Source organism: Cavia porcellus, unplaced genomic scaffold, assembly GCF_034190915.1.
Source record: "Cavia porcellus strain 051 isolate PalLab524CR breed Dunkin Hartley unplaced genomic scaffold, mCavPor4.1 scaffold_21, whole genome shotgun sequence".
Taxonomy (NCBI): Eukaryota; Metazoa; Chordata; class Mammalia; order Rodentia; family Caviidae; genus Cavia; species Cavia porcellus.
In genome coordinates this window covers 41,102,591-41,174,679 of record NW_026947504.1, presented here as the reverse complement: position 1 = coordinate 41,174,679, position 72,089 = coordinate 41,102,591, and the positions used below count along the sequence as shown (strand labels likewise).

The following is a 72,089-nucleotide window of genomic DNA, read 5'->3' as shown; positions in this document are numbered from 1 at the left end:
TCTGGTTGATCTGTCCCTTGGTGTCAGTGGTGTATTAAGGTCTCCTGTTACAGTTGTGTTACTGATAATTTGAGTTTTCATTTCTGTTAATAATTGTTTTATATAACTGGGTGCTCTGGAGTTTGGTGCGTATATATTTAAGATAGTTATCTCTTCCTCTTGGAGTTTTCCCCTTACGAGTATGTAGTGACCTTCTTTGTCCTTTATGGTCATTGTTGGTTGAAAGTTCACGTTGTCTGCAAACAGAATGGCTACTCCTGCCTTTTTTTGGATTCCTGCTGCATGAAGAATTGTTTTCCATCCTTTGACTTTCAGTCTGTGAGTATCTTTCTGGGTTAGATGGGTTTCCTGTAAACAGCATATGGTTGGATTTTGTTTCTTGATCCATTCTGCTAGTCTGTTTCTTTTGATTGGTGCATTGAGACCATTTACATTAATGGTTATTACTGTTAAATGCTGGTTAATTGTAGGAATGTTATCTCTCTGCTGTTGCATCTTTATCTTTCTGTTCTGTTTAATTATTTGCTTTGCTTAGTGCTTTTTTCCTTTGCATATCTAAACTGTCTTTCAATATTTTTTGCAGGTTTGGTTTGGTGTTCATGAAGTTCTTCAGCTGTTCTTTGTCATGGAAGTATCGTATTGCACCATCTATTTTGAATGATAGTTTTGCAGGATATATCAGTCTTGGTTGGAAATCATTTTGCTTTAGGATCTGGAATACTTCACTCCATGCTCTTCTTGACTTTATCGTTTGTGCTGAGAAGTCTGCTGTGATTCTGATAGGTTTTCCTTTACAAGTGATTTGTCTTTTCTCTCTGACAGCTTTTAATAATCTATTCTTGTGTTGGATTTCTGGGATGGTGATTATTATATGTCTGGGTGTAGTTTTATTTTGGTTATGACTGTTTGGAGTTCTATATGCTTCACTGATCCTGATGTCAGTTTCTGATCTCATGCTTGGGAAATTTTCAGCTATTACTTCTCTAAATATCCTCCTGACATCCTTCATGTTGTCTCCCTCTCTTTCATTAATCCCTATCATTCTTATGTTATTCTTCTTTGCATCGTCTTGCAGTTGTTGAATTGTTGTTTCCTGGTTCCTTGTTATTTTCAAAAGATCTTTCCTTTCCTGTTCACTAGGTGCAATCCTGTCTTCAAGGTCTGAAATTCTATCTTCACTTTCATTAAGGTGGTTTTTACAACTTTCAGTGGAGTTTTTTATTTCCTGTATATCTCTGTGCATCTGCATTATGTATTCTGTTTGTTTCTTATATTGCTCATCTAGGGATTCTATCTTTTTGTTTAGTTCCTCCAATTTTTTATCTGTGTTTTCTTTAGATATATTTAGAATCTCTTTCATTTCTTTTATCATTTCTTCTTTTATCTGGGAGATTATTTCGAGTTTGAATTTCTTTAAAGCTTCTTGGAGTTGCTTGTCAATTTCAGTGGCTATTGTGTCCGATATATGAGGTGGATGGGATATATTTTCTTCTATATACATCGCTCCTAGGGTTTCTTGAGATGGGCTGGAGGTTTGAGGTTGTAATTTGGTCTTTCGTTTTGTCATTTTCCTATATTTCTGTGTTTCAAGTGTTATTTGAAAGCTTCCTCAGGATCTGTTGAAAATCCCCTTCTATGTTTGGAGCTACTGAGACTCTGGCGCCGCGCTACCCCAAGCCATTAGGCCTACAGAACCAGTGGCCCTCCTCTGCCTGCTCAGAACTCCGCAGTTCCAGACAAGCTGGGCCTCAGGGACACTGTGCGCCCACCTGCCCCTTGGAAGCTCCACAGTTCTTCAATCGCAGCCGGGTTAGGGTACTCACCACAGGCCGCAGTGCTTCAGGAACCTGTGGACCCTCCCTGGTTGCAGAGATATCCACAGTCCTCCAGACACATGGAGAGGCCGATGCAGGCACCCCAAATCTGCCCAGCTCCTCTTCTGCAGACCAATGGTCAGGCGCGGCAGCTAAACAGGCTGGGCTAGGCTGGTAGTGTGGGCCAGCCCACCTATTGGGAGCTCAGCAGGTCTCCAAATGAAGCCGGGAATGGGGAGGCTGATGTGGAAGCCTCAAACCCACCTCTCCCCTTCACTGCCCCTGGAAGCCTGAGGGAACTCCAGCAGTCTGGGTGCAGATATCCAGAGTCCTCCAGACACGCAAAGAGGCCGGTGAGGGCACCTCAGATCTGCCCAGCTCCTCCTCTGCAGGCCTATGGCCAGGCGCGGCAGCTAAACAGGCTGGGCTAGGCTGGTAGTGTGGGCCAGCCCACCTATGGGGAGCTCAGCAGGTCTCCAAGTGAAGCCGGGAATGGGGAGGCTGATGTGGAAGCCTCAAACCCACCTCTCTCCTTCACTGCACCTGGAAGCCTGAGGGAACTCCAGCAGTCTGGGCGCAGATATCCAGAGTCCTCCAGACACGCAGAGAGGCCAGTGAGGGCACCCCAGATCTGCCCAGCTCCTCCTCTGCAGACCTATCGCAAGGAAACCATTTCAGCATTTTGACTTCTAACTTGAACATTATTTCCAAGATCAGTTTATATAAACTTCGGTTTTCTCATCTTTGATTTGCACCTTTTAATTAGATCCAAAGATGCTGGAATATGTGACCAGAGGAATGATAAGACCTGACTTAGCTAGAAAAGATTTCTCTAGTGATAGCTCAGCAATGTTTATATCCTCCCCTGGATGGAGCAAACTATTTTAGATAGAGTTAGATTACAGAATACACTAAGTTAAGAGGAAAGTATAATTTTCCACAAGTATTTTTATTCTTCTTTATTCTAGATTTACCAAGAGCAAGCTGCAAGAGACCCCAAATACTACTGACAAAAAACAAGTAGTTAAATATCTAAACCAAAATAATGGAATCTGATTCCACCAGTTTTTAGTTTTCTGTTTCTTATTTATAGTGCAATCAAACTGTCCTGGAGGAGAGGGAAATACATTTGAGCTGAGTAATAGGTAAGGTATCAAATTATGAAGGCTCTATTCAGTTATTTTTAAAAGAGGCTGTTAAAACTTAGGATGAATCATAACTAAGTCAAAGGGTGGAAGTGGAACTTCAATAAATTTCTGGAAATAAATAAAATCTTAACTATCAGTGCTCATCAGTTTGGGAAATAACTGATTATTCATGTTGACTTCAGTTTGACCTCTGAATATCAAATAAGTTCTCCTTTTGCTTGATTCAAAACACTATTTCACAATACCAAAAGCATCCCTTTGTTTTCTTTTGGAAATTTTAATATTTTCTTCCCATATACTTAGAGTGTTTACTGAAATAGAACTAAAATAATGCATGTCCCAAAAATGTTGTTAATAGATTGCGACTGTGCTTTCATTGAACTATACCCTAAAGAAATAATCGTTTGGTGGCTGAACATTTATGCCACATGCTATTTTTTCTCACAATATGTTCTTTTAATTAATTTTATTCCGTACATGTTGATTTTCATGTTTAGAATTTTGACTATTTTATATCATGAATGCAAAGTGGATTGATGGAAAAGATAGTGGTAGAGAGATCCAGCTGCCTAACGTTCCTCAGAGAAAGAAATTGTAAAACAAGAAACACTCAATTAGGTTGCAAGATGGTTTGTCAAAAAATATGCTGCCAATAAACTGTGGAAGTGCAAACACCAGACGGTTGGAACCCAAGGAGAGAGATAAGGTTGGCAAAACTGCTGACTCTGTCAAAAAGAGCCCAGGAGATTAAAGGGAATAAAAGCTTTTTCAAACATATTGGAAAAAGAGATACAACCAAAAGTAGTCCTACAAATAAATTGGGAGGGAGAAATCCATGTGAGCTAAAGTGGTTCAAGGCTGAACTGCTTTTAAAAATCTGTGTCTGACAAAGTGAGCACACTTTGGGCAATTGGGATGTAATGAAGACCTGATTTGTTAGAAAATGGTGTGGGCAGCTGACAGCATTTCTGCATACTAATCGGCTGAACTCAGAATCCTCAGACACGCCTGCTGCTACCTGCACTAAAATGTCCATAAAGTAATTTGCCACTACTTTTATCCATGAGCAAAACCTGATTCTGTCTTCAGCTCCTGCACACCTCCATGAAATTAAAAAATCAAATAGGATGTGTGAAGTCTCAAAGGACTGATAAAAATACTAGCCTGCCAAACCTGTGAATTTTAACCCTGCCTTTTACCGTGGCTCCTGCAGTAGCATTGTTACCTCTGAATACATTTGTTTTCTGATTTTTCATAAAGGTAATTTTATCCATTGGCCAAAAATATGTGGTTCAAATCAGTTTGGCATTATCATATAATAAGCATAAGGCATTTTTGAAATATACAATGATGGGGCTGGAGATTTAGCTCAGCGGCATAAGTGCCTGCCTTGCAAGCAGGCAGTCGTGAGTTTGATCCCTGGCACCGATAAAAAACAAAAAAGACAAAAAAAGAAAAGAAAAGAAATATACAATGATAAGGCATTTTGTACATAAGAATTAAGTTGTTGGGATCAATATTCCACAGAGATAATGTGGACTAAGTACATAGTCTATCTAGACAAATTGCATTCATTTGATCTTTTTTCTTACAATTTTCTGCTGTGAGACTCATGTGAAATTAGACTTAACTGTTGTGGGTCTTCTTTTCCTCATTTCCAAAGTTGAATTATCTACCATAAGAATTACATAAGACATATAGCACTCGATAATGCCAGTTGTTATTGTCAGAACAAAATCTGCTTACAGAATGCCAGAATCCTAGCATTACATTTATGCAAATGAAAAGAAAATGAGCTTACAGGGATTGGGCTTAAAATATATTTAAGAATATTCCACTTCAGAACAGAAGTTGAATTGATGTTCTTGAAACAGCGAGTGTGGTGTATTCTAACATAGGTCTGTAACTTTTAAAGGTAAGGTTAAGCACTGCAGTTTACCTCATGATTCAGAAGTATAACTGGGAAGACCAATAAGAGTGAAGAATTGAGGTCATACGTGGCCTCCTTAAGATGGGCCACGAATTCAAATAGTAAATGAAGATTTTGAGGAATCATCTAGTTGGGTATAACGCAATCCATATAGAAACCATTACATATATGAATACATCTTCCCCACACTTGTGTCCTTTAGAAAACAGTGCAAGATACTTTCCACAATGACCAATTTACTTGCTCTTTGTGACCTAGGGTTCAAGGTGGTACACCAGCAGCCTCAACACAAGTTCCCGAACCCTGTTAGTCATGGCCTTGCATTCCACAGTTGAAAGACCCCTCAGAAGATGTTAAGAAGGGCTCCGTACGATTCACATGGTTCAGTGGTAGACCTGAAATTTGAGGGATTTCCTGAAACCTCTGTAGACAAGTAAAAAAGCAAAATGCAGTAATACAATTTATATGAATCAGATCATTTTTTCAGGTTTTTAACCAAGAGGCATATATATATATATATATATATATATATATATATATATCAGAATTAGAAAATTTCTTTTCCAGGCCATTTCAAAGTCTGGAAAAATGATGTTTCAGAATTGAAACAAGGAACAGTTACTCATTCACTAACCATATTTATTGACAATCTGCTATATGCAAGTCATTGTTTTCAGTATCTAGAAACCTGAAGCAAAGCAGGCATAGATCCTCATTTTAATGGAGTTTGCTTTCCATCAATAGTGGTATAGTAACCACTAAGTGGTAAACGTGAGTATTTCAATTGTACTGCAGAATTTGACCATATATTAGTTGATGACAGTGACTGAGTGATCACATAATGAGGTTCTGTCAACTAAAGGTAATCGTTACATCTCAAAAGAGGAAGGTATGGGCCATGCTATGCAAGTCTGCATCAGGAAATTTTAGCTAAGTGTCCATCGGACGGCAGATAGGAGTGCAGGAAAATATTAGGTGTTTTAGTTACTTCTCTTCTTGCTGAGACAAGATACCCAGAACCCAAGTATAAGGAGGGAAGGTTTATTTAGGTTCATAGTTTGTAGAGGTTTCAGTACATAGCAGACTGCAAGGCAGAGAGCCATGACAGAGGGTCATGGCTGCAGAGAAACAGTCCATGGCAGAACAAGCAGGAGGCAGGAAACAAGTGCCCTTTCTCTTTTAACTCATCCAGGCTACAAACCTTTTCAGTGGCTCCACCCACACCCAGGGTGGGCCTTCCCATCATCTACACCAGAACTATGCTAAACCAATCAGTGGGCTAATTAATTATCACAATGTTAATCCATATTTATATCGCCTTAACTACAATCACATATCTTAGATCCAGATCCCTCCAAAAGCCCCACCTATGAGTTCATGAAGTTTTAGGGGACATCCAGATATAAGCTACAACACTAGGCTCCAACCTTTAGTGCTTTCTGTGAAAAAGGCAAGTTAAGATAAGATTCTGTACTGATTTGATATTGGCCAATTTGAATAATTTTGGCAGACTTTGAGGCAAGGTATTTGTTTCTCATTTTTAGGTGCCGAAACTTGTGTGGTGGGTTGGTTGCAAGGTTTTATAAAGGAGGTTGTTGAGAATATGATGAACAAATTGAAACTTTTCATGCATTCTCATTTTGTGCCATGCTTATCCAATCTGAAAATTGTCATCATTGTAGAATTAACAGGTAGATATGAAGCAGTCAATATTCTCTCAAGCTATATTTTATAAATAAAAAGAGGAACACCTTAAAAGACTTTTCATTGTAGCAGGCTTATTTGTATCCAAATTTATAAGTATACATGGAGGCATCCTCCTGCAGCAGAAGCTTACAGAAGAGTGGTCCATTTGAAGGGGCCAGTTCTGACAGAGGCCTCTACAGAGCACCTTGATCTTCACTGGGATTTTGATGGGAGGATCTTGCAGTTTCCAAGCCCCACCTCTTTTTTCTTTTGTGGTACCTAGTGTTGAACTTGGGGCCTTCACACTGAACTACAACCCTATCCCGTTTTACTTTTTTTTTTTTTAACAGATTGAATAAGTCACTGAATTTTCTGGGTTGGCCTTGACCTTGTGATTCTCCTGCCTTAGATTACCAGTGTGCTGGGATTACAGGTATGTTTCCCCATTGCATAGATTCCTGTGGTATCTTTTCTATGAGATCCGAGAAGCTTTCTCAGATTTTCTATTTAACTACTTTAATTTTTTAGATGATAATTTTACCAATTGACTTCCAGTAGTATCAGAACCTGTTCAGTCTTATATGACTTTTAGCCAGTGCTCTGCCATTTCTGGGATACAACTGACCCCCGAATCAGTCATTCTGAGCCTTGAATAATGTGGGTCTAAGGTTCATTGCCCATTCTTTCCCAGCCAGCTTTCAATTTCAGGAATCCATGTGCTAAGTCATGTTTTCAGGAATTCGCTGAGAAACCATTCATCAGTTCTACTTATAATCTTTCATGATTGATTATTAGTAATAGAAATACAATTATTAAATCATTATTCTTCACTCATAATTAATAACCAGCAATGTTATATAAAGATAATTGTTAGTCTTATTATCATCTACAATCACTACTATCATTGCTCTTATGACATTAATATTAGAATGGTCAGTATAATAATTTTGTCCTGACAGTGTTCACAATGACATACACTATTGCTTATTAAACAAATTTTCTTTGTAGAAGTGCTAACTACTCGTATGTAGTCTTTGGTTGTAGAAAACATATATGTTAGTGTTTCATTGATTCAAATCTCAGTTTAAGCCTCAACAAGCACTTCTTTCCTGTATCTACTGACTGATTATAAAATATCTGTTTTATTTCATTTTCTCACATCTGTACATTTTTCATCAAGCACATCAGATAATAATTACACTGTCTTGAGATGGGACTAAAAAATCATAGTCATTCTCTAAAGTCTTGTGGGGTCTGAGCTCCCTAGAGTAGAACTTGTATTGAATAGAACTACAATTAACCATTCTAGGCCTCATCACTGAATAGGAACAAGAACAATGTTCTTTCAACCTTTGAGCCTGACATAGAGTATTACTGTGAAATGTGAACTTTACAGACAGTGAGGAATTTAAATTGCAAACATACAAATTATTGGAATCTTTATGTAACTTTTGAACTAATTACTTGTGATGCCTCTGCTCTAACCAATGCCTTCAGTTGCTTCTGGTTTAGACACAAATACATTTGTAGAACCCAAGAATTTCCTTTGTGTATACACATATGAATCCTCCTTAGCACAGCTTTCCATTAAAGCTTAAGTACAAAGAAATTCAGAGGCAAAATTAAACCATAATGTCCCATATGTGTAATTTAGATTTCTGATTAGGTTATTGCTTTGTGCTGTTTTTTCTTTTGTCTTTAGTTCTGGAGATCTTTTTTCTAAATGCAATCACCTTTCTGCTATGACATGAATCAAGAACACTTAGATGCTCAACATTGCTAACATTGTTTTATTCCTTCTTTGATGTGTCATCCTTCATGGACTTTATTTACACCTCTCTTCTTAACATTGTCTCATATTTGAGTAATCTTAACATGCTATCTGTAGCGTTACCACAGGTTAAACTTGGCAAGTATAATCCAGATTCCTGTGTATGACAAGAAAAAAATTGCAAAGCATACACCTGGTGACAAGTGGCAAGCAGCTACATTTATTGATGTTCATGGGAGTAGTGCTCAGGGCAAATCCATGCTGACAAAGAAATGACATAAGCAGAGAAATGGTGCTGGAGTGACAGGAAAACAAAAGCAGTGAACACGGATTAAGGCATGCTGCACAGAGACGCAACCTCCACACAAATCAGCCTTTTAGACTTTAAATGATGAGGACCTCAGCCCAGGCGCCTCCCCTGGACTTCTACGTCTGATTGACAAGGTGTTGAATCATCTAAGGGGCTCTCAACATGTAAGTGTGTCCTAGAATCTACTACGATCTTAACTACATGCGTGACATACAGTGTTTATTCATGCAGTCTTAATAAGATTGCTGTAGGGCGAAGGTGACAGAAGGTCAGGCTAGGAGATCCAACAGCTTGTGCTCTCATCTAGAACACCAGAGATGTGCTTGGCTTTCATGTTCTGATTCTCTGCCTCCCTTATTAGGGTGGGAAGAGGAATGGCCCTGGGTTGCTGTTTGAAATTAGAAGTGTGGAAGGGCGTGACTTCCTCAGCTCTATTGTTTCTAACTATAGCCGTGGGACACAGTACAATCGCTTTGGAACTTCAAAGCAACCAACCATGGCATGAAAACTAAAGGAATGGTTTTTATTTACTTTGGTGAATAAAGATTTCAGTTTTGCTTTTTTGTCAGTTTCTGGCATACTAAGCACTATCACCCTCTTGGTTGACTTCAGTAAAATGTTTTTAAGTGAGTATAACATTGGATAACATACTTCATTTCTCCTTTTTCACTTTTCTCATTTAAAACAGTAAAAGGGTAAAGTTGACCACCTTCAAGATTATTTTAATGGTATTATCTTTAAAACTGGATTTTATTTACGGTGCTCCTATGTGCCGACTTCTAGAGATATAAAGGATTATAAAGGATTCTGCCTGTCATCTAATAGCTTATAACCCAGCTGGAAGACAGTAGATACTAATGAGAAGATAAATGAAGATTCAAGTTCTAATTTGCTAAATCAAATTCACTAGCATACAAGAATAGCCACTACTGGAGAGAAGGGAAGGTTATTATTTTTTTACATCTAGACTTCGAAGTTTTAAAGTAAGGGAAAAGCCCCTAGCTTACTCCTGGCTATGAAGAGAAAAAAGAAAAAAAACTGTATCCGTTAATAAAAAGAGAAAGTTCAGATGTAAAGAGTCAATAACAAGGCAAAGTATATTTGTGGTCTGGTGGAACCACTGCTCATTCAGCTTCGGAGCTAATATAAAAATGTATTATGGTAAATGTCTAATGAAGGATTTCAACGTTCACTTGTTTCAGAGTTGTGTACTCTTCCAACACAAGAATGAAAGTAAGAGTGAAAAATACATAAAGAAAAGAGAGAGATGTAGGCTGATGGATAGTTTGTCTGGAGGAAGAGTTTTAACAGACAAAATTTCTCTGTGTGTATTTTTGCTGAGTTTAATGTGTTTAAAGATGGCGCTCTGAGTTGTCATGACAACCAGTAAAAACCATTTTTAGAAGCTTAACATTATAAATCTCAGGTCCAAGAATTTTGTGTGCATAATTTTAGAAAACCCTGTTGATTAACTATAGATGAAATGAAAAAAAAAAAAATGGAACACTTGATGCCATTGCAATCTATTTCTCTGAAATAGTGTTAGTATGGACAAAGCTCTTCTATAGTGCTGAAAGGCTGACCCCCTCCTATTTCAATTGTTACCTTTAAAATCTGAAGCATGCTTTATTTTTAGCTTATTATCAAACTGTTCGCAAAACAATGCAAAAACGACTGAAACTCACTTCCTATTTCCACGACAATTTTGAAAGAGAAAAGTATTTTAAGAATTTTTAATTAAGCTATAAATTTTGAATTTTTCTTTGCCTTTGGGCTGTGTTTTCTTGGGAGTGTATCCTTAAAGCTGGACAAAGGACAGAAAACTCATTTGCAATTTTAAAGAAAGACTGAAAGGCATAGAGGAGGTAAACGGTCCCGAGTCCAGCTGTTTTCAGTCCTAGGTGTAATGAAAGCAAGCCCTGGGGCGGTGACACAGCAGCTGCTTAACGGTCACCAATGCAGCCATTTAAATCAGCACACTCCCTGGATGCAGTGATCATCCTGCTGACGCCTTGTTAAGTGTGTTTGCACTGATTAAACAATGATGTGAGAAACTGAGATTCTTTGTTAAGTAACTGAAAACAAGTGTCTTCAACTAGTTTAGGATTAGATGAAATACAAAGAAGACAGTATTTGTAAAGGTATTCTTAATGCTAATTGCTTAGTATATTGCTATGTAAGCAAGCCAAAATTAAGACTGAAGAACTGACAGAGTGGAGGGACAGGAACTGGAGTTCTTTACAAGTCTCGTTATATACCTGACTCAGGCTTACAGCACATTTTCACATTTATGAGGGGAGGTGGAGTTTGAATTTCACACAAGCATCTGAGCCTTGGCAGAACAGTAACACTATGGGGCCATGTTCACCATCACTGATGGATGGTGATGCATTGTGCTGCCTGAGAGGCAGAGAGGGTTTTGTGGTTTATAGCAGAGTTAATTTCATGCCCAAAGGATCTAAAGTTATTTGTTGAATGAGAAATAATTTGCACTTGTTTTTAGTAAAATTTTTATCATTATTACTGTTGTTGCGTAAAGATTGAATTACATCAGTCTTGAGTACCCAATAGATTTTGTTTGTAAGAATGATATTAAGTATATATTGTATAATAGCTCTGAAGAGTTTAATGAGAATAGGTGATTGGTCATATTGTGATATAATTAATGAAGAGAAAAGGTCTTGCTAGGTTGTTAAACGAATGTGACCGTTGAAGTCATTGAGACAACTTTAATAGGCTTGGTGTTTTTTAACATAAATCAGTATTTGTAAAATTTAACAGTAGTTTTGTCTTTTACTTATGAAAAGTCACTTAAGAAGTGGGTTTCAACAATAAATTCCTTTCATGAAGTAGAATAAGACTGTACTTAGGAAAATCACACAGGTAAGTGAAGGACAATTTAAAAGATGTGTTACCTTTCAAAAGTTATTTTTACTAAAAAAAAAAAAAACCACAAACACTGCAAAATGTAGAAGACTACATGTGAAATAATTTTCAAAGTTCAACCTAGTAAAAGTTATGATCCAAAGTTATCATAAGGTGGAGTGGTGCCAGGCAAGATGAAGCTAACTACATGGAGTCCTGTCGTTCTCTCTGTTAATGTATTCCTATCTCTCTACTGAGATTTCAAAACATCCAGGCTGTGTAAGAGTCATTTTATGTAAGTGGCCTGACCTAATAGCCGGAGAGAAAGGCAAGGAGGGAAATATTGATGATGAGAGCTTTTAATTCATTCAGCCAATACTTCACTTTGAATACTAAGAGGATACATGATGTTTTCCTTTTTCTCAGTCTCTGTTCATGAGAGGTATCACTTCCATTCTTGAAGCACAGCAGCAGCACTTTATTATTGGCAAACTAAATACAGTAAGTCCCCAATTTATGAACACTTGAGTGTGAACTTCTGCAGTTACAAATGAGCCTTGCATTGGTAACATCCATAGATGTGAGCAAATTGTGGCAGGATCTCACATGTCAGCTGGACATTGTCGCAGTTGCATTGCTGTGCACTCGTACAGTGCACTAGAGCACAGTGGTACAGATGATCAGAATTACTGTTTGTGTGTGTTGGGTTTTCTTATGCTTTACATTGTATATTTGTGTCAAAGGTGTATTAGACTCACTGAACGGCTTATGAGCAAATCTGACTTATGAACGTTCTCCTTGAATGGAACCTTGTAATTTGGAAATTTACTGTAGTTCTATTCTTGCAAGTATGCTAGTGGATTCATAAATGTCACTGACAGGAAAGAGGATTGGATTTGGAGTTCATGGGGAAGAGTAGAACACAGTTTTAAAAATGATCATCAGTTTTTTTCTCACAGAATACATTTTTACTGAACAGTTATTATTTACTTTTCTCTTGACAACAGCTCGAAATTTTGTTTGGTGTTTTGTCTCTCTCAACTTTTAGTCAATTTGTTCTACATACAGCTTCATGAATAAGAGGACAGAACCATTTACCAAAGTGGACTAATGCGTTGCATTTTCCTGCTTTGTGATTGGTTCGCTTTGAACACATGACTTAAGGCAGCTCAATCACAATGGATCTCAGCTTTTTGCGCTTGTATACTTCCAACTGGAAACATACGCTAATGCCTAGAACTGTAACTCCAATGACTGACTTTTGTGGCAACACAGGAAGTATAATTTAGACAAATAATAATAATGGGATATTGCTTGATATTTGTATTTAGCCACTGTTGAGGCAATGTGTAACCCAGAAATTGGGAAACAAAAGCCAACACAATTCTTTCCTTTCTTGTATTAGTTGAGCTGCACCAACTAACATATTACTAGATACGCTGCTCACTAGGGGAAACCTGTAAACCAAAGAAAAGTACAAAAGTTATAATCACATATGATTTAATTTTGCGGTATTTCTTTCTTTTTTCTTGTTTTTATGTAAAAGACAAGAGCTGACATTGCAAATATATTTTCCATTATTTTTGTCTATGTAAATACATAAAGATGCTAATTTTATCAATGTAAAATTATTTTTATGTATATAAGTATGTATACTTAAAAAGGCTAGAATCAGATACATTATTAGTTTTAAATATTTCTTTTCAACTAATATGATGTAAGCATTTTTATTTTATTAACACACTTTCTAATAGTGGAATGGTATTCTGTTGGATGGGTAAACCATAATTAGTTTAACTTTTTCACTCTTATTATACATTTAAGACTATTTACACATTTTTGACACAGTTATTTAGGTTATTGGTAAATAAATTTTTGCCCAAACTTGATTTCTCTAAATTTTCTTCATAGCAAAAGCTTTACGAGTCTAAATTGGATGTATTTTAAGCGCTCTGAATACATATATCAAGCAACTTTATAAACAGTTCATACTAATTTTGTATTTCCAACAAACTTTTCAAACTCAAACATTATCATTTCCTACCATAGGTACTAATTTAATACATATTACTGTATTAGAAAGTGTTTATTTTTTACTGGAAAATTGAATATTTTTCTCATGTACTTATCATTTGCATTTCTTCTACCAAGTGTTATTCACATCATTTTTCCCTTTTCCTATTAGCATTCTACTGATTTTTTAAAAATTGATTTTAGGCTTTTCTTTGTGACTACAGTGATAGCTGCTTCCTGCTGCATCGCAAATCAGGTCCTGAGACTGTCAACCCTCTCATTCTGTGTTTACCACACAATGGATTTTTCTTTTCTAAAACTAGCAAATGAACTGACTTCTGCCAAAAAACATGGGTCAAAACTGGGGGTTAGTAGAGGTAAATTTGGTAATGGATGCAAAAGCATACACCTTTGCCATTGCCTATTATTATTGATTTAACTGTAAAAAAATAACAGAACTTGTGTACTGTTCATTACAGGACATTGTGTGGCACAGATGTGATTTTTATTTAAGGCATTTATTCAGTGTAAAATCCTGCGGGAGGACTTGAAAACAACTCTTTTTCCTGTAAACTGTCACCCCTTTCTTTCAACTTTATTTACAGAAAGAACACATTGTTTTCTGAGAGCAGTGTTGATTTTTTTTCCCCAGAATTGCAGCATAGCACGTTGTCAAAAAGTTGTTTCCTCATATTTGGATGCTAGATCATTTCCCAGAGATGAAAGATGGGGAAATTACTTCTAACTTTCAAGTCTACAAAATTTCTACTTTAGAAACCTACTTTTATTGAGTGAGTAAGTAAGCTTGGCAATGTATTTTTATCATTGTATAGTAAAGAAATATCAGTGTAAGGAGGGGAAAGAAGAAAGGGAAACTTGCTCGGTTAAAATCTTTATAAAATAAAAAAAGGAAAACCTTCTTCGTTGTATTTTGTTCCAGTGAAATCCCAATGACTAATCACGACCTGTTAATTTTGTGGTGATAACCCATCTCATATAGTATGTATAATTTCCTAATAAAATATTTCCCTTTTATGACTTTCTTGACCTTACCTAATAATAGCTAGTACAAAGGTAGAAAAGTGACCTAGAATCATTTCAGCCTAATACTTAGTGCTGTTACCTCATATTTAGACACATTAATTGTGTTGTAACACTTTTTCTTAGTGTTAATTACAGCAAAACCTGAGTAGTCTTCATTATATTTTCCACACCATTTACTTTATGTCTTTGATCTCTCTTGGTTATATTTATCATAATACCTGCTAAAAGTTCCTTTTTGGAAAATTAAAGGACATGTAAAAGGGAGTATGATTTTTTTTTTTTTTCTTTCTCAGCGTCTGAGCGTGTATTTCAGCTCTGAGTGGCCTAGCCTGGATTTAATCTCCCCCCCTCTGTCTCTCTCTGTCTCTCTGTCTCTATCTCTGTCTCTCTCTCTCATATACATTTACTGTTCAAAATCTCCTGAAAGATAGATAGATAAGCAAGCCAAGAAGACAGTCTGAGAAATATTTATTGCTTCACTTACAGAGAGGGCATCAGTCTCTATTAAGTCAAAGAAAAGGCAGAAATGCTCATTTCCTTGTCTTCTTTTGTATCCTCAGAGATTTGAGTTTTCTTTAGGTCTCTCTGCTTCTCCATCCAGAACTACATTACAGTGTAATTCCCCTGAACAGCCAGAAGAGAAGTAATAAGGTATTTGGAAGGGCATAGGATATATATGTATGTGTGTCTGTCTGAAAAACAGAACACCAGCTAAAAGTGTGAATCCTAATAAAACAAAGAGAAAGTGGGAAGGGAAATTAGCAAGGGAATCTGCTAGAAAAAAAGTCCTTGGAAAATCCAGAGGTAATAAAGATTCAAGAAGCGCTGACAAGTTGGCTGAGATCTGTGTAGAGAGAGCATTGTGCCTGCTATCATGCCCAGTGCTAGCAGGACAGAGCCTTGAGCTGTCCCTCTCTCATTCACCAAAAGGCCACAGCCTCTTAATCTTAGCTGGTAAAGCATCTCAGCTCCTTTCTCTCTCCACCATTCTGAGCACCCTTCTGGGCACCAGTGCAGTTCCGGCTTTCCCCTATCAATCTCGGAGAGCCTCTAACATCTTTGTGAAGAAAGAATTTTTTCTGCATCAGCTTCCTTTTTTTGAAACACACATCAGGTTCCATACTTAAAGACTATTTTGGGTGAGAAAAGGGTTAAGAAGATATACTTATGGGCAATAAATATGTGAAAATATGCTCAACATCACTAGTACTGTAATTAGGGAAATAAAAAGCAAACCCATGATGATACACAATTTCACACCTATTAAAATGGTTATTAAAATTTAGAAAATAACAAAGTATTGGTATAAATACATGTAAGTTGGAATCTTTGCTTTGGTAATGTAAATGTAAAATTATGTCTCTGCTGTGGAAAACATATGTTACTTTCTTGAACAATCAAAAAGAAATACTATATATTTTGCTGATTTGATGTTTGTATATGTACAAAAGAATTGATTTGAACTGATATTTGTACACATACATTCATAGCAACATTATTCACACTGGCCAAAAATGTAGAAATAACCCAAGTGTTTATTGAAAGATAAATACACAAATAAAATAAGAGACACCCCTTCAATGGAATGTTATTCAGACTCATGGTTACGACATGGATGAACTTTTAAGACATTACGTTAAGTAAAATAAGCCAGGTACATGGTAAACTACTTTATGACTTTCATTATATGATGTGACTATGGTAGTGAATTGCTTAATTTTTTCTTCTTTCCTCATTTTTAAAATTTTCCCTTCTTTCCTCCCCCTCCACTCCTTTCTCCATTTGAACATTTTCTTCCTCATAAACAAGATCTGTAACATATTTTGGTCCTTATTTGTACTTTTGGTTTCCCACACCAGAGAAATAATTTAGTGTTTAGATGTGTGTCTGATTTACTTCATTTAAGAGTATATTCTCAAAGATTTATCTAGAAATGTCTCAAGCTTATTCTTCTTTATAGCAGAGTGATACTATATATACTATAATACTATATATACATATATATAATATGTGTGTATATATATATTTTTAAACCAAAATATGTTCTTTATCTATTCATCAGTTGATGGGTATTTGGGTCATTTCTAAGATTTTTCCAAGTAAATTTTAAGATTGTTTTCTCTAGTTATGTGAGATAAGTTGTTGGAATTTTGATTGAGATTGCATTAAATCTGTTTACCAATTTTGGAAGTATGGCCATTTCAATATATTTGTGCTTCATACCCAAGAACATTGGATATCTTTTCATATTCTGATATCCTTTTTAATCTCCTTTCTCAGAGTACTGCAGTTTTCAGTGGAAAAGTCTTTTACTTCCTTTTTTTTTGGGGGGGGGGGATGTTATTGTGAAAGGGATTGTTTACTTAGTTCTTTTCTCAGTGATTTTATTATTCTTATACAGGAAGTTTACTGACTTTTGATGTTGATTTTGGACCCAGCTATGGTACTGAATTTGGCTAATCAATCCAGATATCATTTGGTGAAGTTTTGGAGGTCTTCCTCGTGTTATTTCTTTAGTAAGCCCTGACTGATATGAATACTAAATTGTTTATTTGAGCTCGCTCTGTTTTCCTGATACGAGTATTCAGTATTATAAATTTCCCTCACAAGACTGCTTTTATTGTGTTCAATAACTTTTGGTATGTTGTATTGGTATTATCACTGAATTTCAGAAACTGTCTAGTTTCTGCTTTAATTTCATCTATGACCCAATGGAAGGTGTTATTTAATTTCTGTGTGTTTATGAGTTCTTGTGGTTTCTTTTGCCATCAATTTCCAATTTTACTGCGTGAGGTCTGATAATTTACATGAGATAATTTGAGTTCCTTTGCATCTATTTAAGCATATTCTATGAGCTAATGTGGGATCTATTTTGCAGACCACCCCATGTGCAACTGAGAAGAATGTGTATTCTTGTGTTGTGGGTTGGAATAATCTATAGATACCTACTAAGTCCATTTGTTCAAAAGTTTGGTTCAGTTCTAGTATTTCATTGTTGATTTTTTTGTCTAGTTGATCTATTTGTGATAGTGGAGTACCGGAGTTTCCCCCAATAGTATTGTAGTAGTGCTTGCTTGAGTTTTCATGTCTGTTAATATTTGCTTTATATAGATAGGTGCACTGGTATTTGTTGCATATATATTTGTGATTGTTATCTCTTCCTCTTGGATTTTTCCCTTTTCAAGGATTTAGTGATCTTCTCTGCCTTGAATCAGCCTTGGCTTGAAATTCACTTTATTTGCAAATGGAATGGCTACTTCTGCTTTTTTCCTCATTCAATACATGGCACATTGCTTTCCACCCTTTGACTTTCAGTCTATGAATTTCATTTGGAATTAAGTTTGTTTTCTTTTCTTTTCTTTTCTTTTCTTTTCTTTTCTTTTCTTTTCTTTTCTTTCTTTCTTTCTTTCTTTCTTTCTTTCTTTCTTTCTTTCCTTCTTCTTCTTCTTCTTCTTCTTCTTCTTCTTCTTCTTCTTCTTCTTCTTCTTCTTCTTCTTCTTTTTGTCTCACAATAGTTTAATAAAGAACAGTTTGGCTGTTACCAGGTTATTAGTAAGGGCTGGATTGGTATTAAAAGACACATGGGAAATCAGAAATATCCTTCACAGTGAAATCCTCTCTCCAGGGGCCTCACAAATCAGATTATCCAGCAGTCCCTGCTCCTGTCTCCTGGTTTTCAGCCCTTTCCTCCTGGCCGCTCATCCTCTCTGCCTCCCTAGACAGCCTGTCTGCCTGCCCAGTCTCTCCCTCGCTTTCTTCACCTTCTGAGTCTGTCTCTGGATGTCACAGCAGTGACCTGCTGGTGGCAAGATGGAGATAAAAGATGAAGAACTTTGGGGAGCATCTCTTTCCAGAATGGAGGCAGGCCAGGGGCAGGCTGCAAGCTCTCAACACCAGACTTGCCCAGGAATTCTCAACTGCCTACAGTCAATATTTTAAAAGTGCTTTTGAAATCCAAGCGACTTAACCATTCTTCCTTGGTGTCTTGGTTCTTGACAGCGTGCAGCCTCCTCAGCTTGCACAGAGCTGCTGGGGCTTCTCCAGCTCATCCTCCTGGACCACACCTGACCTCATTGCCAAGGTGGGCCGTGAGGAGAGTCAGCTGCAGGCAGGCTGAGGCTTGTCGTGAAATGCCAAGTTTGTTTCTTGTATGCAGCATTTTGTTGGATCTTGTTCATTGATCCAATTTCCAGTCTATTTATTTTGATTGATGGATTGAGAGCATTATGATTGATGGGTATGTACTTTTCTCCTTTTATTTTCCTGTGGTTGGCTTCCTTCCCCGACTTCTGTTTGCTTTGCCTGATGGATTCATTCTGTTGGGGTTCATGGAGTTGTCGTCCTTGTTATTTCTTTCTAGAATGTCCTTCGTAATATTTTGGACATTCAGGAACACCTGATTTCTTTTAGGACTTGAAATATTTTACTCTGAACTCTCCTTTACTAGATGGTTTGTGTTGATAACTCAGTTGTGATTTTGATGGGCTGTCCATTATTTGTTTCTTTTCTCTTACCAGCTTTTAATATTCTGTTTTTGTGTCAAATTTCTGGAATCTTGACTATTATATATTCAATGTAATTTTTATTCTCCTGGCTGTCTCCTTGAATCTATTTTATGAATTCCATTTCTTTCCTATAGTGAGCATTTGTGTTTTCTTTCATTTTCCTAAGCTCCTCTATTTTTTTAATCTGTATCAACTCTAGAGTCACTAAGCATGTTTTTTTTTTTAACCATCTCTGTAGTTATCTGAGAAATTATTTCCGACTTGAGTTCTTTCTAGAGCCTTGTTCATTTACTTTGTTGCTACCACTTCAGAGATCCCAGGTAGATGGCTTTCACATTGACCTTGGTTTTACCTTTGAAGAACTAGATGTCTAGGGTTGCATCCTGTTTAAGTATCTTCTCATTTTCTATATTTTTTAAGTTAATTCCTGGGTTGATGTTTTTAAATTACCTATGATGAGTAGCTTTATTGTTAGTATTCAGAACCCTTAGGAAATAATTACTTCTCAGAGGTGTCTTCCAGGTGTAGCTGGAATTTGGGTTTTGAGTCTATTGAAAGATCCTACCTCTTCAATTTACTGGGAATAAGAAGTTGGCCTTGCCTCTGGGTCTTTGGCACTGCCCCACAGTGTTTTCTAGGACCCTTAGGCAAACCCAGTCTTAGTATAGCGGGAAGAGCAACTGGTTAAAACCATTACACCATTTTGGCAAAATTAGTACAATCAGTGATAACAATAACATCAAGCATTGCCTAGAAAATCACAGACTGATGTAATCATTAATTTGACACCTTTAACCATAAGAATTAGATCTTTTAGTTATATAACAAAATCTAAAATGAACCAGAAGATTGTATACAGTAACAAGTTCTCAATGTTCCAATTTTAGCCGCAGGGGAAAAAGGAAAAGCTGTTAGGTGAAAAATAGGGAAATAGAAGAGGAAGAAGAAGGAGGAGGAGGAGGAAAAGGAGAAGAAGGAGAAGGAGGAAGAGAAGGAGGAGGAGGAGGAGAAGGAGGAGGAGAAGAGAAGAAGAAGAAGAAGAAGGAGAAGGAGAAGGAGAAGGAGAAGAAGAAGAAGAGATGAGAAGAAAAGCTGGAGGACAAAGGAGCGTCACACAAACTTTGGGAAACTGGTGCAGGAGACAAGAGACAAACAGAAGAAAGGAAGAAAAGGAAGCACAGAACAAACAATAACCAGAAGAAAACTAGAAACTACATTCACACTCATATAAAAACAAGATCAAACAATGAACAAAAGAAAAATACACAAGACAAAGAAACGGGAAAGTCCACTTTAAGATTTATCTCTGCTGCCACTGGTAGATAATATTTGGAGATAGAGTCCAGATCTGGGTTGACTTATTCCATCAAGCCAGAAGTGGCTTTACAATAGGGTAGTGGGAAATCTCAGTGAGCCTGTAGCTTTATTTCCCCTCAAGTTCAGCCTGGTTTCTGGTCCTGAGGTGGGGCCAGCCTGCAGCAGTCAGCTTACCTTTTATGGCTTGAACTCCACTGGGAGTCACCGGGTGGAGCCAGCAGTTGTTCTTAGTTCTGAGCTCAGCTGACCCTTGCATTCAATCAGTCTGTCTCACAGGGATGTCCAGATCTGCTCCACTCACCAGCCAGGGCAGTCCACAGTGCCGCTGCTCTGTTACACCACTACAACTCTCTGTGGAGGCCTCTGGTTTTAGCAGCAGCTCGGTGTGTCCGCAGATTTGAACACAGTGAGTCCCAGTTTAGGGAGAAGGTGCCAGAGGCTACCACCTCCTTTTTCTTCACTGATGTTTCTCTCTTTACTCTGCTCATGGGCTTCACTTTTCACTTCAGATCCTTTATGAGTGTATAGAACCCACTTCCCACTTCTTCCCTTTCGTGTGTTGCTATATTCCAGTATCTGGACAGCAAATCTCAGGCTCTTTTTCTGCTTCTTACCACTTTTCTCTATAGTAGTTAATTTCATAAAGTCAGGAAAATTGCATTTGCCTGGGAATGGGGTGGAGTATTAATGAGGATTTCTGCTTATGGGTACAAAGTTTTGTTAGAAAACACAAAAAAGTTTTTGAAAATTGGTAATAATGGTTTCAAAACAATGTGAAAATGTTAAACACCGTGAATTCTGAATTATACATTTAAAAATAATTAAAATGGTACAATTAAGCTTCTGTATATTTTATGATAAAAGTCACTTTCTGTCTTCCAATTAATTTTAGGATAAAATGTCAGTTTCTTGGCGTGATATGTCTATCTTTCATGATATGGTTCCCAGCTCATCTCTCCAACTTGTCATTTATCACACGGCCCAGATGGTTAATGTCTGGTACTTCTTTATCTTCTAGTATCAGTCCAACCTTCTCACCTTTCCGGGGAAGCCTCCTCTGACCCCATTCACCCCCCTTCAGCTATCTGATAGGGTGTGCATCCTCTTTGTATCACAGCACCATGAGTACACTTGCATCTGTCACTTGAATTCAAAATTTTAAAATTTAATTTTCCCAGTAAATCCCTCGTATGCTGTAAGCTCCTCAAGGGTTTAAATTTTGCTTTTTATTTGTTATTCTACTATTTATGCCTTGAAGATGTTTAATATGTATTTGATATTTGAATAATGAGGGTGAATGAGAAGAAATACATTATCTAGTTTGAGTTAAATCACTATATCTATTAATGGGAATAATAATAATTGCTTCCGGGCATTTTCTAAAGAATGTTGTGACATAATACTTTTTATACTTATAAAACATTTACACTAATGATTGACACATAGTAACTGACCAGTAAATATTACAAATTATTATGGATTTTTTTCAAGTGGCCCACGAAACTTTTGAAATAAAATTTTCATATCCTCTTCATAATAAGGATTGCTAATGGGAAACAGGGGAGGAAAATGCAAGGAAATCACAGAGACAGACATCAGCCTCTCTCCAGATTTCTAACACCCCTGAGGTTTGTCTTGAGTGCTGGTGAGGGATGTGCATGTTTCATAAGAGAAGCAGAGTGACGGTGAGAGAAGGTTTCTATTTCCAGCCAATCTGTCAGGATAGGATTGCAGATCAAATGATGATGCCCCCACCAACACTGAGCTCTGATGACACTCAGCATCTCTCATTGATGACTCCTTCCTTGGGTGAAGGTAAGACTTTCCTTAGGAGAATGATCGTGGAGGCAAAATGCCTTTAAATCTGCATACAAGTGTGCACAGAAGCCTAGGCCCCTGTTCAGTTCTCAGGGCCCAACTGTTTCAGGCAAGTAACTGGGAGAGTTTCCAACTAGTCTTCTGTACTTCACTGTAGCGTAGTTTCTTTCTTAGGTTCACTGATGAACAGAGGCTATGCTAAGGATTGTATTTATAGTTAGAATACTGTTGAATTTTCCAAATTTATTTCTCCAGAATATATAATTATCTAAAATATGCTACACACACACACACACACACACACACACACACACACACACACACTGTATTAGTCATTTTCCTATTACTACTACAAAATACCAGATACAGTTTAAAAGAAGAGAGGTTTACAAGTTTGGTGGATTCAGCGCATCGCTGGTTGACTCAAGAGAAGAAAGAGTATCAGGCATGGCAGAAGGGCCCAGCAAAGGAATGTGCTCAACCCAAAGAAGGCAAACGAGAAGCAGAGACATAAGTTTGGAGCTGGGGACAAGAATTCACCTTTCTAGGCCATACAGCAGTGAACCACCTCCAGCCAGGTCCTATTTCCTGATAGCCCATTCAGCCATGGACTCACTAATTGATTAATCCACCAATGAGTACAGCAGCCCTGTGTTTTAATCACTTTCCAAAAACCTCATCTCTCTGTCCATGAAGCTTTTGGGGCACATGTTAGATTCAAAGGCTAACAAATATCAAAAAACCATTTAAAATATTTCCATTATAATTTAATCTACTGTTCTTTTCTGTTTTTGTTAAGCTCAGTTAGAGCTTAAAGAAATTATGTAGTTATATTTAAACACATTTCCTGTGTAGGTTAGGGGATGTTTATTTGATCTAGGAAAAACAAGAGAAATTCTTTGAAGATTTTTATGCACTGGATATAATTTGATTGTGTTCCAGAAAATTTGTATCCTTAAGGCTTTGTGGCAGTGTGAGGGCGTGTGCCACTCTGCCTTGCTCAGAAAGTTTACTGTACCAACACATAATGGACCAAAACAAAGATCTTGGAAGAAGGGACATCTTTACCTAAAAGAAGAACACGCTGGAGGGGAAGGAATATGTGGGAAAATCAAGTATAAGTGTAAAGAGATAGAATGGATCTAGTTTTTTAACTTTTGTTCTAAAATTAAAGCAGAATCAACAGCCTGAGATCCAAGAAGGTAAACATCTTATATAATCTGTAGCCCTACTGACTCCTCAATGATTGTTTTTCAGAATAAAAGTCTTAAAAACAAAAGTGCCATGTACTTAGGTCTTATACTTCAAAAAAAGAGGAAGCTGCAGAGACTTAAATTTTTGCGGTCTGTCAATGTGTGTGTGTGTGTGTGTGTGTGTGTGTGTGTGTGTGTGTGTGTGTGCGCATGTGTGCAGGGGTCCCAATGTTGGTTAAAAAATGAAAAGAAGAGTAGATGGAATCCTACGGCCATGACACAGGGAAAGAAAGTGGCCTCGGGCTTGTGTGGTTCTGGGGTGAGCCCTGAAGGTTTGCTTAAATGTAAACCATTGCTTTGGAAGAAGGTAGGGATGTGCCTACGGGCATTCATTAAACTTCTGTCATTAAGTGTCTTTTATAGTTTGGCCTACAAGCTGTGATTGGAAAAAAAAATGAGGCTATCTTTGCTCATAATTTCCCATGCATAATTTTTATGGTAGCAAAGGGCACAATTCATTCTGCCTTTTCCCTTGGGACACCCTTGGGAGCTGGTGAGGATCTGAGGTCCCCTGGGCAGACAATCAGAGGTTGTTGGGAGTCACAGAAGAGGCAATCCTTTCTCTCTGCAGGGTGTGTAAAAGATGGGGCTGAAAATAAAATGAAACAAGAAAGAGCAATGGCATAGAAATTTAAACATGATACATTCTGAAGCCACCCAGAGGAGGATATTCAGCCGGGGGTGGGGAGCAGAGGGACTGTATCCTCCCAGCCCCCACACCTATTTCACTCTGCCAGCTGTCATACCCATTCAATTGAGACAATGAAGGGCATTGTATGCTTCATTATATTATCCAGGCCATTGTTACCCTCTATTAGTGAGGACCTTGACTATAGTTACATCTGGTGCGGTACCTATTATGATTTAGATTCTGCTTACATGAATACAGAATTAGGCCAGACTATAATTTCATAAATTCTACAACGAAGACTTTAGAACAGTTACGTGTGTTAAAGGTAAGTAAATAAATCAGTTAAATGAGAAATAATGCCTAACTTTTTTGATATTCACATATTGCTTGAATAAATAATTCTTACAATTGTATGACTATATAATGAATACTTATATGAAAATTTCAGGCGCATACTAAAGCATTCATTTTAGTTCTCAGGTACCAAGTCAAACACACACACACACGTATATATATACACACACACATGTGTTAAGTTGAGAGAACAAAAACGAGCGTTTTGGTCATCTTTTTATGTTTGTTGTATATTTTTACATGTTTGTTATATTGTTCAGGCTTACTGGACCAGGCAGTGCTAATATCAGTAAAGCTCTGGACTATTTTTTCTCTCTGGAGAGACCTGTAGGCTTAGCCATTGTGTCTCCATCTTGGGCCTAGTTTCTGTCAACTCAGACCTTAACCAGCGGCCTGATTTTCCTCTTGTCTCTTCTGCCTCTATCTTGGGCCTGATCGCATTGTAATTTCTATCGATCTCTACCAAAATTAATTGTCTGTAGTAAGTATAAACCAGCATAAAGTCAGGAGACAATACTTCAATAGATATAGATGTCATTGATAAAAATACGTCTGTATTTTGTATTCAGCATCTGAGACCTCTTTCTAAAAGGAAGTAATCACTTTTGGAGGAGAACTTTCACCCATGCACCATTTTGCAGGCCTCATTATTACACTATAGGAAGCCCAGCATAATCTTGTGGGCAGTTACTTCCCAACCTCATCTCCTCCGCCCCTGTTGACTTACCCTGGCTTAACAGTCTCGCTGTTCCACTGATACACCACACCTACTGGCTTCTCAGGGATCTGGCTGAGCCTTCCTCCTGGGACCATCTTTCTGAAGATCTCCATTAGGTTCTCATTGGTAGTCTATACTCAAGCATGCTAAGTCGATGAGGCTTATCTTGAATAACTAAGCAAATGAGCAGCTCTCCTGTGTGGGTTCTTTGTTTTCACAATTTGATTTCCTCTCTTGCACTATGACAGATTCCTCTTAGGTTCATAAACTTCATCTGGTCAGAGATTTTATTCACTACTCTATCACTAACTCCCAGAAAGGACGTGGAATATGATAGATGCTTGGTAAAACTTGAATGAACAAGCCAAGATATACAAAGAGTTTCTATAAACCAATGAAAAATGTTTACAATCTAATGAAAAAGCTATAAAATTCATAAAAGTCTAAACAGTCCGTAAACATGGCATATGCTTTCTCTTTTAGGAGTAATGAAAGCATATACAAATTTATAAATGGCCATATGTTTACCATCAAATTACCAAGAAGGCAAAAGTACAGTGACATCCAGTGCTGGTGGGCATGTGAGCTGCTAATGTCTCTCCTGTATTACTAATGGGAATCTGAATTGCTGTGGGATTTTGAGACAATTACCTGCCATTATTTCTCAAAACTAAGTATTCACATATTTAAGGGACGATTCTAGATTTCATGGGAGCTCAAACTTATTCAATATATTTCATTTATTTTAACTTTTTATTCATTTCTCTTGAAGAAAAACCATGCAAAATCACAAATACAACAGAAGTCTAGGTGGTCTAAAGGATCTGTGCAACCTGGAAGGCTGAAGTTTTACTAGTAATTTGACAAATCTAGCTGCGTTACACAAACTCTTTGACTGGCAGCACCTCTTCCCGGAGTGAGTGGAATTTAAATAAGAGGCCAATGTGTAAGGCATGCACAGATGAGGCTATTTCCTGGGACACTGTTGATAATAAAATAAGAATTAATGATAATCTTAGCATCTGTCAAGAATGGGAAGGTCAAATAAATATAATATATGCACTCTACAGATTGTTATTCAGCTGTTAAATATCCATATGTGATATTATATGAAGAATTCTAAAGTATATAGTATAATCTGTTTTGATAAGAATAAGAGACTAAGAAGAACAAAATAAGAGTAACACTATACTGTCTGTGTAGAAATTTACGTTTGTGTGTGTGTGTGTTTGTATGAACAACATAAATGTATGAAAAGATATACATTATTAACACTAGGTATCTCAGGTTGGGAATAAACCTAGGAATGGACAAGAGTATGAATGACAAAATTTTCTTTATATAGCCTCAAGTTATTGACTAATATCAATGAATCCATTTAATTTTTTTTTCTTTTTGTGATAATAGGGATTTACTTTTAATTTTTTGTGTTTATTTTAAAAATTTTTATCTTTATTAATACATGTTTGCAGTCCATAAAGATTATATTCATGATGGGGGATTGGTAATGTGCATAACACATCTTAATTATTTTTCATCTTCTTCCCCTTTCCTCCATCTATTTTTCAAAAGATCTTGTTTTTTATTATCTTTCATTTTTCTCTGTATTTATATTTTGAGTTTCGCATACAAGAGGAATTAAGGGTCTTGGGTATGCTAGCCAAATGCTGTACCACTGAGCTTATATGTGCAACCCCAATTCATAACTTTATAACTAAAACATGGAATTAAAAAATTTAAAAGAAAATCCATCATCTTGTTAAATGTAGTCATGATGTTATGGTAAAAGTGATGATGCTGATTAAAAACATGTTTTCTTTATGCTTATTGTCATGAGCTAGGCAAAGTTTGGTCCCTGCTCTTAAGAAGCAAGCAAATTGAGATAAGCAAAATGTTTAGAAAAGGAAATTACTAGGTTATTTATCCAAGAAGCTGTGAAGTACAAGTTATGCTAACAATATGAATGGAAACAATGGTGTTATTCAGCACTACAGCAGAGAAATGGGATAATCATCAAAAGCAAGCAACCTCCTGGGACAGTGTCCTCAGGAGGGACAAATAACCCCAGTGAAGGATGAAGTGGAGATGGACTGGATTGAGTAATGATGCTTTTATACTAATGCTAGTAAGGACTCACTGCAGAGTCTGTTGATGTAGCCTACCTTATGGTATTTTCGTATGGCCTATGCATTGGTTACTTTTATGATATTCCTATTGCAGATAAGGCAGTTTGTTTGAAGAAGTTCACTTGACTTGAAATAGAGACCTAAGGCCCATTCAATCTAAAGTACTGGTCAGTAGAAACTTGCAGGGCTGGAGATATCACATGGATAATTCTGTTGGAAAAGGTGGGCTTTGTCTGGTTTATCATTTGTCTAGCAGTCTGTTGAATTCCATAGCACAGGGTATAGAATAAGAAATATGCTTTATTAAACAAGGGAAAACTTACACAAGCTATGGGTCAGTGAACTACTACTTAAGAGGTTGAAGCGGAAACATTGCTAGAGCACAGCAGTTCAAGAGCAGGTTGGGCAACCCAGTAAGAGTGCCCCCCAAAAAAGGGAAGACGGGGCCTCCCTGCACTCTTCTCCAGGATGCTGATTTTCTGTTCCACTTGACACCAGTTTCTGTCTAGCGAATGGGAAAATGAATTGCTTTCTGGACCACCAGTGCTCGCTCAAGGCTGTTGCAAAGGCATGGGCTGTGAAAATGAAATTATTTATACTTCCTTTCTGTGCTGTTGCTTTCAAATTTGCTGATTAAAGAAAGGAAAGAATCATGACATAAATGAATCCAAGAGGAAGATGGGGGATAGAACAGATGACATTTATGGCTGAGGGAGATTTTCAGTCTTAGCATCGAGAATGATGAACCCGGGATCACTGCAAATGGAAATAGTTGACTTAACAGATGGCAGGCGGCTCTCATCAGAGAAGACTGTTCTGAGCCGGAGCTTAAATGAGTAGCTCTTCTCTATATAAATTAACATTTTAAAGCTATATCATTCTCAGGAGAATTTTCCAGGTAAACATTTAAAGTTTTTCAGGGGAAAACTTACCACTGGACAAAGGTTTATTTTTACCTGTTCAGAAACTGTACATTGCAAATTCAAATGGATGGTGATCTGGTTTAAAAAATGATGCACACATTTGATGGCTGATGATGTCCTGTTTTTCTGACTCTTATGATGTTTTTCTGTGAGTTCTGTTGTTTGAACAGCTCCTGAGGGCAAACATCTGCCTACTTGAAATTCTATTAGGAAAATATCTTCGTTTAAATCTTTCCCCATAGCTCTCTCATGCAAATTTCAGGATATAGTCAACCAGGCTAGAGGCAAATGAAATAATTAGGTATGTCTTAACTAACATATTTAAATTTTTAGGTATAATGTATAGTAATGTTCACATGCAAGTACAAGTTTAACATTGAATATCAGTCATTTTCTTCATTAGACTCCATTAGCCTTTATGAATACTCCAGTAGTATCTAAAGTTCAAGTGATGCTGATTTGGGCCAAGTTGTTTCTGGGAACTGTAAAACTAGCAACTGCTAATTAAACAGACATCTGCATGCCCCAGTGTAGGGCTTACACAGTAGAAAAGAAATGCTTTTAATTTCTTAGACAAAATCATATGAGTACAAAAAAATCACCCAAGTCTAAGCCATAAATAGGAGAAGAAAGATTAATTCATAGTGGACTTGTGGTACTTATGCTATCTTAAGAGTTGAGGTTGACAAATAATTCCTTAGCAGTGTTTGTCACCTGGGTACTGAAGCAAAATACAAATGTTCTCTGCTTAAAAAACAGAAGGCTGCAAAATAAAATTTAAAAATCTGTTTCCCTAATCCACATAGTCCCTGACCCCCACTCAAGTTTCATTTTATAGAAGGCACTATTTTTAATCATTTTTGTTTTGGTTTTTAGTGGCTAGCTTCATAAATCTAAATTGTGTGATTGCAGGGATATTTCTTGCATACTTTAAAAAATGTAAATAGATCTAAAGAGCTCCCATTACGAAAGATGAGAAATTCATCTTCTTTCCACTTCATTTTTCACTTCTCAGTTTTTGTTTATTTATGGCACAAATTTTTTGTTCTTGTTTTGTTTACCTTTGTATTTCTGAATAATAGACTCAAACCTCTTTTAATCCATCACCTGTGGAGAGTATCTCCAGACACCCATTGGGAGAGAAAATATAGCTCTATACATTCCTCCTGATCATGGTTCCATGACTTTCCACTGTCAGAGTTTTGGTGTTTGTCTTCTAGTCCACCCAAATGTAGACAATGTTAACAACTCACAGGCTGGTACTCCCAACCCTTCAAGAGTAATAAGATTTTTAGAGACTGTTTGCTAGTTGAGCCTGTAGATAAATTCTAAAGTTGGGCCTTGAGAAAGCAGGAGTTGATAAGAGTTGGGATGGCTGGCTGACATATTGATACCATTATTCCACAGATAAACCTTCGACTACCACCAGGTTTTCTCCCCAGTTTTCTGCTTTAATTCTACTCTCTTCCCATATTGGAGTTTTGAACATCTCTTGAAGCTCACCACTTCTGATGTGGAATGGAGATTTTCTTTATATTCTTTCTTCATCCACTAACGTACTATTATGAAATTTCCATCTTTTTTAGAAAGTTACCTAATCTCTGGCTGAATGATAGACTCCCTCTCATTCTCAGGAATATTGAAGATCTATTGAATTTACACTTTGTTACTCCTATTTTATTGGGATATTTGAGAAAGAAGAGAAACAACACCTATGTGTTGAACACCTGCGCTACAGGAATTTGCTGCTTCATTCTAATATTTTCTGTGTAATTACTGCATCTGACTTTGTTTAGTCTATGCTAAAGTTGCAATCAATGCAGTTCTGACCAGTATTTTCCTGTTCACAGATGTGGATAGCTCTTTCCAAGAAATTTTCAGTGCTTCTGAGTTTCTTAGGTCCTGTGTGACTCAGTAACCACAATGGAACTGCAGTCTGGCTTCCCATACTTCTTCACGGACACTTTGGTCCAAACAGAATGCTTCACTATGGAAATGCGTTTATTTCTCTGTCTTTTTACTTTAGTTGTCCCTTTCCCAGCACCATACCTGCTACTTAAAATGCTATGCAGCCTGCAGGAGTGTTAACGATTGGCTGCTGCGCAGAGCTTTTTCTGACCTCAGTTAGAGATTCTTACTTGCTCTTCCTGATTTCAAAGCATTGTTTCTCTCCCTGGGGTTTATTACACTCACTCAGAATTGTGCAATATCAAATCTTCCTTGATCCATAGCCATGTGGAAGACAGAGTGCACATCTTTAGCATATTTGTCTTCTCTTGGATTCCTGGAACATCCAGTGATTACTAAGGTCTTTCAGAGGTCTTGATGGAGCAATATCTTCTTTCCTGATCCTGTACATGTGCTAGACATGTTTCTTATTTTTTGTATCTCCTAAAAGGCATTTTTTCCTCAACAATTTGACTTAAGATTTCTTAGTATCAACTTATAGTGCCCTTGAAGATGTACCCGGTATGTATTCTACACGAACATGGGACACATGGGGATTTAGTGTGGTATGAGCTGGACCTATGAGTTCTGACTAAGAAATGAAATGACCTGTGAAGATACTCCATTATTTAACCATAATGGCATCCTCAAAATTTGGAATCACTCAAAATTAACATAATGAGAAATAGAACAAATGCTCCAGGGGTAGATGTGTGCCAGTTAATCTTGATTATCAGATTGACTGGATTAAGAGACTCCTGGAAGGGTGGATAAATTGTGAGAGGATTGATCTCATCAGTCTTTTAGCTTCTTGCTCTCTTGATTTTCTCCTACCCACTGCTTTCAAGATTCCATTAATTGAACAGTTTTCCTCTGCTGCATTCTTTTACAGCTATGTTTTTGCACTGCAACCAGTCAGCCATGAACTAAAAATTCTGAAACCATACGCCAAATTGGATCTCTTTTCCTTTAAGTTGTGAGGATTAGGTACTGTGTCTTAACAATGGGAAAGATGATCAGTAATAGATAGGAATATACAAAGTTGAAAATTTTATCCCTTCAGATAAAATTTTATCCCAACTCTAGAGGCTCCATGTTCTCAAATCAGCTTCTTTATTCTATTATGCTATCAGCAACTCTCAGTGACTTACAATTCAGGCTTGGTTTTAACTCATTTTACATTTAAGGTGCAGGTCAACCATGCATCTTTTCTATGTATCTTTCTCATTCTGGGATGCAGAATGGAGAATTAACTTGCTTGAGGTATGTGGGCCTTGTGACAGGAGGAAAGGAGTAAAGGTAATATTTCAGGATACCTGTACATACTTCTGTGCTAAAGGCATACACTCTGAGGGGAGGGAGGAGAATAATATGTACTCAATTCAGAAGATACATCAGTTGCTATAATAAAAATTACAACGGGAAGACTAAGGATAAAATGGGGCATCTCCATTGCCAGACACTTAGCATATTTACTTTTTATCTTTAAGTAAGCTTTGCCAAGGTAGTAACAGAAACATCCTCACGGGTTAATTTATTAACCTAAAATTGATCATCTAAGCTAGGTGAAAAATTGACATTCTAAATGAGGACCCCTGGCATCCAGTAAAAATAAACGAATTACCTTCACTTGTCAAGGAAAAGTCATTAAGGTTAAACAAATAATTACACCAACAGCATGTAAAAAAGTGTCTCTAAAGCACTGTTGTTTATAGTTTTGGGTTTAACCCTTTATCAGTCTTTGTTTACTTATCATCATCATGTACTTGACATCATTTTTGGGGAAGAGTCTTTTTCCAGCTTTCCTATGTTCTCTCTGTCTGAGTAAACTCTCCAGGGCTCAACCAGACATCCTAAAATTCCCCTGCTGTGAGTCATGCTGGTACCAGCAAAGACCAAACACTATCACGCCCTTAGGTGGCTTATTTTAACACAGGTGTGGTAAAGTTGATGTATTCTTCATGACAATTTATAGATATCCATAGCAGGAACTTCTATGGTAATGTATCATGAATAGAAACTGTTTCCCCTTTGTTTCAAGGCACCATTTGTTAGGCAGTTCCAGTGTTTTGTTTTAATGTATAAAAGATCACTTAGTTTTATACTCTGATAATTCTTGAAATATCTCACCTGTCATAGGAGAATAATATTTGCCATCCTCCAACATTTCCTGGAGGCAAAGCACGATGGGGCAGAAAGGCAAATATTCAAAACAAAAGAGGCTGTTTGTGCGGCAAGCGACACCATACCATGCATCGTAAAATGTTAATATTATTAGCAGCCTCTTTATCAACTTATCTACATCACAGGGGTGCAGAGGGATATTAAAAGGAAAAGGCTCACGTGTCTTCATTGCCTATATAATTCATGAGCAATAAACAAAAAAAGAGCCTGAGCTGAGAAAGAAATAGCTTATATAGGTCACTTCTAATTTAAAAGCTTTCTCTCTCCCAGCCTTTGGACCTCCTATTTGTCCAGCAAACAGACTCAATTTGCTTAAAGTTCACTATAATTCTGATTTTCCATCAAAAGTGGAATGTCACTGTGTAATTATTAAGTGTTTTGCTTGGATATTAGTTATTAAAGTTCCTGTCATTGCTAAGCCCATAATTAACAGACGAAGGAAGCCTGTATGTTACAGTGTTCTTCCACTGGTAATCATATGGCAAAATTAATCATGAATATAAATATAGTAGTTGTTCTGTACAAGTGAGAATTATTGATAACCAGCTGCAGAGGGTGGAAACTGAGTAAGGCTATTCAGGATTTTGTTCCTCTGTCCTAAATACTGGGGGAGCCTTAGGCCAGCTATTCAAAGCCTACTTTTCTTGCTTGTAAAACAGGTATACTAATGCCTCCCTCATAAGACTGCTATGAAAATTAAAGGACGACGTGGTATAATGTTTTGAGCATTCGATAAGCATAGCTATTATTATCCTGTGGTCCATAAACCCTGAGAACAGGCATAGTTTGACTCCAAGAACATTCCTGCCTTACATGGACCCTCAAAAAACATTTATTAAAATAATGAAATTTCTAAAGTAACAGTAATAAATGAATAAGACATGAAGAGCTTGAATGAAAACGGTGTGTTGAAGAGATTTATTTCTGAGAGGGAACACAGAGCTTTTTGGTTAGGTGAGGAAATGATTTAGAAGTCACGGTAAACCTATTTTAAGTCTTATAGGGTTAGCAGAAATAGAGTGTTGAACTAAAGCAAAATTTCTGTATCGACTCAGGAAGTGGTTCCTACTATTGCATCTTACTGGACTGTAGAGTGCTGTTCCACAATAAAATAAGGAACTATTGTCACCAGGGAACAGTTGCCAGGTCATTAGTGCACTGTGCCAAGCATGTTGGAGACAAACTGAGTGTACATGTTGCTTTGTTCTGTGACTCTATAGGCAGGAAAAAAAGGTACATCCTCCTAAGAGTATCAGAGAGGTAGGATCACAGTAAGCTTTATGGCCCTGCACCTAAATAGTCTTGTTTGAAACCATGAAATGGTCATGTCTCATTCTTCTGAGTTTTTACAGTGATAATTGGCTGCTATTGGGAAAATATCCAAGATTTTGCATTTGGCTCTGTACTCAGACAATTTAAAGCTCCCTAAACAATGAGGCTTTATGACTTGACTGTCTGAAGCTTTTAAAATAATGAATTCAGTTTAGATGATGGCAACAGTTAAACAACTCAAAATCAATCCGACATAAATTTGTAACATTTTAAGTTACTGCCAACAAAATATAAGACATAAAATACGTGGTTGAAGGTATGCAGGTCAAAATTATAGCTTTGAACAGTGCTCTAGGATACAAGTTTTCACAAAGTTAAGATTCCAAAAAGAGGTATAATATGTGATTTTGATAAAAGTCAAAGTGCTGTTATATTCTGAGAGTTCTGAAGTCTACTTTTTGATGGGATACATATACTGTTACTCAGTAGACATTAAATATTGGGCACCATGGAGCTTCAGGCAAAGTAAAATGAAATTACTTGCATTTTGCTGAAAAATGACTCACTAAAAGCTCCAGAAATTGAAGCCAGGATGGGGTCAGAGCCTAAACCAGTCAACAGCAGAGCCAGTAACTGCAACTGATCCTGACAGTGTGGACCCCATCAGTCTGTGCTGTTTGAGGAAGGCCATCTAAAGGGTGAGGTCAGAAATGCAAGTTCTCTTCCTTCTCCAAGTGGGTTCTCAGGCTCTTTCACCTGCAGTAAAACCACCAAAGAAGAAAATGGCTCATAAAGCACAGAGCAGCACCTCAAATGGCAATGCTGCTGGGAGCCAGGAGTAAAGTGCAGAAATTCTGTTTGATGTCTTTGTATGGGAGTTGATATTCCCATAGGCCAATTGGCAATGATTTTTTCCATACTAACCCCATTGGGTCACTAGCGACTTCATGGTTTCTCTTGTGGTATAGATTTGAACTGCTCTCCAGAAAAAATTGTGAACAATTGCAAAGGAAAGATAAGTTAATACTTAGGAATATAGTGCTCATTTACAAAGGCCAAAGGGGGAGAAGCCTCCAAGTTCCTATCAATCAGGAACCATCTTCCATACAATCAGGAGACAGACGCCATGTCTACTTTTGTTCAAATTGTGTCCTGCTTCATTCAGAGCTCTGTATATAACAAATATTCCAAAATGTTTGTTGTGTTTATTATGTTGAAATTCTTGGTAAAGGAAATATTTAGTCTCTCCAACAACTTTTCTTTGCAGGAAGTGATTCCTAAATGTAGGTACATTTTGTTTAAAACACTTTATTGGGCCATTCTTTTGGAGTAAATGCCAAATTCTGCTTTTCCTGAATTAATTTTATGTTTGTCTTCTTTCCATGTAAGATTTCTCATTCTTTTTTTTCTTTTCTTATAAATTTCTTTATATTTATAATGTAAACATTATATATTGAGTCTTTGGACAAAATCCTATTTTATGTGACTTTACACTGTTTAAATTATTAAAGTTATTCATTTATGAGTAAAGTATGAGCATAAGTCTAAGCTATATTTTTGAATCATGTACAATTACAATTTCTTCAGTGTTACTGAATTGCTTTTTCCACTTGCAGTCCTTTTCTCTAGCTGGAGATCTCCAAAAATTATAGGTTTTACTTGGTAGAATGAGTGTCCAGTAAGAATGTGGTAATAAAATACAAACCTTATGAAAAACATAGGATCAGATCTAGAAGTTGTAAAGGACTGTACCAGTTTTATTTATTTACTTATTCAAGAAATGTTTATCATGCACTCCAGGCACTATTTTAGGTGCATGGGACACACCAATAAACAAAGAGAAAATCTTTATCTTATAAAGTTTATATTCCCTTAGGAGGAATCCAACAAAATAAATAAGCAAGTATAAAACTTATTAAATAGCGAGAGAGACAGAAAAGAACGAAACAGGACCAAATTAGGCAGAGTCATATTGGCTGCAAGGACTGCAATTTTAACAAAGTCGGACTGGATAGAGTTCATTATGGAGGAGAGCAAAGGCAAGTGGATAATTGATGGAAGAACATCTCAGATAGAGGAAACACCAAATGCGAGGCTCTGAGACAGAAGTTTACTTGTGTTTGAGGAATAACAAGGAGGCCAGAGTAGCTAGAGTGGAGGTAAGGCACAAGATTGAGGCATGGAAAGTTGTCTAGAAAGTAGGGCACGGCCTTTCAATCATGTAAACCTAAGAAAAAGGCTGAACAAGGAGTTGGGTCTGTCCATCGTGGAGAACTGTCAAATCAAAGCCATGGTACATGCACAGAATGGCCTTCTATGGCCCAGATCTGATGTCAAAGCAGATGCAAAAGACAGTGGTTTCTGACTTCACTACCGCTGTCCTCTTGTTCGTGTGGTGGTTTGTCCTGTAGGCAAGGCATAGCCTCTCTTCATTCAGGATGCTTCTTTCTGAGCACTTTTTGCCTTCTTTTTCTTCTTGTTTTACAATATTCTTTTTTTTTTTTTTAACCAACTTCCAGGATGGATGCAGGCCATGTCATACTTCTGAGTAGATTCTAGGATTTTGCATTAGGCAAGGACACTGGCTTTGGAGCTATGTATCTGGTTAGAATTCTGGCACAGTTGTCTCAGGAAAACTACCACAGTTCCCCATGGCTCAGTTGGATCACTGTTATGGTCATTCCAGTTTGGATTTCAGAGGTAGCTTGGTGCATCTTAAGAAACATATTGAAAGCCCTCCTCTAGGGTTACAGGGTATTGGACTATAATTTCACTTATATAGTTCTCATTATAACATGACCAAAAATTCTTCCAATTTGTGGCTACACCATTCCTATGATCTTGCTGCTATCTGCATGTCTGAATCTCAGTCACAGCCCTGTCTTGGTTTCATTGGCCACTGGAATGGTGAAGTAACAGTACCCCTGTTCCAAGGAGTTTTGAAATATACAAAGGAAGGCCAGCCATGCAGCTCAATGCAGAGTGTTTGTCTAGCATGCACGAAGCCCTCGGTTCAATTCCTGGTACAGAAACAATGGTATCCAATGACTTCTTTTTTTCCTTTCATGTACCTACACTCTGCATACACAAGGTAACTGTTATGTCTTATGTTTAGATGTTCCCAAAGACTCATGTAATCATAGATGGTGCTTTTTCAGAGGTGGCTGGATCTAGAGTATGTGTCTCCTCATTGATTATTATTAGTGAATAAGAACGAGATTCTAACACCATTCATCCCAATCTCTTGTTTATGTATCAAAAACACAAGAAGGCAAATATCTATAATCTTATAGCAAAATCCCTGGCACTGCCATGGAAGACAGGGAAAACACACTAAAGTAAAATAAAAAAAAATCCTTCCTTCCTTTTTTCCTACCTTTCTCCTTGCTTCTCTTTTCTTCTTCCTCTTTTTCATGCTGGGGTTGGGACCTAGGGCTTCTCACATGCTACACAGCACTTTACCACTGGCTATACCCACGTCCCTTGAAACTTTTTTTTTTTAATACATTCATAGCCGGGCATCATTGGAGTAAGATATGCCTATAATACCAACACTCTGAAAGACATAAGCATGGGATTACAAGATTGAGCTCAGCCTAGAAAGATTAGCAGTTTAGTGGAAACTTGTTTCAGAATAAAAATAAATAAATTAAATGCTGTAACTATAGCTCAATGCAAAAGTCTGAGATTCAATCTTTAGTACTGAAAAATGAAAGAGAAAGAAAAAAAGAAAGAGAAAAAGAAAGTTAAAGAAAAAAGAGAAAGAACAAAAAAGGCATTTGTAATTTCAGAAACAAAAAAATTATAGAGACTAGGGTCATCTCTAGGAAGATAATACAGAATGCAGAGTCCTGGAAAATCAATCTTCTCTGGATACCTTAACATTTGATAAAGAATAAGGAACTGATATGATTCATCTCTGTTTCTGGGTGCTCTGAACTCTACATCACTGTGAAATGAATCCCTATGTGGCCTGGTCTGAAGATGCTGGTTAATTCAGGTGGCAAGGCCTGCCTGGTATATTTCCTTAGGTTATCTATGCTATCTATTATATTAACAATTGTTTGTATAAAACTTATAGGACAAGATAGAGCCTACAACAAAGCCACACTAGAAAATTTCTGGCAATTTCTATTGCCATTTGTACAGAATGCAGGGCTGAGAAACAAGGATATTTTTATTTTAGTTCACATAAATTTGTACAGAAGTAAACAATATTGGAGATAATGCAAGTTTGTATTTCAGATATAGTCAAGATATTGAAGACAAAAATGCAACAAAATCAGGCACACTGGTATGCAGTTGTAATGGTAGCATTCTAGGAGGTTGTGCCAGGATAATTACAAGCTTAAATCCAGTCTGGGTTACCAGCTATTTAAAATAAAAAGTAAAAAAAAGAGTTGGAATACAGCTCAATGTGAAGGTCCTGGGTTTAATCCCCAGTACTGAAAAAAGGGATGCAATAAAAAAGATGAGCTGATGATGCAGAGATAAAGGTTCCCAACAGTCAAGTTAGAGAGTGCTAGTGCTGATGAACTTCATTAAGCCTTAGAATGACACTTGACTGAAACGTCTAGATTTTGATTTTTTTCTTTTTTGTGGCTTAAACATACATATTATTTTTCTTCAAGATTTGTTTATTGAGAGCATCCCGAAGCTAAGATTCTGGTATAGGCTCCAGTGACAGGACAGTTTTGCCTTCAAGATTCTAGGATTCTAAAAAAAGAAGGCAAACAATAACATGTCAGGATGTCAGGCAGCAATAGAAGCATGGAGAACACTGACACAGTGACTGAGAGGGGACAGTGGTGTGTGGCAGAGGGACAGGATTGCTATTTAATAAAGGACAGCCAAGGAAAGCTTCTGAAGTAGGCAACATCTGAGCAGAGACCAAGAAGAGGAAGGCAATTGCAGGTATCTGGGAAAAATAATTCAAGCAGAGGGAGCAGAGAAGTCCTACCTGGTATTGCTAATGTGCTGCATGGTTCTTGTAATGAGTACAATTAAAGGCACATATTTATTTTTTTTAAAAATTAAATTTCATTTAATATTCTTGTCTAAATATTCTTAACTGTCCTAACTGTCGACAATTCATTATACTGCTATTCCCCCCATCAAAAAAAAAAAACAAAACAAAAAACAAAAAACAAAAAAACCCTGAAATCCTTAGTACACTGTGTACTTAGTACCAGTGAAGAGCTTGCTTCTCTGTCTCACTAATGGTGACAAAGCAAACATGATCTTTATGGGCAAGTAGAAAGGACTTGTCCTTAGGTGGGTATAACAACAGCTAGGTGGTGAAGGGTCCTGGGGAGCTAGGCCACCAGATGGGTATAAATAAGTTGAGTTGGGAAGGAAGAAAATTCCATATGTAACCAGTTCATTGTAAAATGGAACTTTAAAAGTTAGATCCTTTATTTTAGAGATAAGCAGCTTTTCCAAAATTCCTCTGGCTAAGCATATAACCAACACCTCCTTCTCTCCTCAGGCCAAAAGAAGAGACAGAATATGCAGCTGCTGGCCCTGGAAGCCCAGTCTCCTTCCCACAAGAAAAAGGAGGATGAATTGAAAATAGCCAGAAGCGAATATTGCAAGTGTGAGGTCTGCATTTTCTCTGTGTTCCCCTCCCCTCTGCTCTTGCTATAAAAGATCCTTATTCAGCTGTGTGCACAGTGAGATGGTGATTTGGGATCAGTGGATCTCCATCTCCTCAGAGCCAGCTTTGAACACATCCTTTTTCCCTTGCTACCCAAATACACTGCCTCATTTGGACATTGATTGATGAGCAAACACACCTAAACACATAAACCCAGGTAGTCAGTAACGTTACCAGTGTTTGACAATGTCAGGATTGAGGAATTTTTTGAGGAAAAAAAAAAACAAACAAAAACTAGAAACGGTTCAATGTTGAAAAGAAAAAGAAGATAAAACTGAGTTACAATGCTTTTTATGACTGGCACTCGGTATAGCTAGCTAAGGTGCAACCACATTCTCTTGGTGTACCAGCGTGGTGGAGGGAGTAACAGGGCACCATGATAGATGAAAAGGGGTTTAAAGACTTTCACCTAGGCCTGAGTAGACCACACTGAAGTGCGACCACAATAATGCAGAGTAATGTCCTGAAAAGTTATAGTTCTAGTACTAAGCTTCATCAATCTTTAGAACTATGATTTATCCAAACATCTAATCTGATTTTTTAAAACTGGAACTCTTAGCATACCCTCTTGCCCTGATGCATGAAAGCTTTGTTTATTTCCTACTGCTTGGGTCTTGCATGGGTGTCTGAAATGGCTCTCAGGAAGGTGCAGAAGGATGCTTACTGCAGTTGAGAAGCAAGAGAACATTAATGACTAGAAAGATGTGACCCTTTTGAATCATGTCAAACCTGGCTCTTTCCACATAAGAACAAACACTAAGCATCTATAAATGCGGCAAAAATTTACATGTTGTGCACACGATGGGGATGTGCCAGCACAGTGGAGGGTAAGACATAGGGAATCATCTTAGATAAAGAGGGCAGCATCTTTATTGGCTCAGAGGTCTAGGTTATTTTTCAAGGCTTATAAGTTGGCTGTAAAATACATTGTGACATTTTAAGTCCCACTCTGAGAGCAAATTTTCATTTTTAAATTCAAACTTATCATTCCAAAACTCATTCTGGCACCTTTTTAGGGCTAGATGAATTGTTTCAAAGATGTTTATTGCTTTTAAATCTCCATTTTATTGCCAAGATCGTAAGCTGTAAACTGCCTTGAATTTTGCTAAAATGGTGAGTGATTTGAAAATGACATGACTTTAAAACAGAAAACAGCAAAGAAATTTAACAGGACTAAGAGAGACTAGTACATTTCATGTAGTTAGGCTGTTTCTAAGCATTAAAATATGCTGCCTCTGGATGTTTTTCCATCACGTAATACAATAAGGGAGCTCCAAAAATATCACTATGTTCTTTAGAGGAAAGGGTAACAATTTGTTCTGTGTCAAATGCAAAACTGTGTGTTTCAAAAAACTTTCAGCTGGGATCTGTAAGTTCTGAACAAATAGTCAGATCACCTAATGTCAGTCACATAGAGGTTTCCTTGGCTGATCACTGATTACAGCAGTAGGTTGAGAGTTGGGTACTCTTGAATTTGGCTCTGTTTCTTAAGACAGTGTCAAGTGGCTCAGAACATTTGGGTACTTACCAAGCCAAAAGCCTCTTTAAACTGTCAAACTCATTGTCAAGTATCTTACTGCTTTCAAAAATTATAGCTGTACAACTAATGCATTCTAGGTTTTCTGGATTCTGCTTACAAGTTATAAGAATTAACTAAAGTAAATAAAATAAATGGAGGCAATTTATTGTAAAGTACCTAAGATTTCATGCAACATAGAGATAGGCCAAGGCTCAGGAAAGACTTGTGGATGCAGAACCACAAGTCACTGGGACCCCAAACCCCACTGGGGTTTTCTTTGTTCCATTCACATTGCATAATGTGGTTATTCTCAACTGCCATATTTATATGTTGTGATTATTGTAATCCACAATCCATTACTCTGTCCCTATGTGTTGATAATTAATTGCTTCATAGTAGATTATACCAAGAGTATAACTAGTGGCTTAAACCAAAGAACACTTATTATTTTGAACTTGATGTGAGGACAGGAATCTGGGGTAACTTAACTGAGTGCCCACTCTTCCAGGTCTCTCTCATGATTGTAATGAAGGTGTTGACCAAGGCTGCAGTCTCATCGGCAGGCTTCCTCATGGGAAGATGTGCTCCCACCGCACTTGCATGGGCATGGGCAGGATTCAGTTCCTGCCATGCTGAAGGAGGTCACCGACCTCCCTCAATTCTTTGCAATATTAGCTTCTCAGAGAAGCTAATTCAGAGCATGGTCACTTGTTCCATCATTTGGAGTAAGTCATACAGAGAAAGAAAGTAAGACAGAGTCTCTGTTTTTTTGAAACTATAGTCATAGAATTGACGTATTAACACTTTTTGCTTCTTCTGTTTGTCAGAAGTGAGATGCAAGGGTAAGGCCACATTCAATTCCTGTAGATAGAGGTCACAGGGACAATTTTCAGAGGCTTCCTGTCCTGTATTCTCTGTCTTTGTTCTCTCTTTGCGTTTTTGCCTATCTCTGAATTCCAAAAGTGTTGGTATGAACTTCTGATTGACCCAACATAGGTCAGGTGATCATTGTTATCCCAGTTAGTTGTCCTGGGAACCCAGATTAGTGTACATTATATGTATGGTGCTGAGAGTGTTACAGACAACTGAGTTAGACAGAAATATTATAGGTGGTAACACAGAAATATTATAAGCTTCAAGCCTTTGAAGGAGCCAGTGCAGAAGACCAGATATCTTGCAACTGTGGAGAGGACTGACACCTCCCACTGAGGGCCTGACCTCAGGACAAAAGATCAAGCAAATACACCCTGTCCTCAGGATTAATATTCTAAATAGTTCTCTACCACCCTGAGGAAGCCAAGAATCATCATCTTGGCCCCCTACAGGAAGAGTCACTGTTCTTTAAGCATACCACTTGCTAAGTGACTGGCTTCTCCATTTGTTCCTGATTTAATCAATTTTACTTAAGCAATTAATCTTATTAGTAACCGTAGTTCTGTCCCACCTTATGTCCACCTTGTGAGTTCCCATGTTTTCCCCACCTTGGACCCGTCCTACCTCATGGTTTTGCTCTATAAAAGTCCTTGGCAACCCACTTGGGACCTGCTTCTGTCCCTCAGACAGAAGCTTTCTTTCTTTCAATAAATATGTTCTGCTCTTACCCTCCTTTGTTCCTCAAGTTCATTCTTCAACTTTAGAGAACACAAACTCGAACCAGATAGACAGTAGGTTGAGAGTTTCACTTCCTGTGTCAAGAGTAGTAGAGAAAAACAAAGAGGTCTATTCTGTGGTAGAAGGTATCCAAAGAATGTGAGTAACAGTAAAACATTCCAAAAATGTGACCATAACAAGATTACACAACCTCTCTTTCTGAATGGGAGAATTTCCCAGTAGAAAAAGTCTGATTTTATCTGCATCAGTTTTCTGAATAATTAAAATCTTTGCTGTTCTTAGTCCTAAATGTATGTATGACTATGTTAGTTAACTTTGTGTCCCTGTAACAAAATACTCAAGATAATTAACTTTCAAGGAGAAAAACTTTATTTTTGCCATAGTTCTGGAGGGTTTAGTGCATGGGTGGCAGGCCCATGTTTGGAGGGCTCCGTGAGACAATACCTGCAGGCGAGTGCAGAGGCAGAGGGGATCTGCTCATCTCATGAGAGCTCGCCAGCAAAGAGAAAGACAGGAGGGAAGGATTCCAGGGTCTCTTCCAGGGTCCAGTCCCCACTGGCCTAAATTCCTTTGACTGGGCCTTACCTCACAGAGGTTACCCCTTGTCCCAATAGTAGCCCTAGGTGCAACTAAGCACCTGAGGGGGAGGAGGGGGAAAATCCAACTCTAGGACACAGCAGTGAGTGACTAAGGCTAAAGTGATTTCTTTTGCAAATTCATTTTAGGAACCACTGTCCTTTTAAAATTATTTTTAAAAAGTGTGGCTATCTCCTTTTCTATCTATTTAACTAACCGTAACTTACAATAATTTTAAATGTACAATTTGTGGCATTAATTATATTTGCATTGCAATGAAGTCATCAACATCTAGTTTTAGAACAATATTTTTTCTTCCAAAAACTGAAATTCTGTATGCGTTAAACAATAACTCACCACTACACTAACTTTCAGACCCTAAAATCTACCATTCTACTATGTCTCTATCAATTTGACAACTTTAGGTACCACATGTAAGTGGAAGATCCATGATAATTGTCTTTCTGTGACTAACTCATTTCATTTGACACAATGTCTTTAGGGTCCACCCAGTTGTAACACATATCAGAATTGTGCTACAAATAGATAGGGTCAATTAAGATTCCATTACATGTATATTCCATATTTTGTTTATTTAGTCATCTGTGAATAGACATGGATTTCATCTACCTTTTGACTATCTTCTATTATTCTGCCATAATATGGCAATACTTACTTAGTCCCTATTTTTAATTCTTTTGGTCATTTACCTATATCTGATTGCCAGATCACATGTTAATTCCATATTTAATTTTTAGTCATTTGCTATGCTGTATTTCATAGTGACTATATCATATTCACATTACTTTTGGCACTGCACAGACTGTTATTTCTTGACATTCTTGCCAATACTTATCTTTTGATTTGTACATGTTTATGTGGTGTGTGTGTGTGTGTGTGTGTGTGTGTGTGTGTGTGTATGACAGAGATAAAGACAGAGAGAACTATTCTAAAATGTGTAAATTGGTGCCTTATTATGCTTGTGGTATTTATTTCCCAATTAGTAATGTTGCATAGGGCATCTTATCATGTCCTTATTGGTCCTTTATGTATTATTGTAGAAATGCGTTTGAATCCTTTACTCATTAAAAAATATTTTTGTTATTGTTGAGTTTTAGGAATTTTCTACATATTCTCATTATTAATCCCTGAATAGATAAATAATCACAAACATTTTCTTCTATTCCGTGAATTAACTTTCCTCTGAGTTGGTAGTGTCATTTGGTGCACAAGTGCTTTTAATTTTGATGTAGACTGATTTATCATTTTTCTGTTAAATTCTGATTTTGCATTGTCAGAAGTCACTGCCAAGTGAAACATGAGAACTTCCCCTTATTTGGAAAAAAATAAAGATTTTATCCTTTGTTAATCATAACTTAAGGATCCTAGAAAGATGACATTAAATGTGGCTGACTTTCTTTTCTGTGATTAAGAATTCACTGTTTACGTTCTAGGCATGGTGAAGAGAGAAAATATTATCCACACCTATCCTCACAAAAATATTTGAGAACTCCAAACATTTACAAAATTTAAAATTCTCCAATCATCTCCCAAGATGTCTGATAATGTATAAGGGATCATTAGTCTTATGGAAAATCAAAACTCTAATGCAATCTAGTAAGTACCTTTAAAAGTTTTCAGAAAGGCTTTTTAAAGTAAGTGTTGTTTAGGAGATGATTCCTCAGATGTTGTGAGATTTTAAACACACTTGAGGAATTCAACTTTCCATGCTGGTTAGATATTCTTGATCTTTTGACCTTCCTCTATGCCCCTCTTTTCTATAACTCTAGGTTTGCATCAGGATGCAGGTAGACTCAATGCATAGTCTTTATCACACACCCAAATAGCACACATCTGACTTTTTTTTTTTTTTGGTCCAGATACTTAGTATACAATATTGAGAATAAAGTCAAGGACACTATAGTTTGACATGATATTTACTTTGTAGCTTCTCACTACAAAAAATGAAAGATCTGTGAAATAATCTGTCTGCTTGATCAGTTTTACTATCTAACAATGTACAAATTTCAACTGACTCAAGGCACCACTCATTAAATTATAAATGAATTCAATTTCTGTTTGTCAATTTCAAAGTACATATGTATTTTAAAAAATATAACAAATATAATATAAACACAAAAAACATAGAATACATAGAAAGTTATGCCAAAAGGTACAGTAGTCTACTACTGACTGTACAAAACCCACAAAAGTTATATTTATTTGACACCATTCTGTACCTCAAAAAGTTTTCAGTATCAAATATTAATGATACTAAAAAGCTAATATTTCTTCTTTTGTATTTCACTAAAAGCTTTCAGATGACATGGGAAACATGAAACTGAAGGGTTAATCACAGATCCACCACTGTTTCTGAAGATTTCAAAACACCTCTGTGAATAATTGATAGATCAAGAAATGTGTGATTATATGTTTAAAATCAACAACATCACCAAGTGGACTCATTAGATACTGTATAATATTTCACCAAATTCTGCACCAACTGCAGAATTCAAGGTCTTCTCAAACTCACAAGAAATATTCACCACCATAGACTACGTTCCAGGCAATAATGAAGTCCTTACCACATTCAAAGGAAGGAAAATCATTTAAATTGAAATGAAACTAGAAACCAAAGGAGAAACATAGGCAACTCCTAAAAAATAGAGATTAAATAACAAGGTTTAAAATGCCAAATATATCAAAGACTTGATAAAATATTAAATATTTCATAATGTGTAAAAATGAGTGTATATCTTTTTATTGTTTCTAGAAGTGCTTCAGAAAAAATTTTAAACAATGAACACGTGTCAGAAAATAACAAAAACTGTAATATTTAAATATTTACTTCAGCTAACTAGAGAAACAATAGCAATATAATAATGCAAATTATTTTTACAGATAATAATAAATTCCATTGCTCAATGTTCACTTAGGATTACAACCTATGATGAGAAGAAATTATTAAAAGTATGTAAGTTGAGATGTTTAATAGTTAAAGAGAAAAATTTTACTTATATCAATGAATGCAGAGAAAATAGAAGGATGAAAGAAAAATTTCAGTCCTTGAGAGTATGAGAAACATGTAAAACTGTCTTCATTTACAGAAGGCACTATGATACATGTGGGTAAAGTTAACGAATCAACAAACAACTAACAGAAGTACTAAGATAATGTAGTGCTGTAGACATCTCTAACTTCATATACAAATACCTGTCATTTAATTGCATAGCAACTGCAAACAGCTGAATTAGAGACTGCAAACATAAACACTCTATATCAGGCACAGAGTGGTAGAGAGATCCAATCTCAAATGGGTTAAAAGTCCACCTAGGAAAAATATTCAACACTAGATATAATCAACAAACACAAGATAAAATTTAAGAAATGGTGTTAAACATTAGATGGACAATATAAATAAACCAGATTATTTCAAGTGTTGGCAAACCACACAATGACAGTATCAGCTGAAAAATTAATAAAGCAGAATTTTCTACATATTTTGAAATGTACCATAATCTTCACACAATGATCTTTTTCTTATTCTTTCAAAAATATTTATTTATCCTCCCTTGTATAAATGCAGCAATATTTTTACTTACATCAAAAACATTACAAAACAACAATTAGAAACAATTCAAATTCAGAAAGAGAAGAGTAAGAGGGTGAAAATGCTGAAATACAAGCTGCCTTAAAGCTCTACAAGGCAAAGAAACCACAAGTGATCATTTCAGTATATTAATAATAATAGTATATTAATCTCACTTATTAGCTCTTTGAACATTCCAGAGTTCAAGCCTAGTAACAGTCTGCCAGTAATGAGACAGCACAGCTAAAGCAGCACCCAAAATATCTGTCCTGTTGCACCCTTAGTGTAGTTAGATGTGTGACCCCGATGCAGTGAAAATAATCATAGTGGGTTTTTTCATCTGCATCATTATTCTGTGGTTATTTATACATATTTAAGTTAAATGTAAAACAAATAATTTACTTTAAAATTATTCTTTGCTTCTTTAGATTAAACCATTCTCTTGACTCAGTTTCCAAGAAAATCACAATCTTATAGTTAAATCATGAAAAATAAAAAGATGTCCTTGAGATAATATCACATTATACAAATGTGATGATCCTTACTTTACCAGGGATTCATTAGAATGTAACTCCCAACGGAAACTGAGCAGCTTAGCTTGCCCATGTCTCATCCAGGAGAAAGGATGTGTCACATCATTCAGTCATCAGACAATGGTCCTTTTGGATCATGACAAAAAGGGAGATTCTGTAAATTTATCCCAGTCAGTGGCTTCAGGGTATGCCAGGGTCCTTCCCACATAACTCACAGCCAACAGAACAAGGCAGTCTAGCCAGCTCGGGCATAGCCCAGGAGCGAGCTCAGGATTTGAGCTTTGGTTTCAGAACCACATCTGATCTTTGTGTATTCAGCAGTGTGGAAAAAAAAAAAAAAACCAAAAACAAAAACATTTTTTCATAAAACAAAGAGGTTGCTGCAGAGATCAGGCAGAGGAGTCCCCAGTGAAGCCCGGTGCTTGCGCATCCCTCTCTAAGCACTTGTGATTCCGTTGCTACAGGTATCACATGAAGGTATGTAAGGCAGTGAGTGAACGAGTTATAAAATTGTTGGCTTTATGATATAATTGAGGCTTTGAGAAGACCCATCTTGTTCTAAACCGTTCCAAACTATGCCACTTCCGTTAACAATTGGGGAAAGACCAAGAATGGCTTTAGGGTTCTAGCACCCTATGAACTGAATCCTGGAACTGCAGAAACTTGGGGTGCCATAGGCCCATCCAAGCTTATTCCCTAAGTTTGTTTGGGCCTGAGAGGAGATAAAGTGTACTATTTCCTAGAGCAACAATATCCAGTAGGAGAAGGCTACTCAAATTATTGTGATTCATCCAACTCACCACACTATGCCCTCCCAACCTAAAGTATACACTCACAGCATGTGTGGATAGGATTAGCTTACTGGCTGTGAAAATGGAACCAAAAATGTAACAGCTCAACATGAGAGAAATCGTTTTCCTTGAAGCCCTGATATATTTCAAAAACAAACATCTCATCTTCTAAAATATTTTCATGGAAACTTAGAGGTCATTTGGTATTGATATGGAATTAGTACAAGCAAATGCTTTTGGAAATAGTCCATTATTATTTCTTTGTCCTGAGATATTGGGCAAAGTTTTGGGCCTAGGCATGGCAACTCAAGTCAGCAGTGTCTGTTGAAAATAAAAAAAACAAAACAAAACAAAAAAACCACTTAATATTTCTCTCATTTTTTTTTTTTTTAGTTTTCAATTATATTTATATCCATAAGTTCATTTGTGTAAGTTCCCACTATGGATGTGTAAATACCGTATCTTTCAGGCTAAATAGCTCATTTGTATTTCAGGTTCCAGTTTCCTAGACAACTCATTATTTCTGATGATGTCACACTGTGGTGCACAGTTCCATCATGATGCTGCGTGAGCATAGTGAAATATAAAGTGAAGCTGGACCATCCATTATACGTGTCTGTTTTAGCTGACTGCTAAGATCCCTGAAATACCGAAGTCCTTGACTTCTCGTTGTTTGATATCATATTCAAAATTATTCTTTAGAAAAACTGAAACTGATATTTGGCTGTGTTTAGTTATTATTTCCCATAAGAGTAGAGAAATGGTAGAAATGCATTCAAATAGGACAAATGTGAAATCTTAAAAGATTTAATTATGGATTTGAATTCATTGAGTAGCCTGAAATACATGTCATTGAGTAGCTATTCTAAGGCCTACTATTCAGTTCTTACTGACAGTGCCCTGGTTCCAGAGGCAGTGAGAACAGAAAGGTCCTTTGCATTTGCATGTACCACAGCAGGGAAACATGGTTTTGTTTTTTATTCACTGCTGAACAACTTTTCCTAATTTTTCAGTCTTAGGATTAATACCTTGTGTGGCGTTGAGAACACTGTTTCTTCCTTGGTAGATAAGATAATCCTGTCTGTCTCAGAGTCATTATGAGGATTAAATAAAATAGTTCTATTTAAGACTTCACACAAAATCCAGAATATACTAGATATCCAATTATGTTTATTTGTTTATTATCATCATTATTTGAATCTACATTGGTGAGCTTGGATATCTGGAGGGAAATATCAACAGATAGTGGCAAGTAGATACAAAAATCAAATTAACTAAAGTAAAATATAAGTCACACACAAAACAGAAAATGGGCCTTAATCTTATTGTTAAATAAAATTTCTGAAAGAGATGGATTTATGTGTTGACAGAACAGGTAAGTGTCTAGAATATCTCACCTGAGTCCTCCTTTATCATTCACAGTATCTTGACGTAGACCCTGAGAACTCTGTTGTAGCTCTTGGTAGTCTGTAGGTAGGAAGGCAGCCTTTGAAACCAAGAAGTGTATTTTAGGAAGAATGAAAGAAGAAGGGGCATTGTCTTGATTCACTGAAAAGTCTGAGGGTTTTCTGGGTCTTGGAAGCTCTGAGTTCCTTAGAAAGGGGAGTATTGGCAGTGATGTTAGCTACAGGGTGGGTCATGTTGATCAAGAGACTAGATTTCAGCCTCCCAGTATATGACTCCTGCTATTCAAAAGACTAGATTCTCTCACTGAATGATGTACAACCAACAGCAGGTCTGCGGTGCCTGCCCTAGAAATGTTTGGTCTGTGACACTTTCTCCAAGCCTACCTTCCATATAGTAGTGTGTTATCTGGCAGTGAATTTCATCATCCTTGTTCTCCAACTGATAGTCATTTTCTTTTCCTTCTCTTTTTGGTACTGGGAATCAAATTCAGGGCCTCAGATTTACTAGGCAGGCACTGTGTCACTGATCGACCTCCCTGGCCTGGTCATTTTCATTAGTGCTCTTCAGTGAACAAAACCAGCGTAGGCCATCTCACCCCAGTGGAGCTGGGCCACATAGAACAGCCCTGATAATCTTCTATTGTGTTAAGCTGAGATGTAGTTGTTCCACAGTGAATGATAATAGATATAGACTTCTGCTTTTTTTCTTATAACCAAAGAATAGGTTGAACTATTACTGTTCTAGCTCTCTTTCTCTCTCCCTCTCCATTATCTCTTCCTTTCTCTCTTTCCAATTAGACATAAGCCTTTTCCTTTGGTTTCCGTAGAGAAACATAAGACAAATGCCAAAGTTAGGTCTTACATTCTCAACGTCTGCCTTTTATCAGGACTGCTACTTGAAATCACAATAAAAAGTATAGAGACACAAAGAGAAGAAACAAATCCCTCCTTTGTCTTAAAGAATTTCAAGTAAATAATATTAATGCCTGAATTTTATCCAGCAGAATTGTCAACTGGGCAGGGTGAAATTTGGGCCACCAGTCAAACCTAAAAGCTATAAGACTTAAGGATGCTTAGAACAAAGTCAGCCAATTTAGCTTTGTGAATGAAGTTTCTGTTAAGCAAAATACAAGAAAGAAAGATCAGACCCAGAAAATCTTGGGTCCAAGATTTATGAAGAAGGTATAGTATTATTGGAGAAACGAACACCAGCAAATCAAAAGGCCTTTAGGCTGGAGTTTCTTAACAGAACTGTATTCATGTCTCCAATGTATTCACCTTAAGTTGAACAGAGATAAGCAAAAAATCAAATGGAGCAAAGAGAACAAGGGAAAAATGTGATCTCAGAAGGTAAGGGACAAGAAGAGTCTCGGTTCCCAAAATAACAACTAACAGTTATTGAGCGTTCATCATTTGCTAAGGTCTTATTAAGAATTATCTCAGTTCCTATCCATAAGGACCATAGGAAGGAGACATTCTTTACGCTCTTATTTATAAGGAGGAGACTGAGGCATGGGGAGCTCAAGGGAATTGTCCCAGTCCTCACATAAGTATAGCAGTATATTTAGGTAGTTTACTCTGTAAGTTCAATTGTGGAGTTCATTGTGCAACCTCCTGTGTAGGGAGTGGTCAGTAACATAAAAATCAGAAGATAATTCTAGGAGAAAGAGAACATGAAAGGGATAATGGTCAAAAAGATTAATTTCATTGGCTACAAAATAGATGCATGAGTGGTGATGGTTCTTCACATCCTGGGAAGTTAGTACGCAGGAAATATAGGTAGCGAGTTGAAGCCGTGGGTTTAGGAAGTGAGGTTATGGGAAGGATAGAATTTACATACAAACTGGTCAGAGTTGGTGACCTCCAAACAAAGTGGTGAACTTTGTTTTGTCCTTTTGTTTTGGTTGAGACAATTTGATTATGTCAGAAAAATGGGGCTTAATTGTGAAGGCAGCTGGAGAGACAAGAGGGAAAACATGTCATAACGGAGGTGCAGGAAGGTACGGAAATGCTAACATGATGGGGCTGGGAACTGACGCATAGGCTAAAACAAAATTATCAGGTTAGTTTAGCATCAACTGATGACTCTAAAGCACAAATATATGAAGAATCAAATCTGCTGTGTTGTGTACTTGCACCTAAAATGCAGGTTGCTGCGTATTTTGGAAAAAGAAGAAATTGCACAGAAGGGACTCGTCACATCTATTCTGCTCCACATGCTGGTTGCCTTCCTAGTGTTCGGACACAATGAGCACACCCCTGTCTCATGGACTCACGTGTGTGTTTCTTTCTATTCTGTCTGCGTTGGCTTGTCCTCAGATTTCAATCATCCCTTAAGAGGTTTAGCTAGCCACCATATTGTAAAAGCCACACTCCTTTTAAAAGTCTATTTACCCAAACATTTATTGTCTTTTGCAATACATTTACTTACTTATTATGTAATAATTTTGTTTGGTCTCCTAGGAAAGCACTCTCCACGAAAACTGAGACATAGTTGTTTTTAATGTTCGTTCTCCTGAACCCAGAACCATGCTGGGGGCGCGGTGATGTTGAACAAATGTTTGTTGAATTTCTGCAGTTGGAGATTTGGCAAATGATCATTAGGAGAGTGGGGAAGGATCCTGATTGTAATAATAGCCAAAACAAATAATATTGTATAATGCTTTATATTTCCCAGTATTCTCTTGAAGAAGGATGATTACAAGGTAAAGTACAGATAACTGTAGTTTAAATAACTGTATAGATAAGAAAAAAAAATACTTTCATATTTCTGAGACAGACTGTCAATATTATTGAAGCAAATGGAGAAATTCAAGGTTGGAAATTGAGAACAGGTTTATAGGAAACAGAAGACTTCATCATTATATGGATGAGAAGAATCCAGTAATCCCTTGCCTTGAAATAACATGCTAGGCTAGTAGTTCCCAATACCATCTTTCTCTGTATGCCATAAAAATATTTTGTAAAACAAAGGAAAAGTCAAAACTCACAATAGGACTGGAAATTAAGAAAAGTGGTCAATCACCTGCAAGTTTCTTACAATATCCTTGGTTTATAGTGTAATGAAACTGGATTGCAGATTAAAAGTGATCTATTCAAGTATCACTGCTTGATAAACAGTACCAAATTCTTTCTTTCATTTCACTTCCCATAAGTACAGAGATGCAGAGTTTGCAGCAACAAGCAAACCAGGCAGTCTTCCTCATGCCAAGAGGCTAGTGCTTTGCAAGTCCAGACTCCTTGTGCTAGTTCACACTAACACTAGTCCAGAGATTATCCCCTTTCCCACTTAGTATCTATTTATTTGTTGGTATCCACCATGGATGACAGAACTGTAAGTGAGGACATTTTGTGACTATGTAAAGTGCCCCCAGGAAATGCCATGTGGTCTTCCATGAACTAGATCTAATAATATGAGAATTACAGACAGCCTAAGTGGCAAGTAGGAATTGTTACATCCAGGATATCTATGACCACCCAAACCTCCCATAAACCCTATCACCACTATTTCCTAATTGAACAGTGTGGATCAGATTTCCCTGTCTGTGTTTTACTATAGTGATCTTTAAAATGGGAATAAGATCAGCACTTCTTTCTCAGGATGGATTTTAGGACTATATCAAATAGTACAAATAAAGAATTTGTACAGAAAATAGCTGTGGTATGGGTTCAATAAATAATAGTATGCAGTCAATGAATATAAGGAATTTCTTCTAAGAACATAAATTCCTTCTTTATAGCCAGAAAATTGGGGCATGGAAACAGAGAGCATCACTTTTAATCTGGTACAGCTGCAGTAGGCAATAGACACTGCTGTTCAGGGGTCACAAACTGGTGTTTTGAGGTCAAGATCTTGCCCCATCTCAAACGGGAAGTAACAAAAGCCAAAGAAATCAGGAAAGAATAAAGAAAGGTATTTAGAAGTGCTGACCACCTTGCTCTGTGCATGGTGTATGAAAGCTTTCTCAAGGATACAGTAATAGACAAAATTAACATAGATGCTGTACAAATATTTATGGATGGCAACATTATCCTGAAAATTGAGACTAAAAACATAGTTTTAACAGGATAAACCAGAAGCATTCTCTATTTTCCCATCAAGTCATATGAAAACTTAGCCACTATGAAACAAAAGCGTGTAGTAACAAGTAACTACCTGGATGAGACAAAATGATTGGTATCTAAACTACCCTCCAACTCAGGCATGTTGAATTTGAGGCACCAGGTCTGTGGAGAGATTCCAGGCCAGATTTGAAGGGACATAGGGTTTGTTTCTCAGTCGCAGAGTCTGAGTTGATGGAGACCTAACAAAAGCTAATAAACCTGTCCCCAAAAGTCAACCTGGAGCAGCAGGACAGAAAGGAAGATGCCTGGACCAAGAGCTCAGGCAGAACACAAAGGAGAAGTAGGAGCTGAGTCAGTGAATGAGGAGGTTCCCGATGCCTCTTTACAGTGAGTGATTGGGCCAAATGACCAAAGCTTCAGTCTGTAAGAATTTACCAGTTTCTGCACCGGTTCAGAGAACGACTGAATTGTAAAGTGAGTCCAAAAGGCAAGAATAAAAGAAATTTTAAAAAGTATAACTATGGAGTTATAACTAAACCCACATACTGCAAAAAATCAAGTCTTAGTTCTGCCATTTACTCTGGTTTTTGAAGAAATCATTCGCTCTTTCTGACTCTCAATTTCTTTGCCACAAAATGGAGCTTAGGCTCCAATAGAAGACATCATGTCTGACACTATTATGGCCTGCAATTTGTTAGTGACTCCAACCATTTGTTTCAGTGGGGACTCTTAAAGAATAATATGTGTTATACTCGAAGACGTACAGTGGTGGTAGAGTGCAAAGCTGGCACCTTTGACAAGTCCCACTGCTGGTGACAGAGACTTGCATGTGTATGAATCAAGCTCTGGACCTTTGACTGAGTCTTTGCATCCTTATTTGTTCACTGTATTCTCCAAGGTGGGCTTTCTGTAGTCAGTCTCTGTTCTCCTAAGTGCCAGCAGGCCCATCTTAGTTTTTATGGCCTTAGAAAATTTCACTGTGGAAGGGAAGCCCACAGAGCCCAAAAGGCATGTGACAGGAGGCTGGTTTTCCAGAAATTTCAAGTGAAAGTGATGTGCATGGATTTATCTCTTGTGATTTTAAGTTTGTCCTAAGGCCAGACTTAAGGCAGCTCGACATCAGGTCCTTGCCCTGAACAGCTCAGAATGCCAACCACTGGCAAATTATAACTTTGGTTTTAATGCATAGTCAAAAAGTGTCACCAAGGACCACTCTCATTCCTCAAGAAAAGGAAGACAGCCCAGAAGCTTGCTCTTTAGATGCCTTCATCACATGTACTCCAGAAACTGTCAACGGTGGTTTTGGGAAGTGGTAAAATAGCTTTGGATTACAGGACCAATGAGGAGACACAGATGCCGGAGGTAAAGAATGTTAGGAGTTAATTCAAGTCTGTTGCTTTTCTTCCACTTTTCCTTACCCCATTCTCTTCCTTACTGCTGTGCCTCTTTCCCAGTCTTAATTGTGACTGCCCTTTCTCTTTCTTGTTACCCATTTTTATTTTGCTTTATCACATCTTTGTTTAACATTTGTGATTTCAGTTTTGCTCCACCCTTTCACTCTCCACCTTTGATTGAATCCTATTTTACTCACAATAATATAATAAAGTAGTTAAGACTAGATTGTGGGCCTGGGGATATAGCTCAGTGGTAGAGTGATTTTCTGGTACGTGCAGTGTTCTGGGTTCTATCTGTAGGACCCCATACTCCCAAAGCTCACAACAAAACCAAACAAAAGGACCAGATTTGGAAACCAGATTAAGTTTAAACCCAGTCTTTCACTTATTAACTTTGTAACTTTGGGCAAATTATTAGCTCTAAGATTCATTCCTCATGTGTAAAATAGAGATTATTAGAGTTACCATTTGTTAGAATGGAAAAATTTGGAAGAGCAAACACTCTGGTACCTACATCAGTGCCTAACCTATGTAAGAATGTTAACTGTTACTGTTATTATTTTTTTCAGTCCCTGATTTACTTATAGAACTTATCTTTGTTTCTTGTTTTCTGTACATAACATCCAGTTTGTGCCCAACCCAGGAAAGGAGTCACAGAAGCAAAATATTTTTGATCAGAACATGAAAATGATAGGTGGAAATGAAGGAAAAAAACATTAAAAAGAATCTGATGTATAATTATAGGTTAGGAGAGAATACAGACCTTGAATGCTAAGATTTGACTCTAATAAGGGAATAAAGGAGTTAATCTGATCTAGGAGAGTGTCCAACATGTCTTGAATGCTCTCAATCATTGTCATTTGTAAGGTCCTTACTGGTTATTTTCTATACTCTCAGGGCAATCGTCCATAGAGGAAAGGCAAAAATGAAATACAGCATCAAATGCATATGAAAACTTAAGGAAGGGCTCTAGAGGTAGTTAACATGAACTTGAGTTATATGTGTATGCAGGGGTGTCTACAGGTATAGCTGGTCCAATGCTCAAGGGTAGGTCATATAGTGATAATTTTTATGGCAGGTCCCTACAAACTTTTATTGCCCTCTTAGCTCAAGTAGGTAATACCATGGGCCAGCCTGAGGAAGTACATGTAAGCACCAACAGGTATCTGTTATCCCTTATAAGGCTTTACTTTAATGAAGTCTCTCTGTACGTCAGGTGGAGGTTGGGGATAGTGACATAGATGCTGAAGCCTGAGTTGGCTGGAAAAATATGGGTACCACAATTGGGGCTTGCTCTTGCAGAACATATGGTGGCAGCAGGTCTAGCTATGATTAAGATGGTTCTTCCAGGAGTACCAGGTAAAGATTTTCTGGTTTGGTTCAAATAATTTTGTTCAAGTTGAGCACAGACTATCTAGACTGTCAGACTTCATTCCTAACAGAACTACTTCAATCCATAAACAGGGTGTAGTCATCACCTGTTGTGTGTTTATTTTTAAGTCTGGTTGACTAGAGAAGAGTTCATCGGTCAGTGTCAGGGAGTCATGATCTGGTGGACCCAGCTTGGTGGGCAGCTGTGTAGCAGAGTTGGATAGTCTACAATTATTTAGGAGGTCCAGTACAGCATGTGGCACCCAAACAGTTAGGTGTCAACCTAAGATGAGCTTGTAAATTTTCCGGATCACAAAGACAGTAGCTAGTTGAGTGCAAAGGCAAAGAGATAAAGGTAGCCTTTAGCTACTGAATCCAAGTATTTGCTCAGGTAGGGCACTGGACACTCCCAGAGACTGATACTCTGAGTAAACTTTATTATTTTGTGAAGTCATTGATCCAGATTATATAGAAGCCAGAATCTCCAACAAATTTTCTGAGTTTCTTTCTTGTAACCAGTTTCTGCCAGATATTGTAGCACAGCTTTTTTGCCTTTCTAGCAGATAGCTTGCACATCGTTAATCAAATTCCAGAATTCGGGTCTTTCCATTTAGAGGTGAAGAGAGGCTGGTTGACACAAGCCAACTGAAGGCAGAAGAAGGCATTCGTTAGGTCCAGGCAGGTGTATCAGCCTGTTGTGGGTGGCAGAATACTGAGGCAATGTATATGACAATCCAGTGGCAATGGCATCTCAGAGATCTTGAACTGGTTTTACAGGCAAAAGAGGTTATTTCAGCAGTTTGACAATTTACAAACATTTTGCTGTTTTGAATCCTCATCTTTTCTTTCTTGGGGGGACATGAAAGAGCTGAAAGGGACAGAAAAACAATCTGTCTTGGAGAAAACGTACTGGTGGCTTGGCCAAATCTGTTGTCAGAGCTTCACTGAAAACAGTGGGAGAATTCCCAAACCCTTGTGGCAACTGAGTCCAAGCAACAGTCCAAGAAGGATGCATGTATGTAGAGTGCTAAGTGATGGCTGCATTGCTGGAGACATGGAGATCTTTCACTGGCCAGTAATCCCCATTGGGCATTTTTACTCTGCCAACAGTGGTGGTCACAGTGAGGTAGTATGGTTGAGGTGAGTCAGTGGTCCACACCTATGGGAGGAGAGTTTTCAAAGTTTTAGGATTGTGATAATCTGTCTCAGACTAACGAAGGCATCATCTTTCTTTTAGGGAAAGTGTAGGGTTAAACAAGAGAGAAGTTGGCTGGCTTGGTGACAGGAATTCATGTTTGATGAAATGTCTCCTAGGGTGTAAGCTTGTGCCTGATGGAAGAGGTGAGAGACAAGAGTCCCAATTGCTCTGGTGATGATAACTTTCTGACAGAGGGGATTATTGAAAGCAGAGAGTTCTGTTCCATTGTTCACCAGTCATAGATTAGTACCCAATATGTCATGGAAGTTTCTGAGAGTCCTTATCTTTTAATCTGCAGTGGCATTTATTTTATAGTGTCCATAGAGGTTTCTAAGTAGCAGTGATGACTTTCAACATATTGATGGGCTTTTAGTTTCCACTCTTTGATATCTTTGAGAAATGTTTGACTGATTTTATGTGTCTAGGTGGGGTGACCTTTGGGAAAGGCCATGGCAACTCATTCACCAGGGATGACAGTCCAGTTTTTTCTTAGTCAAAGTATGGACATTTTGTGTTGAATAGACACAGAAGGAACTACTGGCAGTTGCCTTGGATGACTGTTATATGACACCATATAACCAGGATAGAAAGTAGAAAGAGCTAGAGGGAGGGCCTCTGTGCCTAAACATAGACAATGGCTTGCTGGAACCAGTTCAGTTGGTTGGAAGTTGATGCCTTGGGAGCACGGAGTAAAGTTATAGGGGCTGGCAGCAGTTGTGTGGCCAGGGGGTTGTTTTAAAGTGGAACTCTCAGGAAGAATGGGCCTCTTTTTTCCTTTTTTTGTTTTTGTTTTTCATTTAGATATAGAGGGCAGCAGTTTCAGGGCTTGCAGCAGCCTGATTTCATTTTAACTCTGCAGTCACCAGGAAAATGCTTTCTAAAATTTTTGGGCAAGGAGCATGGTTTTTGACTAATTATTTCCCATTTCTGACTCTCTACATGTGTGATGTACCCTTGAACAATGGCACAACAGACAAAGGGTGGGTGTCCCTCAGAGAGAGCATTCAGATTCCTACATGACTGAACCCCTCTCAGAGACTTACGCATGACTTAGCAAGGAGCATGAGAGGCCTCTATTATGCTGTATGTTGATCACCATGGAACCACAGGCAATTGCCCAATCAGCTGCCATGACCAGTGCTTCCCAGTCTTGGTGCTCAGATGGAGCAGCCCTATTGCTTGTACTGTCCATTCCACTCACTCACACATTTATTCGGCAAGCACTCAGAGGTTAAACATGTCAACCCACTTTGTTGGGGCTGGTTCTGACTAATGAGAGTTGATCAGACTCCTCTCTGCTCAAGCAGGACTGACAGAGAGAGACTAATTGGGGTGCCCTGAGGGTCTTACCTTATCCTATGACCAGACCAGACTGCATCCTTCTTGCTTTTCGGTTCAATGTGAGCCACTCAGCAGAGAGCTAGGAATTTTCCTCTGGCCCTCTGAGGGGACTTGAAAAATTTCAAAAGTGCACCTTACTCTTAGCACCTTGAGAGGTCCTTCCTCCATTCTTGTGGGCCACAACTGGTGACCAGAGTGGTCAGCATGGTCAGTCTTCCTGACCAATGCACCAGATTTTATGACAAGCAGGAACACTGAACTGGCATCCAGGATTTCAAGGCTGATTTATTTTATGTTAATGGGCACTGATCAGGCTATTCCCAATATATCAGATCTCAAAGGCCCAAGGCACTATATTCTTGGTCTGCTTTATTTTTATTTTTGAAACAGAGTCTAGTAAATTTGTGCAGACTGAATTGAAACTTGAATTTCTTCTGTCTAAGCCTCCCGAGTAGCTAGGATTATAGACATGCCATTGTGCCTGGCTAAAACTAGTTGTTTATTCTTCATTCTGTCCTCAACACTTGTCACTGTGCCTGGCACATATACTAAGCATTTTTAAAATGAATAAATTTCAAGATATACATAAAATCTTCATAAGTATTGAGTAAAATCATTAACTTATAAGCATGTCAAATTACAAAAGTGGAAACAAACAAGTTGGTTTGAATTGAGTGATAGGATTATAGATAGGAGGGAGGAGAGAAGATGGGGATAAAAATAATTAAGATGTGTTGTGTACATGTACCTGCCCCTTCATTGATGTAATCATGATATATTGTAAACATATACTGAAATTTTAAAAATGAAAAAGAAAAGTATAAACCTGAATTCTTTTCTTCCCAACACAAAAATATATTAATTATTCAATATTTTTACACAGGGTTAAAGTACTTTATTAGAATATGGGCCCACAAGCTTGAGCTCTTCATCTTTTTGTACAAAGTATCCAAGGTGATTGAGACTGATTTTTATCTTTGTTTGTAAGCTGGCTAACATAAGTGTAATTACAGGATGCTCTTAGATCTTTATTCCCTTCCCACTGTTCCCCGACCTCCTCTCTCACAGTAGTCTAACTATGAGAACATAATTATTTTACACAATTGCCTTCAAAGTGAGCTCCTACAGATCATCCAACTTAGTTTTCACAGAAAACCCTTTTCTTTCCTTTTTGCTGTATTTCATTGATATATTGATTCCTGTCCCTTTGAATGACTTACTTATTATTGCACCTTGTTGCAAACAAATGTGGTAAGTCAAGAACTCAAATGAAGAGAGAGATACCAGGGAATACATGAGATACAGTCTCTTAGCTGATTATGGACATCTGATCCCTCATAGAGAAAACACTGGCCATTTTATAAATCTATTCACATGAATCTGTGTTAGACGTGTTTCTAATGAACCTCATACAATGGTCACAAGAATTGCAAGAACAAGAAAAGCTGAAGAAGATGGCTTGTGCCTGTAGAAGTCGGTTTTCTTTCTTTCCTCCAGAAGCTTTCCAACTTCACACAGTGACTTGTGTTTCGATGAATTGCACATAATAAAGTCATCTTGATAATTAGGTACTCTCAAGTTTGTGATTTAAAATTTCCATGTCTTTGTGCCTCCTACCCTATTGCTTCCAGAGCAAGTCTCTCAGCATCAGTCTCTTTCATAATTCTGGATGGAAGATATTTCTTCCTCATGCTCCAGGGTCATCATGGTCAAACTTGATTCTCACCGTCTTGACAATGGCCAGTTTTTATGGAGGCTAAGCTGGGGTGTACATATGTAAAACATGCAGCACAAATTGCTGGAGAGGTTTTTTTTTTTTTTAAAGGTAACAATGTTTGGAACTCCATTTGATGTTGTTTCAGGTCTATGAAGACATTTATACCTGATTTTGATGTTCTATGGTGCTTTACAATAGAATTTGCAAAGAATCAAAAAAGATAAAGCAGTGATGGCAAACCTTTAAGAGTCTGAGTACCAAATCTGCAAGCCTAAACCTTTTTATTTATCATAAAACATCAGCATTGCAACTAAATCTGTTACTGAGGTTTTAGTTTAGAAAAAATAAGCCCTTTCTATTATCATCTTTTGCCTTAAAAGAAAAAAACAATAATGTGTGCATAGGCTCACCAACATGGGGATAAAGTAACACAGTTTGGGTATGTGATGATAATATTGGAGAGGAGCTATGCTCTTTATTAATAAATTGTTTTTATTTAAAAATCACTCTTTATACTGACACAGCAAAAGAAAGAAAATGCGGGGTGGCCAGTGTGCTGTTTCTGATGAGTCTGAGTTTTCTTTTCTGACTCAGCAGAATATGAATGAACTCCTGCACATCCTCTTCAATTCTGCCGGGGAGATTTCTCTCTGATACTTCATCTGGACAGAGGGGAGACATATTGAGAGTTCCATCCATCCACTCACTAATTGTTTTGGTGTGTAGAGAAAATAAAATACCTTTTGTCAAATGAATTCTGTTGGAGAACTTGGCTTTCCTAGACGAGAGCCCTATCTTTTTTATCCAAGTTTTTTGTCACTACTCTTTCATGAACATGTATTTGAGGGCTTGTATTTACTTTTTCTTTTTGTTTTCATTTTCATCTGAAGTCTTGCTACCTTACAAATGGTGTAATACCTAGTGTAAGGACCATGCAGTTGCCCATTAAAGCCACAGAAAGTTTCATTACGTATAGAAAAGAGGCAGTCAGTCCCTGTCTTTCCATTTCTAAGTCACTGATGGAAATTAGAAGCCAGCTCAAAGGAGACAATCATCTCTCTTGGAGTGGAAAAACCTTTGCTTCAGAATCTCTTAAGATGTACTTGCACCTAAGGAATAAAAAGCTAAGGAATTTCTTACAAATGTTTTGGCTCCATTTAGGGCATAATCAAGGCCCCACTGTGAGACACTTCAGACATTCTTATGAAAAAACAGTAAGATGGGTGAATGGAGAAAGGTGAGGAAAAGAAACAGGCCAACTGGGTCTAAGTTCACCCTTTGTAGTTTGTTGGTTGGATTGTTCAGTTGTGATTATGTTACATAGATTTGGGAGATACATTGCTGTAATTTAAAGAAAATAATTGAATGAAAAAAAAAGCAAATAATCAAGGGTTGCCTGGAAATAAATAACAATTTTTTATAGATCTGGAAAAATACCACTATAGTCCTAGCTATGATTCTAGCTTTTTGTGATCTAATTTTCTTCGCTCTAGACTTTTGTGGCAAACAGCTACCTTTAACCATAAAGTACACTGGGAAAATTTATGGGTATGGAACATTCTCTGAATCTTGTGTAACTAAAGGTATATGGGAACAAATTTGATGACCTTACTTGGTTTGGGCGGGTTTCTTTTCCTTCCCTTTGGTCTCACCTTTGTTGTGTGAGTCAGGTACAGGAAACACCATTCTTGCTTTCTCATATGGCCAAATGTGCAAAGTTGATCTGTGATATTTTTATTTCCCAGCCCTTTCTACATGCTGGCCTCAAACTCTAAGTGATCCTTCTGCCCCAGCCTCCTGAATGCTGGGATTACAGGTATGCAGCATCATGCCCAGCAACAATATTTAATTTAAAAATTAAGTTATGCTCAAGAATGCAATTTAGTATGAGCATAATCAGAAGTATGTATAATTTTCATTATATGATTTTTTAGTTATATTAAATGATTGTTCACCTAAACTCATTTTACTCATTTTAGAGTCTGTCTTTCTGTTCTTTCAGGACAAATGAAAAATAGCTGTTGGAAGAATATAGTAGGCAAACAAAGCACATCAATTATAAACTTGTGTCATTAGAGATTCAAATAAAAAAACCAGTCAAATTACCTTTACACTGCACTCAATATTTTCAATCACTTTATGCAATGAAATAAAGCTTCAAAAATATAGCCCTTGCCAAATAAATACTAAGACAAGCCTAAAACATCAGTGGAAGATAAAATTTACTAATATAAATTTTGGTGGGGTATAGAGTGATAGCAAAATAATTTTGACTAAAGTAAGAACTGTACAGCTGAGCCCAGAAATAGTGGCGGGGAGGCCACAACGAATGGAGCAGAGAACAAAATGAAGAAGACAAACTGACAGCTACTGACAGAAAAAGAGCTCAACAGAAATGAGACAGAGAAGATTGGAGGATAGGAACAGCTATTTTGGAGAAAATGACATCTTAATAGGTAATACTGATTTAGTATCATCTTGTTTTGAAGTCTCATCTAGCTTTTGTTCTTCTGTCTCCAACGGTCTAAACAGGTTGTATCTCATTGGATTTTATTATGTACGATAGTATAAGCAAAAACCTTTTAAAGACAAGGAGATTATACAGAAACCATTGTTCATTTTCTGTTAGTCGATTCTAAATATTCTGTAATGCTGTCATTCTCTTAAATGGTTTTACATTGTTTTGATATACTTAATGCTACAGTATACAAAGTTGTACTCAAGGACTTCAAGGAAAGAGTCAATATGGTAACTACTTTTGGGTCGGAATTATCTGGTGGTGAAACACTATTCTGCTTAAATGGTTATGTTTTGATCTGCGCTGTTTCGCTGTTATGCCCTCTTTTTTCTCAATCTCCACTCCATTATTTACTTTTTTATTTTTATCTGTTTAATTAAAGGAAAAAAAATAGCAGGATATAATATAGTAACCCACTTTGAATTTCTATTATCTCGATTTGAAGCCCTGTATTACTCTCACCATCTTGTTTTTGACTGATGTTCCCCTATTCTGTTTTGCTGGATAGTATCAGGTTCGAAAGTTTAGGCATTAGCTGTGAAGATAATGAGGTTCATTATAATGCCCATTCTCGTTGACTTTTATCTACTTTTGAAGACCTACAATGTCTCCAATGTTTTGGTTTTGTCGGTTTTGTTCTTTACTGTTTTGTTCAATTGTATTATACCTAATGATATAGGCAATTCTATTAGAGATAGCGGGAGGCATTATGGTAACCATTGTTGATCACCTTGTATTATGTTTTTATATTATCTATTATGTCCACCTTTTTGACTTGACCGATTCTGTTCTGTTATGTCACATTTGGTTTTACTCTCTTCCAAAAAAGCAATAAGAACCGTGGGAGCAATGAAACCCAAAATGTGTAATAGTCATTGTACAAAAGAGAGTAAAAGAAAGTGCTCTAAACTATATAACTGCATGTATATTTAAGTGTATAAGATAGAAAATGATATCACAGAGTTTTATTGGATCATTGAACAGAACTGTTTGCAGTATCATTGTTGGAATGTCCACTCTACAAGCTTTAATTTTGTGACTTGAACAATTATTTCTAAGATGGCAATATGTAATCCATTAACTAGTGATTCCCTACTGTTCATTTTTTTCTTCTGTAAATCTGTATAACTTGTACCCTTTCACTGTTTTTTTTTCTTTTCTCCTTAAATAAAAAAAAAAGAATCACTTTGTGTTGCACAGATATTTGAAAAAGAAAAAGGTTCTTTAATGGGATCAAAAGGATAATATGCATAAAAGTATTCAGGATAAACATTTACATATTTCAAAATTCAGAGTAAGCTAGTGGCCATGGCACATGACTGCTATCTTAGTTACTTTTTACTCATCTCTGAAACAAAATACCTGATGCCCAAAGTTGGGAAAGGAAAGGTTTATTTCTTACAGTTTTTGGAGGTTTCAGTCCATACTTGGTTGGTTCCAAGGCAGGGTGGCATGGCAGGGCCACAGTTCACAGTGGCTGCAAACAGCAAGGCAGAAACTGGCAAGAGAGAGGCACACACCTTCTGCCATTATATCACATCCTGGCTCCACCCCTACGTGAGCATAGTACAGACACCATCAATCCAAGTGCTAGACAATGAATCAATCACAAATGCACAATGCAAGTGCATGAGGCCTAGGGGTCAACAACATAAACCACAACATCCCACCCCTTGTCCCAGGACTCATGCACATCCTTTATACAGAAGACATTTAGTCCATCTCCAAGAGTTGCCAAAGTCCTAACAGTTTCAGCATTGCTGAAAAGTCCAAGTCCCAAGTCTCTTCCAAGATCTATGGCAAACTCTTAACTGTAACCCCCTGTAGAAATGAAACAAGGTTAGCATTTCTGAAATGCAAAGGCACAAGATAAACATTACCATTCCAAAAGTTACAAACAGGGCATATAAATCATCGGAAACAAAGCAAGTCCAACATCCAGCAGGGCGAACATTAAGTCCTAGAGTTCCATTCTCAGCATCTGAAACAGTCCGGTTGCAAGCTCCAAAAGGCTTGGGTGATTTCACCTCCATGGCACTTTCAGGGATTTCAGCTCCCACAGCTTCTCTCTTAAATCCTCTCTGCTCACTTTTTGCAGGTTTCCTTGGGTAATCTACATTCCTGGTTTTTCCAAATTTCTGGGATCTCCACTGCCTCTTTGGTTCACTCTTACATCCTTACAAATTGCCTTCTCAAGAGCACACTGCTTGGCCTCCCAGGGCCTTTGCAATCAAGGTGGAAGCCATCTTACTCTCATAATTTGTGCATTTTCCTTGCACCTAAGATCAGTGCCATGTAGATGCCTCCAAGGTTTGCTGACAGCTGGAGCAGTAACCAGGCTTCTCTCTCTCTTGGCTGTAGGGATCAATTGCCTGGATCACTGGGATCTGTAAACCTGGTTGTGAAGAAAAGCTTCTCCATGTTGCCTCCATTCTGGAACCTCATGAGGCTGCTGCCATTCTGGAACCTCATGTGACCTCTGTCACCATTCTGGAGTGTGATGCTTTGCAGCTTTCTCCTCTGAGCAAATTCATTTTTGTAGTTTTGAGGCTTCAAAGGGTGGGGACCTGCTGCTTCCTGGAATGCTCTATGGCTATCTTTCTTATCTCTCTATTTCTTCTCAACAATCAAAGTCTTAGTTCTATCTTTACAATCCACAGCTTTACTGGAGTTTTCCTTCTGGCCAAACTCAGCATTTTAAATTATCTGGCTGGGCTCTTTGCTCTTGATTTGCAACATATATCTGGCTAAAAGCCCCAAACAATAGCCATGCCACAGCCTCAACATTTGACTTCCTTGAAATTTCCTTTGCCAGATTAAACAGTCCATTGCTCTTAATTTCAGTCTCAGGCAAAGTCTCTGGGCATGAGCAAAATGCAGACAAACTTTCTGCCAAGCCATAACACACATTGTGGAGAGTCCAACAACTTTCTTCCAAGCAGAAACCTCCCAAGCCTGGTCTTTACCATCAGGATTTCTATCAGCCTTCTGGTCTCCTGAGCACTGACCAGAATCTCCTCTACAGAACAGCCTAAGCAACTCTAGCTCTATGCATCCAGGAGACATGTCCAAACCTTTCCAAACTCTGCCCGCAAGCCATTTCCAAAGCCTCTCAAAAAACTTGGTCATGTATAGTCACAGCAACGACCCTACTCTTCGTACCAAATTTTGTTTTAGTTACCTTTTTTACTCGTCACTGAGACAAAATACCTGATGGCTAAAGTTGGGAAAGGAAAGGCTTATTTCTCACAGTATTTGGAGGTTTCAGTACATACTCAGTTGGCTCCAAGGTAGGGTGGCATGGTGCAGCCACAGTTCATGGTGGCTGCAAACAGCAAGATGGAAACTAACAAGAGAGAGGCACACACCTTCTTCCTGCCATTACATCACGTCCTGGCTTCACCCCTAGGTGAAGTAGTACTGACACCATCAATCCAAGTGCTAGACAATTAATCAATCACAAATGCACAATGCAAGTGCATAAACCACAGCGCCTGCAGTCCCAACACTCTGTGAAGTTGAGCAACTTAGCAATTTAGCTAGGCAAGGTCTCAAAATTTTAAAAAGGAGTAAGCTTTCTAGCTCAGAGTGAAAACTTATGCTCAATCTCTTGTCCCACAATAAAGAAAGAAAGAAAGAAAGAAAGAAGGAAAGAAAGAAAGAAAGAAAATCTTCCATTAGTAGAATTTTCTGTATGCCTACCACATTTCTTACACAATTGTTGATCTCTTTTTTTATCGTCAAAATTCTAAGTTCAGTATTTCTAAATCATGAAAGGATTTTTATCTATCTAATTCTTGTTTACTTTCTGATGTTTTATTTTTCTCTGAAAATGTTTCAATTTTTTTCTTTTCATCTTTGATATTTTTAAATGTTGCCACAATATGCCTAGATCTTGTTTCTCCTTTGTGGTATTATAAGTTTTTTCAACCTTAGGTTTTTGAACTTCCTGTAATTTAAGGAAATTTATTTTCATCTCTTTGCAAATATATTCTTCTCTATATTTTTTATTTCTTTTAAGGACTTTTTTTGTCTCAATATTTATGCTTCTATCACCCTTTTCTCTATCTTATGTATTTTGTATATGTTTATTCTTGTCTGATTTTTGGGGTAGTGTTCTTTTTGACTTAGAATTTTTTCACAGAATTTATATGATCACTTAACTTATTTTAATGTTACATTGTTAATTTGAGAAGTGTAAAGTTCAAAATTCAGCAGGCTGTCAGTGTCCTTTATAAGCATCCTGAGCCTGTGCAAATGAGCACACCAAGATGGTCTGAGTATTACACCTGCCCTCAGGAATGATAGCCTGAAATATAAGGGGAAAGAAGAGGCTTATTTTTCTCCTCTTTCCCTTGTTGCTTTTGCTGTCTTCTGCTGCCTTGAAGTGTTGCCACTTTTCCATGTCACCTTACCTTGGAGCCAGCTGATGAAAGACCGAAACTTCCACAAATTGTAAGTTAAATAAATCTTTCCTTCTTTAATTTGGACATTGGGTATTTTGTTTTAGCAATGAAAGAAAGATAAATAAAATTCCTACCTATTGTATTTCTTATTTTAACTATTATTGTATTCACTTTTAATGTTTTCTATCAATTTAAAATATTTTCCATGAATGTAATACATTTCTAATATATGATCTTTTTCTAAAAGATTGTATGACTTTTCCAATATTAAAAGGAACATAAAATTGGTCTCCTTCCTTGATTCATAGCACAGAGGTCCTAAAATCTTTGTAGTTTCTTGAGCAGCACAGGTGCTAAATTTATCTTTTGTTTTAATATTGAGCCTTTGTCCCTGATTTTTGACACAGAGCTTCTATTTCTTTAGAATTTCCTCATGATTCAAATGTTTCTTGTTCAAGTGTGGCAGCTGTTGATGTGTTTCTGAAAGGAGCTGGTCATCAAGAGGACCTGACCATGATTAATAGCTTAGAACTAATTTCCCCTTTCTCCAATTGTCAGGAAGGGCAGAAAGGCTCAAAATTGAATTAGTAATGACTCACACACTACATGATGGTAAAATTCTTGAATTACAGGTTTCTCCCAGAATGGTAAACACTGAAGATCTGTTCCTATCTTTGTCACTATGGTAAAATATTTAACAACCACAAATTAAGGAGGGGACACTTATTTTTGTTCACAGTACAGAAGTTTCAGTAATGGTTGTCAGCCTCAAATACAAAAACAACATGTTGGAAAAGTCTGCTGTGGAAGAAATCTGCTCACATCATTATAGTCAGTAAGCAGAGAGCGAGGAGCCAGAAATGGAGATGTACTTTTGTCATACCTCCTGTGGTGTATCTCTTCCCATCAAGCCCCATCTTCTAACAGAAAGTCAGTTACAGTGCTGTCATGATTTGATCACCTTCCAAAAGCCCCATCTCTGAACACATGAAGCTTTGAAGAAAAATTCAAGACTTAGGTCACAAAATCCTGCCCTGGTCCCTGAAAGACTCATGCCTACATAGTTACACAAAAGCATTTAATCTTTCTCTAAGAGTTCAAAGTCTTAGCTGAAAGTCAAAGTCCAAAGACCCCTCTGACACTCAAGGAAAGTTCTTAGCTGTGAGCATTAGTGCTCACTAGAGAAACATATTTAATGTATGATATACAAATATATGAAACTTTAGCAGATTAGCATTCAATGGTCAGCCACTGAGTCAAGTGTGGAAGATGCCTGCACACTGGCAATTGGAAGGATCCAGTTGAAGGCCTGGAACTCACTGTGGGGTCCCAGGGGAGTGTGTGTCAGAGGACCAAAGTGTCTATGATGGACATCTGAAGATTCTGGGCTGGAAGGCTGAAGAGTTTGCTCTGGAAGTTAAGAGATGACATTCAAAGTAAAGGTGAAGCCTGGAGCTCCCCTGAAGAAACAGAAGGGAGCCTTCATTCTTTATTTCTTTTTATATCATTCTGACAAAAATCGTCCCTAGGATGTGTCATCCACATCCAGAATTATGCTGTTTCAATACCACTGAGACATTTCTTACTCAAATTAAAAGTTAGTTAACTATCACAGAGCCCTTATAAAAATAAAAAAGAAAGTTCCACATTTTTCAATATGCAATGACACCAGGTAGACATCACATTTAGGGGAATAGAAAGTAATGGAACCAAAACAAGACTGAAACTTAGCAGAACATTGAATCCTATAGTTCCATATTGGAACACTTAGAGCAAATGGTGTGGTGAAATATGAACTCCAGAGGGATTTAGCCCTAAAATGTTGCTGGTTGCATCAATTATAGCCTGTCTCTGATTGCTCATCACCTGCTATTTCCTCAGTAGATGTTCCATAGTCTTGGCATCATTACTGCAATTTAATCTTTACTCTCACAGTTTCATACATTCCACTTAAGGTCACACTGTCTTGTCTCCTAGGCTTTCTTCTGAACTTTAAGTAGAAGCCTCCCAGATCCCACAACTCTTGCATTCTGCATGTGTGAAAAACCAATGCTACACTGATGATACCAACAACTACCCTCTGCTTGAGCAGTATCTATATCTCCTAGGATTATGGCTGCAGAGATCTCTGTGTCTAAATAGCTGAGTGCTATAAATAATACCCCAGGGAACTGATTTCTTATGTAGTACTTCTTGAGCAGGACGACCAAAGCCTCTCTGCTTAAAACAAAGTGTTTTACTCTTGCACCTTTGAGCTTACAAAGTATGAGGTCCTGTTAATTTCTAAAAAAGCTTTAAGCTATCTTTCTTATTATTCACATACAACATACTTGGTTTCTTCTTATCTGTAACCTTTTCAGTAAACATCCACTTCTTTGCTCCAAATTTTCAAATTTTTTTTCTGGATAAACTGGAAACTTTTTAAGTGGGCTTTTTGGTCCTGATTCTCACTATAATCATAACTGAAAGCTTCCAGCAGTACCTACACCACAGCCTGAATGTTAGATGACTTGACATTCCTTTCACTGTTAATTAACCCACCATTCAGAATCTCAGCCTTGCCAGAAGTCTCAGAAAATGGGAAATATGTAGACAAATTTTCTGCCAGAGCATAATATATACGACATCAAGACCAATTGTCAATGGAATCCTTGTTCCCAACTAAAACCTCCTGAGTCTGGCTTTTACTATCTACATTTCTTTCAGGGTCCTCTATTTCCCATAAGGATTGACCGAAAGCATCCCAGAACTTCTGTAGCTGGTATCTTTAGACCTTTCCAAACTTTTCCCATTAATCACATCCAAAGGCTTGTGTACTACATGGTGAAGTAGAGTCATAGCAACAACCCTGGTCCTCTGACACCAAAATTTATCTCAGTCACTTTCCTCATTCCTGAAACAAAATAACTGACAACCAAAATTTAAAGGAAAAGAAGGTTATTTTGGCTCCACAGTTTTAGAAGTTACAGTTCCTGGTTTATAGGAATGGCATGGTATGAGAGTCTGCACTGGAGACAAACTACTCAAATTATTGCATACTAGAATCAGAGAGAAAAAAGAAAGAAGCCAGTGAGGGCGACATGACTTTCTGGGTCAGTACCCCAGGACCAGCCTCTTCAAGCCAGGGTGTATCTTCTAACAGGAAGTCAAGTGTTGTGCCCCATGATTAAATTTCAAATGTCTTACCTCTGAACACATGAGGTTTGAGGGGAAATTCTATATCTAAAGCATAACAGCAACCTTTCCTCCATAGTTTTCCCTGTATATCTCTTCCACATGACTATTTACTTAAATCCTTTTATAGTAAAAAAGTAGATGTAAGTAAAATATTTCCATGATTTCTGCAAGTCTTTTAACACGTAATTAAATTACTCAAGAGGTTGTGGGGAGGCTTTGATTTTTAGCTGGCCTGTCACACGCAAAAGAAAACATCCTGAGAATTGCAAATGGCAACTGAATTAGGGTGGCCTTGTATAACTGATTCCTCAAACTGTTATTTGCATGAGTACCAGTTAGTGTTCAAATTGAACTGAATTGTAGGAGACTCAGCTGGTGCTACAGAATTGATTATTGTTGGGGATAAAAATGTTACACATTTGGTCACAGGCTGTTCTGTGTTGAGAGTTTAGAAGATACAAACAGTTTCTTTTCCTTTGCATTATAGACAGTACACTTAAAGTGAGTTTTTAAGAAACATTCATAGATCTAAATTAATATTTTAATTATTCTCTTTTAATTTCTATCATCTCTTTTTACTCATTAGTATCTATTTAGTACTTGAATACAATCCTTTTACTAGGTGAAGTAGTAATTGAATTATGTACCCCAAAAGTTTTGTCTAAGTATTAGTCCCTACTAACTGTAATTGTGAGTCTTATCTACAAATGGAGGACATTGCAGATATGATCAAGTTCAGGTGATGCTGAATTAATGTGTTACCAAAATGCAATGGTTGTCATCTTTATATAAAGGAGAGGGAGATTTGGATACAGCAATTAGAGACACAAAGGAAGATGCCATGTGAAGATTAAGGCAGAAATTGGAATAATGAATTTACAAACCAAGCTCTGCTAAAGATTCTTAAGGGCTATAAGAAACTAGGGCAAGATGAAGAAGAATTTTTCCTTGGGGCCTTAAATGGGAGCATGCACTAGCCAAGATTGTTTTTGATTAGTATATGCTTATAATGAATGTTGTTTATGTTCCTTATGTGGAACTGGTATACATACACAACACATCTTAACTCCTTTCTTTTCAAGCCCTTTCTTTTCCTTCATTCCCTGCATCCCTTGATTTTAACTTCCCACCTCCATAACTTCATATAAATATATTTTTGTTGTTTCAATCAACCCAACATGATTTGTTATAGATGGTATTTTGAGTCATCCAGAGCCCTTACAAGCTATATACAATTCTTGAATTCCAGCAAGTTTTCAGATGACAAATTCTCCTTCAGATTTTGTTCATTTCTTATTTCTCTGCAGAGAGGAATTTCATTACTTCATCAAAACACAGGCTTTAGTTTAGTTTAAATCTCATCAAAACACAGGCTTTAGTTTGTATTAAACAAACTTTTTTTGAAGCCCCAGTTCCACCAGGAATTTCTTCCAGAACAAAGTGTTGTTTGTTTGTTAGGTGTTTTTGTGGCTTTTATTAATTTTTATGGTATTGTATTCAAAGGAAGAAGTAGATAATTGTGAGCTTTGGGACTAGAGAGTGGGCAGGCGGGATGAGGACTGACCTAGGTGTTTGATGGAGACATCCATCTG

At 37.4% G+C, this 72,089-nt stretch overlaps 1 pseudogene; it reads left to right on the top strand.

Moving 5' to 3' along the window:
- Positions 1-53,676: 53,676 nt before the first annotated feature.
- LOC111753680 (RAD52 motif-containing protein 1-like) lies at positions 53,677-64,100 on the top strand (annotated as a pseudogene).
- Positions 64,101-72,089: the final 7,989 nt, after the last annotated feature.